The 59,247-nt window shown below is 34.3% G+C and overlaps 4 protein-coding genes across 4 annotated transcripts; all 4 read left to right on the plus strand.

Moving 5' to 3' along the window:
• The first annotated feature begins 2,195 nt into the window (after positions 1–2,195).
• Positions 2,196–7,794, plus strand: LOC144422234 (uncharacterized). Its single transcript, XM_078112233.1, has 8 exons — positions 2,196–2,250; positions 2,556–2,733; positions 5,469–5,567; positions 5,902–6,014; positions 6,171–6,342; positions 6,540–6,664; positions 7,212–7,496; positions 7,619–7,794. Exons 1-8 carry the CDS (start codon positions 2,196–2,198, stop codon positions 7,792–7,794), a joined length of 1,203 nt encoding a protein of 400 aa, XP_077968359.1.
• An 8,279-nt stretch (positions 7,795–16,073) lies between these two features.
• Positions 16,074–21,463, plus strand: LOC144425802 (uncharacterized). Its single transcript, XM_078115474.1, has 11 exons — positions 16,074–16,161; positions 16,551–16,734; positions 17,194–17,292; positions 17,371–17,495; positions 17,867–18,050; positions 18,427–18,551; positions 18,823–19,104; positions 19,431–19,506; positions 20,222–20,341; positions 20,669–20,724; positions 20,916–21,463. Exons 1-11 carry the CDS (start codon positions 16,098–16,100, stop codon positions 20,954–20,956), a joined length of 1,356 nt encoding a protein of 451 aa, XP_077971600.1. The 5' UTR covers positions 16,074–16,097; the 3' UTR covers positions 20,957–21,463.
• A 13,152-nt stretch (positions 21,464–34,615) lies between these two features.
• Positions 34,616–35,544, plus strand: LOC144422264 (uncharacterized). The gene is made up of 3 exons (XM_078112282.1): positions 34,616–34,698; positions 35,080–35,263; positions 35,442–35,544. The coding sequence occupies exons 1-3, from the start codon at positions 34,635–34,637 to the stop codon at positions 35,542–35,544; spliced, it is 351 nt and encodes a 116-aa protein (XP_077968408.1). The 5' UTR covers positions 34,616–34,634.
• A 545-nt stretch (positions 35,545–36,089) lies between these two features.
• Positions 36,090–39,252, plus strand: LOC144419808 (uncharacterized). Its single transcript, XM_078109843.1, has 8 exons — positions 36,090–36,260; positions 36,657–36,781; positions 37,069–37,350; positions 37,470–37,527; positions 38,051–38,106; positions 38,358–38,451; positions 38,794–38,849; positions 39,122–39,252. The coding sequence occupies exons 1-8, from the start codon at positions 36,157–36,159 to the stop codon at positions 39,160–39,162; spliced, it is 816 nt and encodes a 271-aa protein (XP_077965969.1). The 5' UTR covers positions 36,090–36,156; the 3' UTR covers positions 39,163–39,252.
• The last annotated feature ends 19,995 nt before the right edge of the window (positions 39,253–59,247 follow it).

Raw genomic sequence — 59,247 nt, forward strand, 5'->3', positions numbered from 1 at the left:
TTATCCGTATGTTGAGAGAATCGGGAAATTTAACGAAGAATATTCAATAACCCCTTGCACAAATGAATTCATTTTATATCCGACAAACATGTCGCATCAATTTTTGGTTTAAAATATCGCGATAAGATATATATATATATTTTTTGAGGGGGGTTGCTACTGTCATACGGGTTTTGTTATACTGAATCGTTTTTTTTTCGTTGCATTTAAAACTTATAAATATATTTTAGATATATATGTAGTATGACTTAGGCAGCGGCACCAACAATATCGTACATTTTGTATATTACGCGTTTGTTTATATCATTCTTCTGACTATTTTTGTGGTTCACGATTTGAGAACCGTGCTGATATATATTAAATTTCCCATACATTCATCACGGGCAAGCCTTGTCAAAATTGCTTTCCATAATGCAATATGTTAGAACCCTTTTTATAAGTGTCCAAATAGGTCGACACTTGGTTGCGCGAGAGAGCCATTCGCAGTGCCTGTTTTCGATTTTTAATTTTGGCTATTCAACGACATGACATTGAAATGAAGTTAATATAAAAGTTAGGCCAAATATCCCGGTTAAAAGGGATATGCAGCGTTTTGATCATAACTTGTTGTTATATTAAAAAACAATTGACCAAAAGCTGTGTGGCGTATTTCAAGAATTTTCATCAACTTTGGGAACAATTACAATAGAAACAATAAAGATACTGACGTCGCAAATTTCGGCTAAAAGATGAAACCCTTCGGTTAATTCCTTTCATATTTATTGTAATACCATTCGAAAATATTCAAAAACAGCTCTTGTGCGTTGTCTTGTATTATAAAATTTTATTTGTATTGTTACCGATATTCACGTATGAGCCTCACCTCAATGAGTGAAAAATATTGAACAAAATATGTAAAACATGCTAAAATCGTAAAGAATTCAATTTATAGAGACTGTCATGAGATGTTGAAAATTTGATGAACACAAAGTAAGATATAATGGGAATTTCACGATGCGGAATACGATGGAAAAGAATATCCATCCAGATATATTCTGAATGGAACTCCACAGTAAACCTCTAATCGCAATGAGAACTATCGGTTAATATTTTGTAACGAAGCAAAATCGCATTCTTTTTGAAAGAGGGGGCAGACAAAGTCAAACAAACAATGTCTGTTGCCGTTTCTATAAACACGAAAAGTAAATTTTGAAGAAGAATCTGTTTCTTGTTTAAGCATATACTGATTACCATGTATAGCCTTACCCTAGATGTAATCTGCACAGATAAAATTGCGTTCTGATGATAATATTTAGACTCGGAAAATGAAAAGAATGCGATCATATTTTTTCTTTCCACTACATATCTACACGCATTGATTTAATAAGATAAACCAACAAATGATATTTCGAAAGCCCACTTTTAATGAGGTAAACATTTTCTGTTCTGCCTATTCGTATTTTACTTAAATGATTTCTTTTCGAAATAGCCGTTGGGTATGGCCGTTTACTAAGAAACGGTAATCGTAACAGAAATGTTCAAAACAAATCGTTGAGTATTTGTTTAAATCTTGTCATGAGTATAACATGACTAATGTTTAATAATATATAAACAACAGAGCTGAGGCTAGAATTCGAAGTATATATTATTTCACGGCCAAATTTGAGTCATAAAACCGCAAAAAAATTAGAAAATATTCTTCTCTGCATATACGCTATTCAAATGATTTTAAAGAGTAAACCAATTTTCGTGCGTTGTTGACTGATAATACAAATGAAACCCAGTCTTCGTCGACAGTGTTTCTAAGAAATCTATTTTTAGCCTCGAGGTATTGAACTGGATTGCGATATAAAAGCGAATGAGATTTCTTTAATTTTCAATAATAAAATGATATTTGTGTGGAAACAAGCTACAAATTCACAAACTACGCTCGATCATTTTATTTGCGTGTTGTTAACTATAAAAGTGTTGTAATACCTTGTAGAACATCTGCAATCATAAATCACCAATTAACTTGTAAACGCATTTCACAATGAAGTTCAAAAAAATCTGTCAAATCTGTTGAAAAGCTATCACATGTTAAACTGAATTTCACGAGGTATATAAAATTGCTGCCAATTTCAAATTTGTATTTCAAGTTTAGTAAAATGTTATAATTTAGTGTTGATCTGATTTTATTGTAGATTTAAATCATTATACGCATTGCTTCCTTTAAAATGCTGTACGGAACCTTCATTTTGCTCGACGGAATGGTTTCTCAAAGCCGAGCTGGTAAGTAGTCTAGTCAGCAATTCTTTAATAGTTTATACGACTGCAAATGAGGTATTTTGATTTATTAGCTGTGGTAAAATTTTAAAATGTAAATTGCATGTATATATATTTTTTTATTCTTTTAAAAACCCTTTTTACTTGCAACTTTCAAAATAAAGTCACTGATTGATTTGAATCAGACCTAACTGTTGTAAACTTTATTAAACACATTTTGAAGTGGAGCAAATTTCTTCAAAACCCAATTTTTTACATACATAAAACTCGTCTTTATCAATCAAAAATAATTTCAATTTTCATTCAAATAGTTCAACGTGAAACGGTTTACGTTCGTAATTACGAACTTACCTTATTCACTGGCATTGGTGATAACAAAAATCATATATATGCTCGGTTCGCATGTGCAGTTTGGAAACCTGGTGCTCACTTGGTTTATATCAAAGATGAACAAGTTCAAAATGCCGTCGATGATTTGTTAGAAGCCTGGTAAGTAGGGTAGGCAATCTGAAATATTTCTTACATTTTACCCAACTATTTTGTCACTGCGGAGTAGGCTTGCACGTAATTGACAAAAATCAATTCCGTAATTACGGCAAAATCAATTACGTAATGACCCCGTAATTGTGATATTTTTCCACGCATTTAAACCTATCATAACAACCAATTGAATCCACTTCTTTTCCGAATGGGACATTGAAGTTGGGTTTTCATATTCTTGGCAGTACTACACGCCATCGGCAGATGTTAAAGACAAATATCAAGGAGTGAATTCAAATTAATTTTATTCTGATTTTTATCTTTTGTGTTAGCTTTGATTTCCTTTATCACCTTCGCAAATTAACCGTCCCATTTTTATGCGATCAATTTTATTTTATCATTACCGACACTGGTATACGGATATTTATGGAAACGATAGTTTTTTAAAACCACCTTAGTACTGAATAAAAATTAAGGGTTTCTAATTTATTAACCAACGACGAGCGTATTCACTCATTTGATTATACTTGCGATTTCCTCGCGACGAAGACTTGTTTTTGCAGCGTCTTCTGCATTATCCGACATTACTGCCTTGTTAGCATTTTATAATAATAATTATTGATGTCGACTTATTGACGATATTCCGATTACCATGCTTCATTTTACATTTAATCATTTCGCGGACTGAATGTTTAAAACATTATTTGCGATAAATTTAGATTAAATATTATTTATTTGAGTATAGTTTAAATATCGAACTTATATGATATATGCCTTCTCCGAAAATACAAAAGTTATATCGCAAAACAATGCATTTTGTGACATTTATTTTACACTCACGACATTAATTTGCTAACTCAAGTCGGCGATCCTATCGGCCAAGATTGACACAAGTTTGATCGAGTGCCGGTGGTATTCAAGTAGACGATAAATCAAAATAAGTTGCCGCATTTGGTAAGACAGTTAATCATACATGGCCGAAATATTGAGAGGAATTGTGAAAAACATCATGCGCAAGACCAAGTCCGGACTGATATATAACGATAAATCCGTTAACAGAACATCAAGATTTTGTAATAGAAAATGGATCTCGCACAGAATAAACACACTGGCTCATATTTGATTATATATGATAGCAGTTAAATTTTTTTGCGGTCCGCGAGGAATCCGTCGTTTTGCTGTTTCTCTGCCGTCTCAATCGCTATACCGATGCCGAGAAGACGAAGTTGCGTTGGTTCATTACGCAATCTCTCTTTTGTCGTCATATTGCTATTTGATAAGCGCGACATTAATTATCACGGCGAGGTATTGGCGCGAGTGATCAATCGCTCTTTTGGCTTATTTGGTTCCAATTCGTCGCGAAAGCTCTTCGTTAAATTTCACAAAATCGTCGTGTTGAAAGGTTATGGATATTTTCCTGTTTATACCCTAAGTATGAAATAAAACAGCCAAAAACAGTATGATATTCCATGTTCATATATCAAGTGTTGATATTAACATTAAAGAATGGTTAAGCATTGCTAATCCACACTTGGTGGGGAATTCCCACTATTTAAACGCGTGACTATAAAATAAAATGAAATAGAAACGGAACATATATACCATAGGTAACGGAAAACTGGAACAAGTAAATAATAAATAAAAGTAAAATGGATACAAATGTTTGATAGACCATGTTTGAAAGATTGATCTCCTGCGTTCATTAGTCATTTCACCCGAAGAAGTTGAAACCGGGCGTGTTAGCGTCCATCGGTCTTAACACAATTCTTCCCCCTATCTACGGTTATTATGTACATTGGCCATGGCCATGCTAGATAAGATGCGAGAGAAGTTGAAACCAGGTGTGTTGGCGTCAATCGGTCTTAACGCAATTCTATCCCTTATCTACGGTTAAGTTACGGGAGAAGTTAAAACCAGGTGTGTTGGCGTCAAACGGTCTTAACGCAATTCTATCCCCTATCTACGGTTAGGTTACGGGAGAAGTTAAAACCAGGTGTGTTAGCGTCAATCGGTCTCAACGCAATTCTATCTCTTATCTACGGTTAAGTTACGGGAGAAGTTAAAACCAGGTGTGTTGGCGTCAAACGGCCCTACTCAGTTCTTCCCCCTTAACTACGTTAATAATTTACATTGGCCATGCCAGAGAAGTTGATAATAGGTTAGTGAATGGCAACGCGTCATGCCCTCCTTCACCTACGTAACAAGAGAGAGAAAAACGGCTGCGAATACCGGAACTCTAACTTCTACTTGTTGAGCTTTCATTTTTCGCAATCGACGAAATTGACTGCTTTGAAGAAAGCTCGTTTCAATGCAATAATTACGACTTTACGGAATTCGTAACTTCCCTTCCGTAACTCAAAATAATTACGTAATTCCGTAAATCCGTAAATTACGTGCAAGCCTACTGCGGAGATAAGGCATCGTCCATCTGCAATTTCCTATTATTAGATTTAGGAGGCATAAATCTTTCTTTCACTAATCTTGCCCCAAAGAGTTGAAGGTTATCAGTAAATAATCCCATAATGAAGAAGATTTTATTTGAATTTTGGAACTTGTAATTTCGGACTGAATACTCTATTTTTCGTCACAGCTGTAATAATGTAAATTTTGTGTTTCATGTTGACAAGACTGATATAGTTCACATTCGAATTTGTATTTTTAGTACGAATTTGTATCTTGAAGTGGGCAATTGTATGTATATTCTTTGGTAATAAACTAATGTAATACATATTTTGCAACGTTAGGGGTTACCCAAATGTGTGGATAGGAGCAAGTGACTTCAACAAAGAAGGCATCTGGGTATGGGATGATGGAACACTCGTAGATACTGGATTTACAAACTGGTGATTGCTCTATCAATAATAGAAAATGTTGAGGCTTCCTGCCTGGAGCCAATGAATTATTTTCACAAATTTTATATGTTTTCATGATTATATTATTAATTTGAATGGAAGATGGAACGAATCAATCTTGGTATTTGATTACATGAAAATATATTGTTTTTATTTCAATCGATAACTTTGAATAAATAATTTTCTTCACTAGTAATAGTAACTTTGCAGCTTTTGTAATTTATTTTTGTAAAAATTACTTTGATTCCAGAAATTAGGATTGTGCCGCCATTTTGCACACACACATCTACATCTCAAGCGGATAAAACTTATTTGTATTTTTTAGGGAGCCGGGTCAGCCGGCACGTATTGCTGATTTTATGGATTGCTTGGCTCATTGGAATCATACATGGAACGATAAATATTGTAATCAGGATTATGGTTACATTTCTCAGATAGGTAAATTGAAGCTAGATATCATATTTACTTTTGTATTATAACTTTTATATCGATCTTCGAGGCTATCACGTGGATTATAACACTTCTTAATCCGCAAAAAAAGAATATAAAAATATCTTGGTTTTAAAGATTTTAATCTTACTACTTAATTTACAGATACTTCCGATATTTCGGTTTCGTATTATTCGGATTTAAAATTCAGTTTTTCGTCGAGCAAAAGTAGCGCATCAACAGCATTGACATTTGATGAAGCCAAACAGCATTGTGAAAAACAAGGAAGTCGACTTGTCAAAATTGGAAACGAAAGCGTTTATAAACAAAATACAAAGTGAATTGAAAAGACAAAGGTTAACAGTTTAAGTGAATTTTTTTTTCTTTTCGGCTAACAATTTAGAAACTAATCGAAGCAATTATGTGATACACACATCACTTATCGATTACTTGAAGAGTACACATAGTTTTTCACTGATGTCAGGCAAAATATACGGAATTCATAACCGACAAACTCTTTATGCATGTTTTTAGTGACCCGGAAAAGAAATGTTGGGTTGATGTCGAAAAACCTCCTATAGGTGAATGTGTCGCATTGACACACGATGGGTGGAAAAACTACGATTGTCAAGAAAAACTAGAATTTGCATGTAAAAAAAGTAAGTTGAAACAATATAACAACAGATTTTATTTTTAAAATATGACATCGGTAATCTCGGATAGATACCAGTAGTATAATATCAGAATGTACCGAGTAAGCTTATAGAATTGGCGGGTAAGCAATATGGATAAAATATCTGGTTCCGTAGGATTCGGTCAAAATTTGAGAAAAAATAAAACTAATATTTTAGTTTTAAATTCTCCAATTTTTACGTATTAAAAATGAGAAATCATTTCATGAGTTAATTACTTGCGAGAAAGGCAATTTTCGCTAAGAATTACAATCTTCCCAACAACAACAAGAAATACCAACAACGAAAAATTCAGCAAGGCGATTCATAAGTCCCCTTAGTGTTCAGTTATGAAATTTTAGGTTTTCACAACCGTAACTCAAGAACTCTCAAATTCAAACAAACAAAATTAAGAAAATCGAGGCAAAATGATTTTTTATTCGCCAAACAGATACTTAATTCCGGAAAACGATGGCTTTGAAAGTTCGTTTCATTATCAACCGCGTACCCGGGAATATCGAATACTTTGTTACAGTTTTTCCATGGAACGTAAAAGATTCTGACGACAATCCGAGAATATCGGAAACAACTAATTTGGAAATTGAATGCACTGCTGAGGGTTTTCCTGTTCCGAATCTTAGTTGGCACCGTGATGCCGTAGAAGTCAAAGATGAAGTTAGTGAACGAGTATATCAAACAAAATCTTCCGGAAAGTCTGTCTTGTTTATCAAAAACGCAAAAATAGAAGATTCAGGGAAATATCAATGCTTCGCTTCAAATAACATGACCCATTCTGCAAGAAGTTTTACAATAGTCGAAGGTTATAACTTTTATAACGAACTTCGAGGCTATCACGTGGATTATAACACTTCTTAATCCGCAAAAAAAGAATATAAAAATATCTTGGTTTTGAAGATTTTAATCTTACTACTTCATTTACAGATACTTCCGATATTTCGGTTTCGTTCTATTCGGATTTAAAATTCAGTTTTTTGTCGAGCAAAAGTAGCGCATCAACAGCATTGTCATTTGATGAAGCCAAACAGCATTGTGAAAAACAAGGAAGTCGACTTGTCAAAATTGGAAACGAAAGCGTTTATAAACAAAATACAAAGTGAATTGAAAAGACAAAGGTTAACAGTTTAAGTGAATTTTTTTTTCTTTTCGGCTAACAATTTAGAAACTAATCGCAGCAATTATGTGATACACACATCACTTATCGATTACTTGAAGAGTACACATAGTTTTTCACTGATGTCAGGCAAAATATACGGAATTCATAACCGACAAACTCTTCATGCATGTTTTTAGTGACCCGGAAAAGAAATGTTGGGTTGATGTCGAAAAACCTCCTATAGGTGAATGTGTCGCATTGACACACGATTGATGGAAAAACTACGATTGTCAAGAAAAACTAGAATTTGCATGTAAAAAAAGTAAGTTGAAACAATATAACAACAGATTTTATTTTTAAAATATGACATCGGTAATCTCGGATAGATACCAGTAGTAGAATACCAGAATGTACCGAGTAAGCTTATAGATTTGGTGGGTAAGCAATATGGATAAAATATCTGGTTCCGTAGGATTCGGTCAAAATTTGAGAAAAAATAAAACTAATATTTTAGTTTTAAATTCTCCAATTTTTACGTATTAAAAATGAGAAATCATTTCATGAGTTAATTACTTGCGAGAAAGGCAATTTTCGCTAAGAATAACAATCTTCCCAACAACAACAAGAAATACTAACAACGAAAAATTCAGCAAGGCGATTCATAAGTCCCCTTAGTGTTCAATTATGAAATAAAAATTTTAGGTTTTCACAACCGTAGCCCAAGAACTCTCAAATTCAAACAAACAATATTAAGAAAATCGAGGCAAAATGATTCTTTATTCGCTAAACAGATACTTAATTCCGGAAAACGATGGCTTTGAAAGTTCGTTTCATTATCAACCGCGTACCCGGGAATATCGAATACTTTGTTACAGTTTTTCCATGGAACGTAAAAGTTTCTGACGACAATCCGAGAATATCGGAAACAACTAATTTGGAAATTGAATGCACTGCTGAGGGTTTTCCTGTTCCGAATCTTAGTTGGCACCGTGATGCCGTAGAAGTCAAAGATGAAGTTAGTGAACGAGTATATCAAACAAAATCTTCCGGAAAGTCTGTCTTGTTTATCAAAAACGCAAAAATAGAAGATTCAGGGAAATATCAATGCTTCGCTTCAAATAACATGACCCGTTCTGCAAGAAGTTTTACAATAGTCGAAGTTTTGTATATTCAGTATAACTTACATATTACAACACAAGTTATAAGTATAAATTCATAAATATTGTACAGATATTCCACATTCCAGTTAAATGTGTTATACATGAAAAATATGTAATATGTGATAAAGGTGTATTGTATTTGTGCTCTAATACTTTATAAACAAAGCTTTGTACAATAAATCAAACTATGCCAGTCCTGAGGTTTAAGAGACAGGTAAATAATCATTATTTGTACCAACTAGAACGACTTTTATTTTAGTTTACGACAAAGAGTTTGATTTGGCCTCTCTATCGGACATGACGATTTACGGAGGACCACAAGGATTTTCAGCATTGCAAAAACAGTTATTATCAAGACCAAAAACGGCAATGTCTTATGAACAAAAACCAGAATGAACTTTACGTAATATTAATTTTATTGTCGATAAATTGTAGACTAAATAAAGTATTATTTGAAGAAAAGAATATTGCTTCTACGATGATTTATTTAAATGTTCACGTTTACAGAGTACATTCAGAAATCTGATTTGGTTAAGCTAACATGCAATATAGCAATACTGATTGGACCTGGAAGATCATTATCATGAAATATGTTTTATAGCAAAGCAAAGTTAGAATCTCTAAGTCTGAAAAGCGAATATTTGAATCGCAGAGTTCAAGTTTAATATAATCATATAGCTAAATTATAAAAGTTAAGTTCTACTTTTTTAACTCACATGTTGAACACCATTGATTTTTAGATATGGAATACAACAAGTCATGGGTTCTTCCAGCAGGAATTGTGTTGGCAGTTTTATGGTTCATATTATTGATTTTTCTATTTTTTAAAAGGTATATTAAAATAATTAAAAAATATATATATAAGTTATATTAGAAGGTCCAAAATTAATTCTAGATTAATGATATTAAATCATATTATGGTGCTATTTATAATCATAGATAACTAAACTGACTGTGAAACTGAAATATGTGCAAAACGCGCATTCGACGGAAACACAATAGAAAGTAGAGTACTTCGATTCTATAAATGCTCATTTATTAATAGATAACTGATTTCTTAGTAAAGATCAAAACTATTTACCTTAAACTTTTCTCTCAAAGTTTGTTTATTGAACTATTAATTGAGTACGGAATGATACTAAGGTCAAATGAATCGTAGACGAAATGTCTTATGATCGAATTATTATTTATTACTATAATAGACACGGGCTTTTATTGATTTTTATTTATGATGACAGCCGTTTTACGAAGAGTGGAAACTAGAGTTCATTCTGCAATTGTCAATAGTATCATCTCACGATAATCAAAAACAAATATATATTCACTGAGGAAATGAGACATAGAAATCCGACGTGTTTCTGAATGAATACGATGAATTCAATAAATATTTCATAATATTTCATTTTGAGTTAATATTTCATGTTTGAATAAATTGCAATTGTACATATATGTGTTGTATATAATTTATAATGCATGCAGGGCTATAAATTTTATTTAAGATTGGTGGAAATATTCAATTCTATTTAAACGTAACAAATTTCGAGACAAACAAAATCTTAAAATTGCGTACATAGATAGAGTTACCCACAATTCTGAAAATTAATTGCATTGTGTGAAATAATTTAACCCAGTCGAAGTAGAACATCAGTTACCATAGAAGGGAATTTTCATGTGGCGTTTTCACGACTTTAGTTCGAACAAGAAAATTATAAGGAAAATAGAGAAACGGAAATTCTACCAGTCCAATATCGCCTATACCAATGGTTCTTAACCTGGGTTCGATCGAACCCCTGGGGTTAGGTGGAGCTGTTCTAAAGATGCGACGAATGTCCTCTGGAACAATTGTATATTGTGGGACTTTGCTATTACCTAGCCTACTAATTATGCAAAAATAACTGTATTTCATCGCAGATATTCAAACATAAACGTTCGACTCAGGTTGTTATGATAAACCAAGAACTTTTAGGCTTAAGATTTTGCGCGAACATTATTCATAATCTACCGTACTAATGAAGTTTAACTCAGTTTTAAGGATGAATCGAAGACTGGCATTGAATTTACATTAATGAATGCATGATCAGAGCGTGTTTGAAATTTACTAGGTGATAAATTGGCGACAAAGAATACTTCATTGCAGAGCTTTGCCTAAAATTATCATCACCCGTTCTGTACAACTTCGATATGGCGCGGAGTCATATCCTATCTCTAAAATAAAACAAGTGGCAAACACTTTTATCCGCATTTCAATCTAGTTTCAAAGTTTGAGAAACGAATGACTTTAACTTCCAACGTTTTTGAGGCATATTATCATCTTTTGGATTTTCAAAGTTTCTGTTTTTTTTTTATCAGCTTTTTGCCTTTTCATCCGCATAACTTGAAGAAACATCGCTTCCACTGCCGCCGACAATATTGTGACAAAACGATGGATATATCCACGCGGCGTATTGGTCTCTAGAATTACACCGCATTTTTTTTCCTATAACAGTGATGGCGAACCTTTTTCAAAGAATGGGTCAAAAATTATATTTTTATCACGGAATGAAAGAGTGTGGGTCACAGATATTTAATCCATGTTTGAATCTAGGAGAAACTTGCTGCTGCATATTATCTTGCAAATCTTATACTAAGCTTCAGTTGGTGTTGCACAGTTTCGAGTACAAAAACACGCATATGAATTACCCAAAAGCGTTTAGGATGATGCGGCAGATTATTACACGCCGCTAAAGAGTTTGGGGGGAATTCCACTCGGATAGAGGTATATTTTCCGATCGGCTTTCAACCACATTTAGGCCCTTTCACACTGCGCCATTGTTATTTCAGATTTCCTGACCTATACAATTTATTACACCCTGGGTACGGCGTAGGCAGAGTCTGAGTTACTTATAACGTTGGCAGGGCCAACGGGACAGGACCTTGAAACCCATACGAACTGCGCCATTCACTAAACCTTCACTCATTTTGAAAATGTTTATCAATTTATACGAGTGTTCCAGAAATAAATCGGTTAAAAATTTTTTAATCTGAAAATGTTTCAATTTTTTATTTGGGTTACTAATTTTTGTTTCACATATTTTCCGTTGAAGAGGTGAAAAATTAAATGTAGTTAAATTAACAAGTTTGCCTGAATTTGAAAAACTATTCTATTTTACCCTTTGTCCTAATTCCGTTAATTAATAATAATAATAATAATAGCTATTTTATCCAATCAACAACGAATACAATAATTAGATTTAAATAATTAATTAGACTCGTTTGTATCAAAACTGGAAAGATAATTTTGTTTATCAGTTCGGTGACATTCAATTCAAAAAAATGGGCTTAAAATGAGAAAGAAAGTAAAATAATCGAAAAAGTCGTTTATTAATAACTATTTATTATGCTGAACATTGCACGTTTAGCACCACATCATTTTATTTAGCATTCCAACCTAATTTAATGGTACCATAATGCCACCCAATAAAACCTTCTCAATTCATAACCGTTTAATATATTTATATCTTAATATAGGATGTTGTTGTCGCCTTCTTTTTTACGCGCAGTTTTGTTTTATTTTTCCCCGTTTCAATTTGCGGTTTTAATATTACAAATTGACTGAGTGACTTTTATTTTTGCATATAGGTATACCTAAGAATGGTTTGATTATTTTTAACTCCCAATTATATTACACAAAGACTTTATTTATATTTCGATAGAGTGTGGGATATAAAAGTGTAATCTTACATTATAGTGTTTGAAGTCATCGAATGAATTAAATAAGTCCTATGAATTAAGCGGACCCATGGTAACTCCTCACTCATGTCGACAACACCTTGTAGTGGCTACAAACTGGGATATAGGACGTCGAGCTCATCGAGGGGACCAGGCGTTTCGATAGAAATATTCTATACTGTAGTAACCGTATAAAACAAAACGGGAGATGCTAAAAACAGTTTAATGTTTCAACTGATGAAAAGCGAAAATCAGAACGAACTATGCAAGGTATTGTATTCAGACGTAGGTTTAGATTTTATCTTGATTTTATTTAAAAAATAATACGCTCGATCAATATTCTTTGAGGAACTTCATAATCACACTTTAGAAATATTGACTAAACATATGATCACTTATCAGACATTATTATAAATTGGCTGGTTTAGACATTGAGCTGACCAAATTGTAGGAAGAACGTAGTGTTTACAAATGATTATGCGTACCTATTGACGTGATACTTAAAGAAAGTCAATGTGATCAAAAAAACAGTTAAGGGTTTCATGACTCAACACTAATTCGGAGGAACAAGTTTTCACATTTCAGAAGAACACATTCGTTTACAATATCTGTAAAATAAACACAGCGGCGCAACATTCCAGCGATGAAAGAGGGGTTGCGTATTTGGTATTCTTTTTAACTCTTGTCGAAAAGGCGTAATACGGTCACAGAAGTCCCATCCCAAACACGACAGCCATATTCCACGCTTAGGCGTATCACATTCCAATATAGAGGTAATATCAAACTTTCTTGTGTGTAGTTCAAAATTATACAAAACGAAATTCGATGGAAACAACAACACCAAAAAAAAACATTTTTTTTTATATTTTATGTCAATTGTATATGGCTGAATTTCATAATATATTATGGGCAATACTTTATTGCGTACAAGAATGGCACGATGTAGATCGCGATGCATATAAGAAAATAGATTCCATCAATTAACTGTATGAAGTTTTAAATATTCTGATAACAACATGTATTTGCCTATATTTTATTTACAAAATTTATTATTAAAATAATACTAGTGATGCAGGTTGTAGGTGGGGCAAAGTTGAAACAACTTTCATTGGAATAATATCGATTAAGTAGATATGAACCAAATTTTACTGTGAAGAAATTTTATTATACGGATGTGTAATAAAACGTATTGTAAAGACGATTTTTCTAATATATAAACTTTAGCTAAGAATAGCTAAGAATTTGGTAAAGATATTCAAAATATGTTAGAAACGTAAAATCCGAATAAAATCAAGAGCCATCAGCTAGATATTACACAAAAAAGTATCTTTAGTTATTAATGTTATAATTTGATTCAATTTCGTCAATAACAAATATTGCACAACTAACGAAAAATTAAATTAATTGTAGTGACATATTGATGAATATAATGAAAGTTGAATAGGAAGTACGGATTGAAATAAAAATAATATAACGATTTATTTGTATTGACTTATGATTGCAATCAAACAATCACTTGTTAATCAAATTATGTGAGACATAAATTTTAAACAAGCGAATCTTTTCTGAATTGTGTTGGAACAATGTTCAATTGGTATAATACGGCACCAACCGAATATATTGAACTTGTTGTCAACTTTGGTCATGTGTTTTTCATGTTAATGGTGGTGACTACGTCAATCATATGAACTGCGATGTTGACCGACTAAAAATACTTTTACATCAGGCGAATAAAAACACTTTTCGCATTGTTCACATTTAATCATTCAATCTTACTACGAATTGACCAAATACACGAGAACGAATTACAGATTCCTACCGTTATTAGATGTTACACAGTGTGTGATTCAGATTTATTCTTAGAATCTTCTTTAATTCCACGAAATTTTAAATTGCAAACTTTACGTACTCCTTCAAACAGACGAACACTCGCTTCTATTTTTAACAAAGTGATTTTACACCATTGTCACATTTAACGATTTTTATCCAATTATTCAGCAAATACGTTTAATGAGAAATCAGGTTTCGAATAATATTAATAATTTGTTTTGTTTGTTGCACTGATATAAATTGATTGAAAGTATGGCGGCAGTATTTATTCCAGTTTTTGTTGTAAAGTCCATTGAAAGGGGCAGTGAAATTCGTTGTATCAAATCATAATCATCAAACGGCGCCATACTGCAATTCACGATCATATTCAAAACAAAATAAATAGCCTATGCTTACATCCGACTATATCCATATGTAGGTTGCTATTTTTCTAGACAGCAATGCTTTAATTTTACCTCATCCCTGCCAGCTGACAGCTATAATGCACGAGGATGTGGGGTGAGATAAATGGACCTAGTCCTAGTATGACCTCAGACATGTATAGTTGAAGTGCAATTGGTTGGCGAGAAATACGATTCGAATACGAATCAGTTGTTGATATTACTTTTTGCAAATATAAACCAAATATAGTATTTATTTCATGTTTGTATACTTTGTCCATACCAGATGTATTATGGTGGAAGTGGATACTTGATGACTAACGAGCGTATATATATATATTCAGAATTTTTTTGAAACAAGATCAAATTGCAACCTCAACACAACAATATAGCTCAATTTTATGTTTCACAATACTTCAGAAATACGAACTGTTATGAATCATAAATCTTTGTATACATTTAATAACTGTTCTTTTACGTTGGATTTTTAAAATGCCTAGAGCGATATTTGTTTGCAAAAACACCAGTCCTTATATAACATATTGTGTTCGGGAAATGCTGGCATATCAGTGAATATAAATTCCGCGAACGCTAGAGCAAGTCTGGTGAATAAAGTAGCCTATTAGTTTTGAAGCTTTGGATTTATACATACTTTTGGGTCCAGATCTTACGTGCACCACCTCCTTACATATCAGTGAGCACTTTTACAAGACCTTGTTCAAAACTAAATGCGTGAATAACCGTCGGTTGGTCAGCGAAGAAACGGTGTTTTGAGATTTGCAACGATTCCCCGACTTGATCATATCGATTTTTCAGATATATCTTTGTTCCACATTCATGCCTTGCATTTTTATTTTTTTTAAATATGAGAAAAAATCTGTCATCGAAAAGAATCAGTTAAATGAGTCTATAACAATCAATAGCAAATGTTTGAGAACATTGACCACATTAAACGAACGAATGCATAGTCTTGTTTCAAGCAAACAGTAAATTAGCCGTGTAAATTAGATATGAATCGCTATTGAAATTTAAGACCCCAGAATGCAGCGCACCAATTTGTTTTGAAAACATTTGCTTGTGAATCATTTGCTTTTTAAATCCACATACTAGATGAATGATACAAACATATGCTCTGATAACTAAGTATCGTTTCCTGATATATACTTGTTTCACTCTAGTTAATATTGATAGACGCATAAATTTTTTTTTTTTCAGATTTTTAAATAGAAATGGAATTTCAGAGAATGAGAATTTTAGGATTAGCATTTGTTTTCTTTATTTCGCAGAATGAAGGTAAGTAAATATGAAATTGTTGATTGTAAATGAATAGGGCTGCACAGAAATACTTCAATGATTTGATACCAATTAGAGTGACTGAAATGTAGGAATTCTTCGATTCGTAAAATTATTCAACATCAGTTCAACGCGAAACTGTAATTAACTGTATTGGACATATGTAACAAATTATGAAATATTTTCCGCGAATATATCTGAAGAAAAAAGCTTTTTTTTTAAGTTTAGTTTCTTTAAATCAACCAGGGTATAATGGCCACACACACAAATACATTTTAATAAACTGGAGAAATTAGTTACGTCAATGCATGATGTATGAAATGTTACAAATTATTATGCAAAAATATAGAAGAACATTTATCAATGATATTTTATTTACAACGATGCAGGAAAATTAATCGATACGTTGTACGCCGGAGACTATGAATTAACCTCTTATAATGATGGAAAGGACGGTTTTTGGCGCACTAGTCGTGTCGTTTACGCATGTGGGGCAAAAATGCCTGGCTCAAGATTGGTGATTATAGATAATGAAGAGACGCATGAGGCAGTGAAAGAACTCCTGAAAAACAAGTGAATTTTAATAATTTTTTCTCTCTCTGTCCACGTGTGTGTGGGTGAGTGTTTTTTTTTAGCGTTTTAATTGTTTTTCTAAACTGACTAAATACTGTTAGTTCAACGATGCGGGATGGGCAGATTCAGATTCAGATATTTTATTTCCGTCGTGCATGAAATATTGTATCTATACAAGTAATAAAAAAATGGTAACACAGAGTTCAATTGAAATAAAGAGACATACAATATTTCCACAATTGACGCGGGGCCGCGAAAGACTACCAGAGTCATCGTGTCAGCGACACCGTGTTTGCTGAGTTCAGCAGCAGATGACGTCAAACAAACGTCAAATGAAATGAGCTAATTATTAACAAAATTGAGAATACAATTTGGCAAAAACAAATCAAATCGATGGACAATAGGCATTCTGGGAGGAATACATATTAATTGAAGGATTAAACATATTTTTTGTTTCAGTACATTAGATAAGCACTGGATTGGTGCATTTAGTGTTAGAGGAACAGATGAATACTACTGGTTGAATGGGAAAAATCTTAAAGATGGATTTACTAATTGGTAATTTAATTACTTTTTGTTTTTAATCAAATTGTCTCCGACCCCTTGTAATAATAAATGTGTTATTTAATTTTAAAGGGCTGAGAATGAACCAACTGAAGATGGTTTTACAAAATACGTGTATGTTACATCTGTGTATTCTGATTTGAAGTGGTTTGGTTCGCCATATTTATACGGTTCCAGTGGATTCATATGTCAAAATAGTAAGTTAATATTATTGGAGTGAGAAAATTTTGTTTACATAGTATAAATTCAAATTTTAATGCTGTGTTCATTTTTCATTTCATGTTGATAATTTTAGGTCATTATTGGTGTTTATTTTTTTGGCATAGAAGGATATAAAGCTTCTATCAGAGGTTATTTAATTACCTGCCCATGCTGCAGCTTTTCTCATGTTGCAGCGATAATCGGTTGTTTTTGAACAATTTCAAAAGCATAGTTGTATTTTAATGATATTATTCAAAAATATTTGTATTTTGTAGCAATGTTCTCTAACAAGGAAATTGCCATTGCAGAGTATATATATGTTTTGGTACTGTAACGTAATAATTTATTCTACAATGAAATGATTTAGGAATTGACAAACTCCAACCGTCGTACTACGCTGAACTTTCCTTCGGAGATACACACTCTGCAAACACAAGCGTTGGAACTATGAACTATTGGGACGCTCAAAAAATGTGCACGAAAAATCAAAGTAGAATTGTTGACCTTGTACACGACAGGGCGTTCTTTGAAATCCGTAAAAAGTGTGCCAGGTATTTTAACATTTGCCTAATACTTTCTTTACGCATCGGACCACTTCCATTGTTTATTAGATAACAGAGATATTCAGTGATTAACTATTCAATACTTTAAATATTTTAGCAAAATCAATATGCTTTCACCTGTTTTATTAGTATGTTTATCGATGATAACTATATGTTTTTCCAATAATATTCGGCCTCCAATTAACAAAATTGACGTAGCGTAGCTGAGACATGAGCCGTGGTTTTCAGTCCAAATTTCTTCCACATCTGTTTTCAAGGAAAATTTTCACACATATTATATAATAGATAATTGTGATTAAATTTATTAAACCCCAATTCAACAAGAATAAAAAGGAAATATTGAAACTTTTGTACTCTCATTCAGTGATCCGACACTAAAGTATTGGATACGAAAAAATGAAAACTCCGAAGAATGTTTAATTATGGGAAGTGAAGGCTGGTCTAAAAATATTTGCAATGATACGTCTATTTATCCCATTTGTGAGATAAGTGAGTATCATGCACATATGGAGTTATTTCCTATAGGCCTAGTCGTAAATAACACAGTACGTAAATCGACAATAAACCTAGCCTAAAGCGTGTTGACTTTTAAACGACAGCACAAAATTTTCATCTCAGTTATGTATCTCGCGCTGTACAAGTTTCTATTTATTTAAAAATGATTTTCTTCCAGACTTGTTCACTGTAAATATACTATCAGCAGGTAGTGTTATCTGCCTTTCTCTGTTCATAACAATGATGAAAATAACTTCATTTTTAGTTCGACCGTGGGGCTTGAGAGTTTCCAACGAACGACCAGTTATTAAAAGAAAAGAAAGCATTACGATTGACTGTAGAGCATCAGGATATCCAATTCCAATTGTTGGTTGGCAACGAAATGATAAAACTGTCAGCGAAGGATTAGATCAACGAATCCATCAGATCAAATATGACGGAATGTCGCGACTTGTCATAACAAACGCCCACTCAATTGACGAAGGAAGATATCATTGCTTTGCCAATAGTTCAATTCATTCTGTGAGAGGATACGCAGATCTCAGAGGTAACACAAGTACAGTTTTGTAAACTTCGTACTGGTTTTCAAGAATTCTCTAGCATTGTAAAAAATCAAGAAAAAATGTTGAATCGGGAATACTAATGCGCATAGAGAAGGGCGGACATAAAAAGGGGGTGGGGGTGCTGGAATCCGCTCCCGTTGGGCCCTACTCACGTTGGACCCGCTAGTTGATACGGTCTGACTTGGAAATTATAAATTTGAGATCCACCAGAACATCCCCCCCCCTCTCTCTCTTCTGGCTACGCCCCTTCCATTATTATTAAAATTATTATTATAATTTAGATATACTAATTGTATTATTATATTCTTAGTTATTGGTTTTGATGACGAAAGAAACAGTTTTGGGCATAATTTTACAACATTTGAACAGAATTTCGGACAAAATGAGTAAGTGATATATTAAAATGGATCTCCGTTATGCAACGTGTTATATGAATTATATTAAGTATAAGCCTATGTTATTAAAACGCCAGCTGATTTCCTAAATAACATTAGGATATATTACAATGTAATTTTGAGCTATGTTGTCTTTACTGTTCACGTATATATGAAATGAAATATGAGCTTTTGTATAGAAACATACGGAGGAATGCATCTTTGTTCAAAGGCTTGGTCGATCCACAATTTAAAATAAATAAGTATTCAGTTGATTCAAAATTCTTGAGTAGTCATCTTTATCTTGCTAAGGCATCTCTGTATTACAAACACACGAATCCATTTGCGCAAAGGAATAAAGCAAGGAAAGTTAGTTTCGCGTAACCCCGACTGAAAGTGTTAAGCCAAATAAGTATGTAATATTTGTGCATCCTAATAAAATCGGTACTCCCTTAGTGTGTGTGTACCAAGTGAGGGTCAGGCTCTAATTTGATTCCGATTTACCCCACTCTAGTTCTATCAAGAGTTTGGGGACTGTCTGTCTTAGCCAATTGAATTTCCCCCCTTATCTATGGGCTTCAGTCCCTCTGCGCAACTTGATGTAAAGTAGGCGAACAAAAATAGTTACCTCCACTTTGGTTCACACACTTCGGGAGCGCCCTAAAATCAAATATATTGTAATATTTTGATTAAAAATAGAATTACTTGATACACACTTTCCATACAGAATATCTAAAAGCAATAAACCAAGTGAACATTCGATGTGCAGTACATTGGAGTTCTCAGTTATTGTAGCTTTTGCGTTACTCTGGTTAACTGTTATCCTGGCGTATACAATATATTTCTGGTAACGTATTTTTTTGTTTCAAGTTACTCATTTTCTTAAACAAAAAAAAGCTGCTTTAAAACCTATTCCAACCCCATTCTCGGCATAACTACCGAAGTATTTGCGAATCGTCATTTATAAGGATATCAGCGCTGAAAATTAATTTTTATAAAACTTTGAAATTTACGTTTCCACAATCTATTTCAATATTTATTTCTGCTGGATTTCCGGCTAATTATATAATAGCTAAATTGTCAGCTAATTCTGTTTCTATTTTAAATGAGATTTCATGTCTACGCGTAGATTTAATTACTTTTTACTATTTATATTTTCTATTTATTTATATAGTTGCCTCAAGAAAACATCGAAGTCGGCTGACGTGTTCACATTCAATGCTCTTGATGGTAAGTTATATTTTAGTATGTTACAAATGTTCTAGCTTTAATAACAAGCAAATCTTGATTATACTGTATTAAATATATTAATGATGATGATTATTCTTTATCGACTTTTTTTGAAGTATTGTTGAATAAGGTACTCAAACACAGCCTTTACATTGCTTATTATAATCTATATTTATATATATATATTTCAGAATCAGCAAGTGCAAAAAATGTGATGCCGGATACGAAATAACGCAAAAATGAATATATATATATTTATTTTTGTCTTTAGTATTATGAATAAAACATTGTTATTCTATAAAATGGTGTTTATGTCGTTTGTATCAAAATTATAATTTTTTTCATGATGAATATCATGATAAATCATTAGCGTATTCATAATATCTGAGATGGAAAGATTAGTGGAGAATAGATTGTATCAAACCTTGTCAAAATATAAAACCCCTCTCCCAGGTTAATTAAATTTTCTGGGTAGCAAAAAACGCCAATAAAAGTCTACTGGGAACAAAAAAATTAATCAAGAAACAAGAGGGCTATTTCATTTCCCAGAAAAACAAGAATTGTAACAATAACATGATAACAAAACGATCTGTATATTCACTTTGTGTCCAATAAGCGTTAAGAAAGAGACAGCAATTTTTTTTTATCCTGTAATTACACTGACAATCAGTGAGAAACAGCTCCCAGCCAAACGAGTTTGACGGCTAAAAACTACTTTGCAGGAACAAGTTCCGACAGTTCAGAAGAACACAGTTAATTATAATATCTATAAAATATTATTTTTTTGAATTTTGTTCAAGAGGTTCAATACGGTAACGGGAGCACCATCCCAAACACGACAGCAATACTCCACGCTTAGACGTATTATATTTTAATATGGGGACAGTATCAAGATTTCTTGTAGGTAATTTATATACTTATATAAAACGATATTTGATTGCAAAAAAAGAATGTTTTTATATCAATTGTATATGGCTCAATTTCATAATATATCATTGGCCATAATTTGCTGTGTAAAAAAATGGCCACACCGTCTTAGACATAAAAGAATAGATTACACCAATAAACTGTTAAAATAAACTGATAAAAATAATAAACTGATAAAAAAAAATAAACTGATAAAAATAAATTATCTGAATCTGAATCTGTGTGAAATTTTAGATATTCTGATAACATCATTTATATTTATTTTATTACTGGGGCAAAGTTGAAACAACTTTCAAAGGAAGAATATTGTTAAAATACTTGCGGAACCAAATAATTTTGAGCTAAAATGTTTATTGCGAAGAAAATTTCAATGTAAGGCCGTGTAACAAAACGTATTGTAAAAGCATTTTTTAGCAATGAATACACTTAGATATAAATATTGGGTATAGAAATTACTCCAAATTGTCTATAGAAGAAAACAGTCTGGCAGCGTAAACGGTAAATCATACTCAACGACTAACATACCAACATATAATAAATTAGCTAAAACCATTTTTGGGGTGATATATGCAATTTTCGATAATCGTTTACGGCAAGTTTAACACATACCTAATTGATAATTTTTCCAGAGCAAGACTTTATTGATGTAATGCAAAAAATATCAGAATTTAAAAAAATTACAATTTGGGGAACATATAATAAATTAGCAAAAAACATTTTTGGGGTGATATATGCAACTTTCGGTAGTCGTTTACGGCAAGTTTGAAACATACTTTATCGATGATTTTTCTAGAGCATGACTTTATCGTTGTAATGCAAAAAATATCGAAATTTGAAAAAATTCTAATACGGGGAACATATAATAAATAAACGGAATCAAAGTTGGACGGAAATCCGGCAAACATACCGTTGAATGCATAGTGTTTTTGTTTTCCGAAGTAAGATTCCAAAATAAAAAAACTAAAAAAAACTTGGGACTCGTGGGAACATATGAAAAATAAACTTTCGATCAGGAACATTAGTTTGTATAAAATATAAACCAAAATCCCATCTCGGTGATCTCATGACATCTGCGCTTCATATGACATCGTGTTACATTAGTGACAGAATTAGGTTTACGATTTATCTTCTTGCAGAATTGGATGCTGGGAATTGGCGGCCAGGGTAACCCAGGTCTGAACTGGCCACTTCATAGGCTATAAAGCATAAGCTAAACAACGGTAGATTGATAAAATTCAGGGACAGGAAAAAAACGTATATGATAGACGTTACTGTAACGTTCTTAAATGTTAGTTGCCCGAAACAAGTCCGTTGCCCCAATTCATTTCATTTATGATATTTTTGTGCAAAGTTTTATGCGATAAAGTTGAGATGTATTTCTCACCCTTGCTCAAGGGTTGTTTGTCATTGTTTTATCGTTCTTTGTTAGTTAGAAATTTTGTTTCATCACATGTACTTGCGCTTAGGTTTTTAATTTCGTTATCTGTTATTTGGATCAATTCGATTGTGCATCTTTACAATATACAAATATTTGGTATCACAACCTATTGTGTGCTTGTTGACCTCTGAGGAGTCAGGATTACTCCACTGAAGTACGTTCAATAGTACTGTACTGGGGTAACAGATAAGGACCCATCTTCCCCTATATTGCCTCACAATTTACTCAAGGAAGGTAAGAACAAATGGGTTTTACTTCTTCTGTTGGAAGTCTTTTGGCAAGTATGTTGTCAAAGCAGTTTGTTACGCATTATTACAAAAGTCATAAATAATGACAATACTTCAAATTTCATTCTATGCTCAACCCTTTATTTTATTTAGCGATTCAAAGTGATGGGATACATCAGGGGTGCGCAAACTGCGGTCTGCGTAGAAGTGCCAATTTTGAATAGTCTGCCCGCTAAACGAGTTTTTAGTTCAGTCGATCTGATACGTGTGTGTGTGATGAAATTGAATTAGCGCCACCTAATGTGGCCAACGTGGCACCATCGCCGAGCGATCTGAAATGTTAATAGTCGCGTGGCAAAGCTTGGGTTTTATTTGGTTAGCGTGCGTCAAAGTTGCTACATCTTGTAACTTGTTTTTGCTTTTTGCTCTTTCATCCACATAACCAATACATGAAGAAACACCGCTCCCACTGCCGTCGACACTATTGTGACAAAACAATAGATATATCCACGCGGCGTATTGGTCTCTAAGGTTACACCGCAACTTTTTTCCCCTATAACCTAGGCAGGCTAGGAAAGATTAAGAACTACTGACATATACAATTTATTACAGTGTTCCAGATTTAAACCGGTTTAAAAAAAATTTAATCTGAAATTGTTTATATTTTTTTATTTGGGTTACTAATTTTTGTTCCACTTTTTTTTCCGTTAAAAATTAAATGTAGTTAAATTAACAAGTTTGCCTGAATTTGAAAAACTGTTCTATTTTACCCTTTGGCCTAATCCCGTTAATTAATAATAATTATAATAATAATAGCTATTTTATCTAATCAACAACGAATACAATAATTAGATTCATTTAATTAGTTAGATTCGTTTGTATTAAAAATGGAAAGATAACTTTATTTATCAGTTCGGTGACATTCAATTTAAAAAATGGGAATAGAATGAAAAAAATAGTAAAATAATCGAAAAAGTTCGATTTGAAATTTAATAAATAAAAAATCAAAAAGTCGTTTATTAATAACTATTTATTATGCTGCACATTGCACGTTTTGCACCACATCAAGAAATATTTTATTTAGCATTCCAACCTAATTTAATGGTACCATAATGCCACCCAATAATATCTTTTCATTTCGTAATCGTTCAATATATCTATATCTTAATATAAGATGTTGTTGTCGCCTTCTTTTTTACGCGCAGTTTTGTTTTATTTCTCCCCGTTTCTATTTACGGTTTTAATATTATAAATTTACTTTTATCATTGCATATACATATAGCTAAGAATGATTTGATTATTTTTAACCTGCAATTATATTACTCAAAGGCTTTTATTTATAGTTTCATAGAGTGTGGGATATAAAAGTGTTTTCTTACAGTGTTTGAAGTCATTGAATGAATTAAATAAGTGCTATGAATCAAGCGGACCCATGGTAACTCCTCGCTCATGTCACAAACTGGGATATAGGATGTAGATCAGGCCTATTCATGGAATAAATTTGTAATCACACTTAAAAAATATTTGACTAAACATTGATCAGACTTTATATTTACTTGGCTGGTTTATACGTGCGCCATTGAACTCACCAAGTGTAGAAAGAACGTAGTGTTTACAAATGATTCAATGCAATTACTGATATTTTCGAATAAGGAAATTTGCTCATTGCAAGATCACGCCTCCTTACTCAGAAATAGAAGAAATTCACGTCTGAGCGCAGTTCCGGACGACCACGAAAATTGCCATAAGCTAATAAGACTATTGACGTCATAATTTGAAAGCCAATGTGATCAGGAAAACAGCTATGAGGTTATGAATCCCACATAATAGCAGTTCTTGGAAAAAACTTTGGGCATGATTTTTTTTATATAGTAGATACACTGACAGTGAACGAATGCAAGTTCACAGCTAACCGAGTTTCATGACTCAAAACTTATTTGAGCTCAAGAATTCTCACATTCAAACAAATAATAATCGGAAAATCGAGGAAAAATGATTTTTTTTCGCAAAACATATACTTAATACCGTAAAACGATGGCTTCGAAAATTCTATTTAATACCAACCGCGTACCCGTTAATTAATATCCAATACTTTGTTACTGTTTTTCTATGGAATGTAAAAGTTTCTGACGACAATCCCAGAATCACAGAAACAATAAATTTGGAAATTGAATGCACTGCTTCACGTTTTTCTGTTCCAAATCTTAGTTGACACCGTGATGCCGTAGAAGTCATAGATGAAGTCAGTGAACGAGTATATCAAACAAAATCTTCGGAAAGTCTGTCTTGTTTATCAAAAACGCAAAAATAGAAGATTCCGGAAAATATCAATGCTTTGCTTCAAATAACATGACACGTTCTGCAAGAAGTTTTCCATCATCGAAGGTTTGTATATATTCAGTATAACTTTTGTACAGATAAGGATTTGTTCAAAAAGAATTGTTTTCAAAACAATTGTTTTAAATCAAGTATTTTTTGTCTGTTTGATTTTTTTGTTTTGAATAGGTTGACAAAAAATGGATGTAAAAACTTGCTAAGCGCTTCTTATTTGCAATAAATTCTTCAAAACGCCACAAATAGCGATAGAGGCTCATTCACACCTTCTCATGCTGTAGCTCAGTGGTTGGCGCAGTAATACGCAACCGATATCGTAACGCCATTACGTAAACGACCCTGCGTCGAAACCACCTTGCGAAAACTGAAATGCGATCGAATAAATGAGTTTGTATAATTTTGAGAAAAACTTCATCACTTCAACCTTAAAACCAAAGCTTGCTAATCATAAATTAACCAAACAGTATTAACCGTAATAATTAACATAGGCCAGGCTAGCGCGTCTCATTCGCCGTCGATGTAAGCATATTCTTCATTATCGCAACCCATTCGTTTTGCTGAAGGGCTGCACTTGATCTACTTGCTTTTGTAGTAGGCTCGTGAGCTAATTTTCATGATTTTTCTTACTCAAAACGTCTCTTTGATATCTCGGATAAACATTCCGGTTAAGATCTTATGACTTTTTTGGAGATACGAAAGTCGCGATAAATGTACGTAATAGATGTAAAAGTTAAAATAGAAATTTTTTATTTGCATTTTTAAAATTATAATTCCGGCTGCGTGTACCGCTGCCCGAATGCAACGTTTTGGCGTAGTTTCGCGGCGATGCAAGGGGTATTTCAATAAAAAATACAAAAAAAATAAAACAGAAAAAATTTGATTTAAAACAAGCCCTTGTTTTAAAACACGATTTTTTTTTTACAATTGATGAAAAACAAACCCTATGTACAGATATCCCACATTCCAGTGAAATGAGTTGAACATAAAAATAAAAATATGTAATATGTGATAAAGATGTATTGTTGTATTTGAGAAGAAAGTTTTGAACAATAAATCAAACTGAGACATTTTTGTTCTAAGATCCAAGACAAACGTAAATATTTATTATTTTTATCAAACTAGAACGACTTTTATTTCAGTTTACGACAAATAGTTTGATTTGACTTCTCTACCGGAAGTGGCGATTTATGGGGGAAAACAAGGATTTTACGCATTGCAAAAACAGTTATCAAGACCAAAGATGGCAGTGTATTACGGACACAAACCAGAACCGAGTTTACGTAAATTAAATTTTATTATCGATCAATTGTAGAATATAGCATTTTTTAAAGAAAAATCAACGCTTTTATAATGATTCAAATGTTCATGTACACAGGGTACATTTCAGAGATCTGATTTGGTGAAGCTAACATGCAATATAGCAGTATTAATTGTACCTATGGGATCAATAAAATAAAATATGTTCCATAGCAAAGATAGAATCTTTAAGTGTGAAAAGCGAATATTTAAATCACAGAATTCAAATTTAAAATACGGTAATCAAATAGGTAAATTATAAAAGTTTAATTCTCCCTTTTTAGCTCACATGTTTAAGGCTTTTGATTTTTAGATATGGAATGCAACAAGACATGGGTTCTTCCAGCAGGAATTGAGCTGGCAGTTTTATGGTTCATATTATTGGTTTTCTTATTTCATAAAAGGTATATTAACATATTTATAAATAATATAAGGTATATTTCATGGTCAAAAATTATTTCCAAGTTAATGATATTAAATCATATTATGGTACTTTCTATAATCAAAGATAACTAAATTGACTGTGAACTGAAAAATGTGCAAAACTCGCATTCAGCGGAAACACAACAGAAAGTAAATTGCACTGAACTGAACTTACTTTCAACTTTTCTTTCAAAGTTTGTTTATTTAAGTATTAATTGGGTAAAGAATGATACTAATGTCAAATGAATCATAGACGAAATGTTCTATGATTAAATTAATATTTATTACTATAATAGACGGAGACTTCCATTGATTTTTATTTATGATCTACAGCCGTTCTACCCAGTGTGGAAATTAGAGGATCATTCTGCAATTGGCAATAGTATCATCTCATCATTATCAAAAATAATATATATTCACTGAGGAAAAGAGTCAAAGAAACCCGACGTTGTCTGAATGGATGCGATGAATTCAATTTTATTTTATAATATTTCATTCTGAGTTATTATTTCATGTTTGAATAAACTGGAATTGGATATATTGTATATAATTTATTATACGTGCAGGGCTAGAGAGTTTATTCAAGATAGTTGGAAATGTTCAATTCCGTTCAAACTTCACAAATTCCCGGACGAACGAAATCTTAAATTTGCGTACAGATATTTACTCCCAATCTATTTTTTTTTCAACAATTACATTGATCATTGTATGAAAAACCTAGTCAATACAGAACGTTATAGCTGCCATAAAAGTCTGTGATATATTATTTTTAGTTTCTTTAAATTCAGTCATCTGATGAATATATGTAAGACAATATCCTAAAAGATAAATTGAACTCGAGTTTGTCTTTGCTTTACTAGTGAAATTTTGCACAATACTAGACGAATGTTTTATGAGACGTTTTTACGGCTTCGGTTGAACAAGGACTATTATATTCGCCCATTGGTATACGTTAGGTTGGGAGATATCTTGAATGACAAAGCCCGAGATTGCCTATACGATATATTACACCATGAGTGGGGCGAAGGCAGAGCCGGGTTACCTTAACCTTGATAGTCTGGACTCCAGACATGGGGCCACAAAATCCATTAAAACCGCGACAGTCACTTACCGGTCGTCCATTTTAAAAACTGTTTTCAATTTATACGAGTTTTCCAGAATTTAATCGGTTCGAAAAATTTTAAATTTGAAATTTGTTGCATTTTTATTCTGGCTAATTATTTTTATCCACATATTTTCCGTTAAGGAAGTCAAAAAATTAAAAATGGGTAAACGAATAAATTTGCCTGATTTTGAAAAAAATGCCATTTTACCCTCATTTCTCTTTTTTTAAATATTAATAATAGCTATATTATCTAATCATTAACGGATCCAATAATTATATTTATATTTTCACTATATTCCAGAATACTAGAACCGTTTGTAATAAAAATGAAAGGATAATTTTGGTTATCATTTCAATGACATTCAATTTAAAAATGGGCTTAGAACAGAGAAAATAGTATATTAATTAAAAATTTTTGATTTTAAACTCAGTAAATACAAATTCAAAAAGTGGTTTATTATTAACTATTTAAATGCTGAACACTGCACAACGTTGAGAAATCGTTCATTCAGCATTCCAACCTAATTTAGTGCCACCCAATATTACCTTTTTATTTCATACTCATTTAATATATCTGCATCTTAATATAAGATGTTGTCGTCGCCTTCTTTTTTACGCGCCATTTCGTTTTATTTCTCCCCGTTTCTATTTACGGTTTTATTATTACAAATTTACTAAGTGACTTTTATCTTTGCATATAGGTTTAGGTTGATTTGATTATTTTTAACTCGCAATTATATTACTCAAAGGCTTTTCTTTATAGTTTCATAGAGTGTGGGATATAAAAGTGTAATCTTACATTATAGTGTTTGAAGTCATTGAATGCTATGAATCAAGCGGACCCATGGTAACTCCTCGCTCATGTCGGCAACACCTTGTAGTGGCTACAAACTGGGATATAGGATGTAGTTCATTAAGTGGGCCAGGCGTTGCGATAGAAATATCCTACTATAGTACCCGAATAAAACAAAACAAGAGATGTAATGCCAAAAACAGTTTAATGTTTCCACTGGTCAAAAATGGAAACCAGAACGACCTCTGCAAGGTATTCGATTCAGACGAAGGTTTAAATTTCAGCTTGGTTTTATTTTTTAAAAAGTAAACATCTACGCTTGTTCAATAACCAAATGAATATTCATGGAATAAATTTGTAATCACACTTAAAAAATATTTGACTAAACATATGATCACTTATCAGACTTTATATTCCCTTGGCTGGTTTATACTAGCGCCATTGAACTCACCAAAATGTAGAAAGAACGTAGTGTTTACAAATGATTCAATGCAATTACTGATATTTTTGAATGAAGAAATTTGCTCATTGCAAGATCACGCCTCCTTACTCAGAAATAGAAGAAATTCAAGTCTGAGCGCAGTTCCGGACGACCACGAAAATTGCCATAAGCTACTAAGACTTATGGCGTCATACTTTAAAATCCAATGTGATCAGGAAAACAGCTATGAGGTTATGAATCCCACATAATAGCAGTTCTTGGAAAAAACTTTGGGCATAATTTTTTTATATTGTAGATACACTGACAGTGAACGAATGCAAGTTCACATCTAACCGAGTTTCGTGACTCAAAACTAATTTGGAGGAACAAATTTCCACATTTCAGAAGAACACATTTGTTTTTAATATCTGTAAAATAAACACAGCGATGCAACATTTTGGCGATGAACGAGAGGTTGCGAATTTGATATTCTTTTTACCTATTTCCAAAGTGTTTTAATACGGTCACAGAAGTCCCATCCCAAACACGACAGCCATACTCCACTCTTGGACGTATTACATTTCCATATAGAGATAATATCCAGATTTCTTGTGTGTAATTCATATACTTATACAAAACGAGATATGATTGAAACAACAACAAAAAACAGTATTTTTATGTTAATTGTATATGGCTGAATTTCACAATATATTATGGGCAATAGTTTACAAAATGGTACGATCTAGATCATGATGCATATAAGAAAATAGATCATGTATTTGCGTATATTTTATTTACTCAAGCATATATAGATGTGAATGAAAATATATTAAATAAAAAATTTATGATTAAAATATTACGAGTGATTCCGGTTGTAGGTGGGGCAAAGTTGAAACAACTTTCATTGGAATATTATCGATAAAGTAGATATGAATGAACCAAATAATTTCGCGTTAAAATTTTACTGTGAAGAACATTTATTATACGGACGTGCAAAAAAACGTTTTGTAAAGACGGTTTTTTCTAATATATAAGCTCAGATATAATCAGTGGGTATAGAAATTACTCTGGATGGCCCTCAAATTTAGAATCAAAATGCAATTCGATATGAATATCTGTATAACTATTTAACACGACCAGCATCGAAGTTTGTGGATAAATATGCCACGAGTTAGTGTCAATTAGAATTGGCTAATAATTCGTTGAAAATATTTAAAATATCTTAGAAACGTAAAATTTGAATAAAATCAAGAGCCATCAGCTAGATATTACGCATAAAATTATCTTTAGTTAATAATGTTATAATTTGAATATTTTTTTTTAATAACAAATATTGCCCACAACTGTTGAAAAATTAAATTAATGGTAGTGTCATATTGATGAATATAATGAAATATAATATAATGAATAAAACGATTTATTTCTATTGGCTTATGATTGTAATCAAACAATCGCTTGTTAATCAAATCATGTGAAACATAAATTTTATACAAGCGAATCTTTTCTGAATTGTGTTGGAATGATGTTCGACTTTGGCCATTTGTTTTCCATGTTAATGGTGGTGACTAAGTTGATCATATGGATTATGTTGTCGGACTAAAAATACTTTCACATCAGGCGAATAAAAACACTTTTCATTCAATCTTACTACGAATTCCTTCAACCAAATATACACGACAACGAATTACAGATTATAATCGTTATCAGATATTAGACAGTGTGTGATTCAGATTTATTCTTGGAATTTTAAATTGAAAACTGTACGAACTGCTTCAACTAGTGAAACTGTAAGTAACTGTACTGCACATATGTAATAAAGTATGAAATATTCCCCGTGGTGATATCTGAATAATAAGGCTTTTCTTTAAGTTTCGTTTCGATCAACCTGGGTATAACGGCCACACGCACAGTTACTACATTTTGATAAACTGGAGAAATTAGTTACGTCAACGTCGTTACGTCGTTACATGGTGTATTAAATGTTAAAAAAAATTTATGAATAGATATAGATAAGGATTCATCAATGATTTTTTATTTTCATCTTTGTAGGAAAATTGATCGCAAGTTATACTTCGGAGACTATGAATTAACGTATTATAAAGATGGAAAAGACAGATATTACCGCGCTCAACATGTCGTGTACACATATTTCTTTTAAATTGAAACTTTACGAACTGCTTCAAACAGTCGAACACTTGCTTCTATTTTCGACTAAGTAATTTTACACCATTGTTACATCGAACAATTTTTTAGCCAATTATTCAGCAAATACTTTTGAAGACAATGTTAATAAATCAGATTTCGAATAATAATGATCAATTTTTTGTTTCTTGTGATATAAATTGATTGAAAAGTGCAGCAGTATAAATCTAAGTTTTTGTGTGAAAGTCCATTGAAAGGGGCAACGAAATAATTTTCTTGGTTGACTTCGAAATTTGATATCTTTCGTGTTATGAATCAGAAATATGAGTTGCATCAAATAGGTCACAGCGTTTCCCAACCTTTTTTGTTCACGGACTAATTTCTCACCAGCGAAAACCTTTGCGGACTCAAGGTACGTTTAGTGCAACCGTACTCTGTGTAAAGAACCAATAAAACCAAACACAACGGAATTTCAACGATTTTCAAAATGGGAAATTCGCTGCAATTACGCGTTCGTTAAAAGAGCCGACTTGTTAGTGCATAATGGCCTGTGCTGTCGCACAATATTCAGTCCATGACAACGACGAGAATTTAAAATGTTTTTCTATTTTAGTTTAATTGGGTTCATGGTAACTCGCGGCTGCGTCGACTTACGGAAGATTAAAGCATTACGTCTTTAAAATACTACGACAATCTGCGGCAATCGCCCGATTATATTTAGTTTTGATACATATATATTGTTTGCGCTCTTGCGAATTTGTTATTGCCTCAAGAACAATCCTACCATCTGCTACCAACGTACCAATGTGAAGGCGGTAATGCAAAGAATCCTAAGGGAAAATACCCTGGTACGTTTACTTCGGTGGCACCCGAAATTTTGCGATTTGCAATGTCTAAAAAAGCGTTTTTAATCGGTCGCGGACAATCATAAAACAAAACTTGCGCTATTCTCCGTTTTATTTTCCGTATTTTGTATTGCCGCTTTTCAAGTAAGAAAATTTGGGTTGACATCTAAAAGGAAAAAAAAAATATTCCTTGTTGTTCGAACTCGCGGGAAACACCACTTAGGTATCTATTGAAGCGTGTGCAGGCTCGTGTTTTCGTCGGAAATCCGCCAAGTGAGTTGGGAAATCCAATCGTTTGATTAAGCGACGCGCAAGTGACCTGTTGCGCCACTTGTTACCAATTTTCTAATAGTAATTGCTATTCTAATAGTAGAATATTGGAATATATGCCCAGCACTACTCAGTAACCATTAACTATTGACTCGATTAATGTTATGTGAATAAAATTGCTCTTTATGTTTTGTGTAAATTCTAACGTGAATCGTAACTTGGCTGATAGTTAAGTTTCGCAAAAACGTATGCGTCCCGCAGTGAATTTCTGGCACGTTGCGGACTCATTCAACCGCTCCGCGGACTCATCTGAAACCGCGTACTCGGGTTGGGAAACACGGAAATAGGATTATGGCGGAGTTTGGCGACAAAATTCAAAAACTGGATAGCGATTGTCTCGTATTAATTGTAAAATTAGACCAATTTGATCACATTGTAACTTTAAAAACATGCTTCCATAATAATATACTTTTTAAAATAAATAAGCGTAATCAACATAATTTGTTGTACCAAATCATAATCATCATAACGCAATTCACGATCATATTCAAAACAAAATAAATAGGTTATGCTTACATCTGGTTATATCCATAGGTAGGTTGATATTTTTCGAGACTGCAATGCTAGAATTTCAGCTCATCCCTGCCATATAACGTGTAGAATCCACGAGGATGGGGGGTGAGGTAAAGAGGCTAAATATGACCTTGGACTTGTATAGTTAAAGTGCAATTGGTCGGCGAGAAATATGACTCTGTTCAGTTCTTGTTATTACTTTTTGCAAATATGATTGATAAAACCAAATATAAATTCAGTTATTGATGTATATACCTTTTTCATACCAGATGTATTATAGTGGAAGTGGATACTTTATGACTAAATAACGTATGTATATTTAGAATACCTTCGAAACAGCATCAAATTGCGATGTCAAAGCGACATGTAATAATGTAAACATGTAATAGTTGTTCTTTTACTTAAGATCTTTAAAATGCCTTGAGCGATATTTGTTCGCAAAAACACCAATCGCTATATAAAATCTTCTGTTCGGAAAAAGCCAGCATAGCAGTGAATATAAATTTTGCGGACGCCAGAGCAAGTCTGGTAGATACGGAACCTAATTGTTAAAGCGTTGGAATTGCACATCCCGGGTCCAGATCCTGTGCCCACAAATGCATTGTGTAGGTAATGCCAAACCGGTCTCCCAATAGCTTCTTGGTTTGTCAATAAAGAAACGATTCTTCAAAATTTGCAACTTGAAAAAATTGATTTTCATTATATATCTTCGTTCTAGAGAAATACCTTGCATTTTCTTTTTTTTTATGTGGAAAAATTCTGTTTTCGAAAGGAATCAGTTGAAGAAGTCAACAACAAAATATAGAAAGAGTTTTTGAAAACATTAAACGAACGCCTTTATATTCGTTACCTTCTCTAGTCTTGTTTCAAGCAAACGGTTATATATCCGTATAACTTTAGATATATGAATCACTATTGAAATTTAAGGCCTCAGTATGGTGCGCACTAGTTTGGTTTGGAAACATTTGCCACTGAAAATTTTGAATCCACATACTAGCTAAATTATTTTACAAAAATATTCTGTGATAACTGGGTATTGTTTCCTGATAAATACATGTATCATTCTATTTAATATTGATAGAAGCATGAATATTTTTTTCAGATTTTTTTATAGAAATGGAATTTCAGGCAATGAAAATATTAGGATTAGCTTTTGTTTTCTTTATTTCGCAGAATGAAGGTAAGTAAATATAAAATCGTTGATTGTAAATGAATACAGCTGCACAGAAATACTTCAATGATTTAATATCAATTAGAGTGACTAAAATTTTAAAATTCTTTGATTTGTGAAGTTATTCAACATCAGTTCAAAGGGAAACTGTAAGTAACTGTACTGCACATATGTAACAAATTATGAAACATTTCGCGTGGTGATATCTGAAAAAAAGTTTTTTTTAAGTTTCGTTTCTTTAAATCAACCTGGATATAACGGCCACACACAATGAATACATTTTGATAAACTGGATAAATTATTTACGTCAATGCATTGTGAAATGTTACAAATTCTTTTGAAAAATATAGATGAACAATTATCAAAGATATTTTATTTACATCGTTGCAGGAAAATTAATCGACACGTTGTACGTCGGAGACTATGAATTAACCTATTATAACTATGGAAAAGATGCACATTACTCCCATCAAAGTGCTATTTACGCATGTGTTGTAAAAATGCCTGGCTCAAGATTGGTGATTACAGATAATGAAGATTTACATGAAGCAGTGAAAGAACTCTTGAAAAACAAGTGAATTTTATTGATTTTGGCTCTCTCTGAGCGTGTGTGTTTTTGTGAGTGTTTTCATTTTATTTTATTTTATTAAACTGACTAAATACTGTTAGTCTAACGATGTTGGAAAGCAATAAACATTCTGAAAGAAATACATATATTCCAGTAAAAGAATCAAACAAATTTTGTGTTTCAGTACATCAGATATAGTCTTGATTGGTGCATTTAAGATTAGAGAAACCGAAGAATACTATTGGATGAATGGGGAAAAGCTCAAAGCCGGATTTACTAAATGGTAATACTTTTTATTACTTTTTGTGTTTAAATTGTTTCCGACCCCTTATAATACTGAGAGTGTTATTTAATGTTAAAGGGCTGAGAATGAACCAAAAACGTCCCATACTACAGCGGACGTGTATGTTACATTTGCGGATTCTGATTTGAAGTGGTTTGGTGAGCCATATGTCTATCGCACTAAAGATGGATTCACATGCCAAACTAGTAAGTTGAAATTATTGGTGTGAGAAGATTTTGTGTGCATAATATATATTTAAATTTCAATGCTGTGTTCATTTTTTATTTCATGTTAATAATTTTAGGTCGTTAATGGTGTTTTTTCTTTAGTAGAAAAACTTTTATCAGAGGTTCTCATGTTGCAACGATAATCGGCTGTTTTTATACAATTTCTGTAGCTTAGTTGTATTTTATATGTAGTACGTATTTAGAAATATTTGCCGCTGTAGCAATATTCTCTGACGTGGAAATTGCCATTGCAGAATGTATATTTTAGCATTATAACCTAAACACTTATACTATATTGTAATTATGCAGGAATTGACAAACTCCAACCGTCGTACTACGCTGAACTTTCTTTCGGAGATATAAACTCTACAAACACAGGCATTGGAACTATGACCTATTGGGACGCACAGAAAATGTGCACAAAGAATCAAAGTAGAATTGTAGACGTTGTTAACGATAGGGCGTTCTTTGAGATTCGTGAAAAGTGTGCCAGGTATTTCAACTTTTCCATAATGCTTCCTTCCCGTAGCGGACCGCTTCTATTGTTTATTAGATGACAGAGATATTCGATGACATAATTATACAGTATGTGGTAAACTAAACTGAATACTTTCTAAATACTTTAGCAAAATTATTATGCTTTTATCTGTATTATGAGTATGATTCTTAAAAAATGTAAATATTTTTTTTAATATTATTCGGCCTCCAATTAACAAAATTGAATTAGCCTAGTTGAGACACGAGCTGGGGGTTTTTATAGTCCAAATTTCTTCCCTATGTGTATTCATGACAAACTTTTGCTCACGATAGATAATTAAGATTATATATTTCAAACACCAATTCAATAAGAAGAAAAAAGAACCATCGAAACTTTTGTACTCTTATTTAGTGACCCGACACTTAAGTATTGGATACGAAAAGATGAAAACTCCAAAAACTGTTTAATTATGGGAAGTGAAGGATGGTCACAAAATGATTGCGATGATCCGTCTATTTATCCCATTTGTGAGAAAAGTGAGTATCATGCACAAATTACGTTGTTTATAATATTCACAAGTTACATGGTAGATGAATCGACGATAAAAACAGAGCGTTTTGACGTTTAAACTATTAAATAATTTGTATATGCTACATTTTCTGAGCGAATAGCAGAACAAAATGTGACTCTCGGTTATATTTCCTGTGATGTGCTTCTCTTTGAATATTTGATCTACAAATAGTCTTAATTCCTGCCTCTGTTTTGAGCGTGCGTTTCTCAGCAATTTGACTAAAAATGTATATGAAAATGATTTAATTTTTAGTTCCACCATGGGGCTTGAAAGTTTCCAACGAACAACCAGTAATTAAGAGAAAAGAAAGCATTACGATTGACTGTAGAGCATCAGGATATCCAATTCCAAATGTTCGTTGGCAACGAAATGATAAAACTGTCAGCGAAGTGTTAAATCGACGAATCCATCAGATAAAATATGACGGATTTTCTCGACTTGTGATAAACAACGCCAAGCCTTTTGATTCAGCAAGATTTCATTGCTTTGCCACTAATTCAATTCATTCTGTGAGAGGATACGCAGATGTCAGAGGTAACACAAGTACAGTTTGTAAACTTCGAACGGGGCTACGCCCTGACATCATTCGTGCCCAATTGTGTCAATATATCAAGTTAGATGTACTATTTATATTATTATCATTATATTCTTAGTTAATGGTACGATGCAACATAGTTTTACAACATTTGAAGAGAATTTCGGACAAAATACGTAAGTGATGTATTAAAATGGATCTCCGTTAAGCAACGTGTTATATATGAATTATATTACGTATAAGCCCATGTTATTAAAACGCCGGCTGTCTTCCTAAATAACATTAATCAATATTACAATGTTATTATAAGCTATGTTGTCTTTACTGTTCACGCACATATGAAATGATAGACTGAAAGTGTTAGATAAATAAGTATGTGGTATTTGTGCATTCTAATAAAATCGGTATTTCCTTAGTGTGTGTGTACCAGTTGAGGGTTAGGCCCTAATTTGATTCCGATTTTCCCTATTTTAGTTCTATTACGAGTTCGGGGACTGTCCGTCTTAGCCAATTGAATTTACCCCCTTACCAATGGGCTTCAGTCCGTTTGCACAACTTGTTGTAAAATAGGCGAACAAAATGAATTACCACCATATTGATACACACACTTTGGGAGCGCCCTAAAATCAAACATATTGTAATATTTTGATTAAAAATAAGATTACCTGTTACACACTTTTCATACAGTATATCTGAAAGCAATAAACCAAGTGCCGCTCTACCATCAATTGGTCGACCTTCAATCATCAATTTAGGTGAATATTACCTATTTTCTAGAAATAAAATATTTTGATATATTTATACGTACGATCATTGCAACCACTTATTTTGTGTTAAAATAATTTTTTATTATTCAATATGTGGTTATAGGCATTTTTAGAAATTAATCTGATGTAATACAAAAATGCATATTGACTTAAGTTAATTACTCATTTTAAATAATATTTTTACAAGATAAATACTTCATACTGTATAAGAGAGCACTTTTTTATTTTTATTTTTTCAGAACATTCGATGTGTAGTACATTGGAGTTCTCAGTTATTGCAGGTTTTGCGTTACTCTGGTTAACTGTTATCCTGGCGTATACAATATATCTTTGGTAACGTATTTTTTTAGTTTTAAGTTACGCATTTTCTCCATCAAAAAGTTGCTCCAAAACCTATTCCAACCCCATTCTCATAACTATCGAAGTATTTGCGAATCATCAATTATGAGCATATCAGCGCTGAAAACGAATTTTTATCAAACTTTAAAATTTACGTTTCCACATTCTATTACAATATTTATTTCTACTGGATATTAAGCTAACTATATAATAGGTAAATTATCAGCTAATGATGTCTTTTGTAAATGAGACTTCCAGTCTACGCGAAAGCGACATTTTGTTTAAATACTTTTTACTCTTTCACAATAACTTTATATTTTTCATTCATTTATATAGTTGCTTCAGGAAAACAGCGAAGTCGGCTGATGTTTTCACATTCAATGATTTTGATGGTAAGTTATATTTCAGTAGGTTACAAATGTTCTAGATTTATTAACAAGCACCTCGGTAGTTTTACTAGCGATTCCTCAGTCAAAAGTTAAATTGTCAAATGTCTTTAAAATTTTTGTAAGTGTTGGCAAGCGCAGGTGGTTCGTCGTATCTATATCTTGATTATATAAAATATACCAATGATGATGATTATTCTTTATCGACTTGTTGGAGTATTGTTAAATAAGGTACTCAAACACAGCGTTTACATTGCTTATGCTATCTTTTTTTTCAGAATCAGCAAATGCGAAAAATGTGATGTCAAATACAAAATAACACAAAAATGGATATATATATCTATATTTTTGTGTTTAGTATGATAAATAAAACATTGTTATGCTATAAACTGGTGTTTATTTTGTATGATTCGTAATTATTTTATATTTATGATGAATACAAAGACAAATCAGTAGCGTATTTATGATATCTTAGGTGCGATTTGGAAAGATTCGTGGAGAATAGAATGTATCAAACCTCGTCAAAATATAAAAATCCCCTGTCCAGTAAATTATTGTTTCTGGGTGGCAAGCAACGCTGATAAAAGTCCTTTGAAAACAAAACAATTATTAAAGAAAAAAGAGGACTATGCCCAAATTTGGGAACACGGAGTGCAAAATGATATATTTTATTAACAATTCCCCGAAAATTATACGCGGTTGCTTACCAGTACCTGTATCGGCCGTACAAGAATTTCCATAGCTTTTCCAACCGTGAGCAACCGTTCAAGGCCCGCAGCGACTACATGCAGCATCAGAAATCACATTAAATGTATATTGACATTGTATGTGTTGACTTTTGAGTAAACATTTCAGGCCTGATTAAGTGAAGAAATGTTATATGGCTCGTACGGAAATGCAATTGAAAATATGTATATTTTATGGCTCTCTTGACCAAAAAGGTTCCCGACCCCTGCTAGGTTCTAGAACAGGCATGTCCAATCTTTTTAGTGTCGCGGGCCACTTTCACATGGGGAAATTCATTGCGGGCCGCAAACGTTTTTACTAAACTTAAATAGCAACCCAATTCCGATCTACGTTAGAATTTGAGCGTCGCTAAACCAAACGCCTGGATTGCATAACACTTGCGGATTTCTGAACACAAGATGCACACAAAGACCATGAATCATGAAATTCAACTCAACTTTTATGCAAAATGCACATACATAGGCGTACAAAATGGAGGGAAAAAAGTGTTTAATATCAACGGGTAGTTTTGATACTGCCTAATGTAACTAACTGGCTTGTCAAATTTCTGTTTGTCAGCGTACTTCTATGCTTCGACTTCATAATTTTCAAATTATTAGACTTCAAGCTCGAAACAGATTTACAGCATATTAGACATACATAGTTGTCTTACAACTCTTCCCAATATTTTTGATATTTCCGATTTTCATCCTCAAGCTTCATCTTTTTTGTTCCAGACATACCAGTGGATTTGTTTTTGTGGTTCAACGAGTACCGGTATGTGACTTCACAATGAATAGCAAACTCATTGCATCACCACAGATGTTGCCCCCTTGAGTGGCCCTCTGTGAAATCATGTTCTATGGCGCTTTTCTCATGGCGAAGTGGCGTGAAATTATAGCCTAAATTATAGTAAGATATGATATCATACCAAGCAAGATTTTATGTTAAATATGTTTATATGTTGGTATTTATATGAAAACTTCACGTGGGCCGCACGAAAATCTCTTGTGGGTCGCATGCGCCCGCGGGTTGGACATCCCTGGTCTAGAACACACCGCACATCTTCTCTATGAAGTTGGTCTGGACACTCCCTCGCACCGACGGGAACTAAGCATTTATTGAACAAAAAATGCTATTATTATATAAAAAGTTCAGTCGGGCGAGTCGATGAGGAATTAAAACCTTGTACGTAACAAGCGTGCGAGGGATGTTTTTTTTTATCAGGGTTCCCGTACAAACCCTAAAACATTTGATAGTTGTAACTTTATAAAAGTGGGTATTAAGATATGCGGTGTATCCCAGATCCGCGGCTCAGGATTCAATTAAGTCCTTGTTGCAACGATTGACCTGTTGCAGGGATACCATTGAGTTGGCTGCCTATTGAAGACAAGAACCGATCCCGATTCGCACTATCTACTAGCTGAAAGAAAATATTTTAGGTTCCCGGTCTTACACCGTAGACTCCTTCTACTATGGATCTAAAGGTTCAAGGCTGCTCCACCGACGTGAAAAGTTCGTAGAATGCGGCGAAAGGAGGGATTTACTGCGTTGTTGTAGCATCGATCGATTCCCGACGTAGAACCTCGAAACCTTTGAAACTCGCGACATTTGGGAGCGACGCCGCAACTCTAGAAAAACGTGGCTTGGGCGTCTAGGAAGAATTCCCGGCGGTCAGCGAGTCCGTTGATCCAGCAGTCGGTCTGCCAGAGACACTCTGATTGTCGAAAGGCAAATGTGTCCCAGCTTCGTTGGAAAAAAACTATTCAGGAAACAATTTAGCAACCTAGTTGTAATATACTATGAAAGGGTTCTACAACCAGAGTAACTATAGAGATGGAAAGACTATGCTACTTATGGAGATAGTAAACTATACAACTGAAACTTAAGATTATTTAATGGAGACAAAGCGGTAACGGTCCAATATAAAAACCGTTACGGAAATTCCCCGGGGTGGCTTCTAATACGGTCCCGAAGGGGAGAACCACTCCCAATACACCTAAATCGAAGTGGACTAGCAAAGCCGCTGAATGGCAGTAATGAAAAACTACCAAACGCTCCGTGCTGTTGATCGAGGAGATTACCTTAATTAAACAGCAAAAAAGTGTTTTTTATTTTCATTTTTTTCTATTTAGTACGCCTCGACCCACCGATACTTACCTTTTTATACTTACTTGTTGCAGGGGAGGCTTTCGGGTGGTATTTCTTTTTTCTGAAAAATATAAAAGATAACACAGAACGCCTGGCCTCTACGAAATATTTCCCGCCACATATGAGGGTTCGGAGAGATGCACCCTGATGCACACTCATTCACGCACAGTCAGAATGACGAAGTAAAGAAATTAGAAAGAAAATGACGGAGAGGAAAGGGCTATGAAACAAAGGAGAAGAAAAAGATAAAAAAATAAAATAAAAGTATAAATTTAATAATTGCCAGTTAAGTGTGTGGCTTTGTAGTTTACTTTGTTTACTATGATAAGTTACTATGTCATCCAGGTGTTTTTGCACCAATAATTATAGTGGTGTTGTTATAAATATTAGGGGATAGATACAGTTATCAAGTATCCATAAGGTAATTAATTGACAATGCGATATTGAACCAGAGCAAATTATTAGGCACATGAGAATTTTAAATATGGGAATCATTTTCAGAGAGAATCTCTTTCCAGTTTGGAACGAGATCGTATTGAATGACATTCCCATATTTCATCTCGCGTGCCAGTAGATATTCTTTAAAATCAGAAATAACTGATTTTATTATGTTACTAGTAGTGTCGTCTGCATTCACATAGCGATCTTCTTTATCCAAAATCTTTTTTCTCTTGGATACACGTACTTTAAATATTTGGATTATCTTAAGTACGGTAAGAGTACAGGTCTTGTTGTACGTGTTGTAAAGAATGTTGTCCATATCAACACGTACAGGACTTAAGCAGATATTATTTTGGATATTTCAGCAGCCATGCTCAGGCAGATACGACACCCCAAAAAAGTATGCTGAGTATTATTTATCAAGACCATCATGACAGAACTTGCAGTCCATTTTTGAAAGACGATTATAATGCCTATTGTATCTGAAACCGGTTCCCTTGCGCCGTTGACCGAAATAGATTCCGCTTCGAGCGATCCTACATGAAAATTCTCATTCAAGATTACTGAAATGTTTTCTATTATGACGTTTAAAGAGATGGACTAGTTCCCAATCCACATTTGTTGGAGGGCACTCTTCTCTGGAACTCATTAGAGACTTATAAATGGAAGCCAGGCCGGCGGAATCCTAATCATGGCCCTTAGCCTTCAAAACACGAAATGTGTTAAAGGCTTTTAGCCATGATTCTGGAACGTGGATGTAATGGGAAATGTTGTTGTTAATTAACCCAAGATTAACTGGATTATCTTACTGCCAAGGCTGAACTAAGCCTCTCTATGCCACAATTGAGTGGGATTAACTAGAGTGATCAGTTGTTGAAAATGTTCAGCCCGGCAAACAACAATCTTGGTTTCAATACACGCAACATCCATTCCACCCTTTGAACTTTCGTTCCGGAGGATTCGCCTGCTCAGATCTTTCATAGGTTCTGAGCTCCAGAGAAAATCTTTCTATCTGTATTTTTGATGATATGAGGTGACATCATTATCGACCTCGCACTATATAGGACTTGCGACAAGACCAGAGAGTTGATTACCACGATCTTGCCGTGCTAAGATAATTGTCTAATCCTATTTAGGTTTATAATTTTTTCGATTTTGTAGACCTTTTCAGTCCAAGTTAATTGAACCCTATTTTTACCAAGTAAATCCCTAGAATTTTATCGGTATTCTTGACAAATTTATGATAGGGGAAGTATGATATCATCTCCTCCGCCCTATCATTTGTACAAAGGAAGCTAGTTTTATCATTATTAATTTTCTGCCCGGTGGCAGAACGAAAAAACTCCAATTCATGGAAAATGACATCGATCGAGTATGCGTCCAACCCAATAAAATTTGCGTCGTCCGCATACTGATCCAGCTTATGATGAAAATTGCCTATACGGATGCCTTTTATAAAATTATTATGTATTATACGGGGGCTAAGGGGCTCCACGTTGATAGTATATGAAAGCATACTCAGATGACATCCTTGACGGATGCCTCTAGGTATGCTGATTTCTTTGAAGAAGGGCCCTTTAACCTCAATAATGCTGGTGATGTCCGTATAGATAGATTTTATTAATCTCAAAGTTTAATCAAGTTAATCATCTCAAGAGATAGTGGTGGTTGACCATGTCAAACGCTTTGAGATTATCCTATTAAGACTATGAAACAAGGGATATTAGTGAAGTTAGCATAACTGAGTGCACTATTATTATTAGAATGCACGTCAGAAATACTCCGCCCAGGAATGGTACTATTCTGGATCGAACTGATTATGCTAGGAAGGCGGTTAAGACGTTTTGAAAGAAGTTTGGTTATTATTTTATAGTCGACGTTCAGATTTGAAATCGGACGCCAATTTTTCTAATCTGAGACGTCGGCTTTTTCATAGATTAGTTTGACTCTGGCTTTTTGCATGACTCTGGTAATATCCCAGAGAGCAAAATATTATTTATCAAAACGAGAAGTTCTTTTTTTATTACATCCCCTTCAGTTGCACAAGCTTGAATTTAACTATTGTCATCACTCGATAATTGAGTGAATTACATAATTTTTATAAGGTTATTCTGGGTTGCCACATGAATATCTGATGTGGTTCACCATAAGTTCTTATAAAAATCATGTGCTATTCCGATTATATCATCCGGGTTTTCTTTTTTATTTCCAAATTTATCTTTTAATTGCAGGATTGTTGTTTCCTGCTCCCGTTTCTTTATAATTTGTTAAAAAAATATTCTGGTGGGCTCTTCGCCCTCTTCAGTTTCGTGGATCCTGGATTTCAACTTTATATAATCTAATTTTTGTAGTTTGCTGAAGGAGTAGTTCATTTCGTAGATTTATGATCTCAATATGATCGTGACTTTTGCTAATTAAGTATTGCAGATGGTTTCTTTTCATTGTGTTTTGTTTTGCTTTGTTGATGTAATATGCAATTGTCTTCTTGATGTGATTTTTAACATAATCCCACCAATCCCGATTTAATGAGAAATTTCCTATATGGTGAACCGGTTCTTTATAGTTATTAGTTATAATATCAAGATATAATGAATCTTGATAAAGCGTGATGTTGTTCCTCCAGGCATCTTTGCCCCATCTTATTTTAGAAAAAGATTTCAACACATTCCTGCCCCGCCCTACATTTGGAGAAGATTTTAAAGTCAAGACATGTACAAGGGTGTGGTCGGAGACGGTATTAACGATATTGCAGATATCCTTTACAAAAGTCACGGAGCTCACAGAAATATAAATCCGTTCAACTATACGTGCCTGTTTTGCAAATGTATGCATTACCAGCAGGATGTTTTCTGCGGTAGAAATCTACCATACATAGTGCTTGAAGGGAAGGTCCTAGTAATCTCTCTGCCTTGGTGAGCTTAAGGTGATGCTTGAGAAGGACATCACGCTCTTCCAAGACAGAGTTGAAGTCGCAAAAAATTATTATAGGATCCTAGGAAACAAGAGTCTGGAATACACCGCACATCTTCTCTATGAAGTTGTCTGGGTTATGCCTCGGACCGACGGGACGTAAGCATCAATTAGACAAAAAATACTATTATTATACACCAGTCCAGTCGGTAAAGTATATGAGGAATTAGAACCTTGTACGTTACAACCGTACAATCAGTAATTTATTTTTTCACCATGTTGAAAGTGCACACTTACAAATTGTAATAAATTATACATGAAAAAATAGCATTACAGGGTGAAAGGACACACGGGAAACCAAAAAATGGTTATCGAGCAGTGGTACCTAAAAAAAGTCTAACAGAACACGAGAAGAAAGAATCGAACAATAGGTAATAAAAAAACACTAAACACGACTAAGCCATCAGGTGTATCGAGCAGTCGCGCGTTTCCACAGAATGAAAACGACTCCTAGCACTGTCGATTAAGGTAACCATGAAGATGAAAAATCACGACAATTATAGCATTGTGAGGGTGTCGTAGGTTACATAGTTAGGGTGGAACCATGATAGCTGTGAAGTCATCGATAGTGCAACTAACTTCCAGGATTGCGAAAAAACTACTGGTTGTTGTACATACACACAGCTGGACTAATAAAACAAATAATCAAATCTTCGATGGTATGGTGGAAATAGGATATAGACGTGTTACGGTACCAAACTTGGTACCGGTACCGTACTGCTGTACTGTAGTCAGTTGCATCGGTGCTGGAGTCCTTGTTTTACATACAGAATTAACGAAATTGGAAAAAATAGGAATAATTGAATTAATCGACAACAGTCATACAAAAACATGAAGGTACATGGCTGAACTGGCCACTTCATAGGCTATAAGTAATAAGATAAACAAGGGTGGATTGATAAAATACAGGGATAGGAAAAAATCGTATATCATAGACGTTACATTAACGTTCTTAATGGAGTAGGTAACAACCTGCAATTGTTTTTAATAAATTTATGATTGCTGGAAAGTCAAACACATGATTATAGTGGAGGTCAAATAAGTGCCAACTATTTTAAATCACAATGAATATACAAATTGTAATGAAATTGAATTAGCGCCACCTAATGTGGCCAACGTGGCACCATCGTTAATAGTCTCGTGGCAATGCGAAGGTTTTATTTGGTTAGCGTGCGTCAGGATTGCTACATTTTGTAACTTGTTCTTTTTCTTGTTTTAGTATAGTAGTATCTTTAAGATATTAAAAGACTAGATAACTGTCTAAATGAGTTTTCCTCGAATGGTTTCACTACAATTTTATTAAAGGTGGGTTATCACGCAAACATTTTTGTGGAAAATTTGATGCTATATATTTTTTTAAGATTTTTAACGTTTACCGCTTGCATAAAATGGACTTAGTTTTCTACTTACGAATTTTCAAAAACCGCTTCAACGAAAATCGACCCAGGTTCGGAAACGGCCTTTGATGACGTAGTAGTGAGAACGCATTCCAGAAATTAGCTCTCCCGCCAGTGGCGAGTAAGGTGTTCAACCTCTGTTTTTGGCGTTTAAATCTAGTTTCTCGTCGCTTAGTTTAATAAAGATTGAAACACTGATGTATTGTTAAGCATAAATGCTAATGCATAAGAAGTTCTGAATGTGAGGGGATCAAGCCACGGCGTTTTATGTAATGATCGTACCGGTACGTCAGGAGGCTTTGAAGAACTAATTCTAGAGTAAGTATTTACCACTTTATTTCGTTTATCGACTGTTTGATAAAATATTTAGTCAAAGCATGATGATACCCAGTCACACTTTTGTATGAACCAAATACAAATCGCCAATTTGTACATTTACCAAAAGGGTGATAGTCTACTACCGGTACCAGATAAACGTAGAATCCCAATAATGGGTCATTTTTTTAATGGACACGTTTAGTGGACATAACGATCGTTTCAATATTATGTTGTTATTGGACACGTAATGGACATAGCGATCGTTTCAATATTATGTTGATGTTGTTCTTAGTGTCCTTGTTCTTTGGCACGTTTTGAAGAAATCGCTTTTCTCTTCGAATACTGGACCAATTGCTTTGAAATTTTCAGCGGTTGAAGATAAAAATTTTCTCCAGAAGGCTATTACTTTTTTTTTTCGCTATGACTTCATCAAAATTATTCCCACTGGGTGGCGCTACGTGTTCATATATTTAAGCATAGCTCTTTTGTTGTTATTTGTCTCCATCATTTTCTCTCCGAATACTGGACCAATTGCTTCGAAATTTTCAGTGGTTAAAGATAAAATTTTTCTCCAGAAGGCTATTACTTTTTTTCTCTCGCTATGACGTCATCAAAATTATTGCTATTGGGTGGCGCTACGTGTCCATATATTTGAGCATAGCTCTCTTGTATTCATTATTATGCAACAAAACACTGTTATATGTTGAACCTTACTAAACTGTCTGGTGATATTATCCTGATCTTTTATTTATGTCAGTTCTATCAATTTAACTTGTTTCAGAATACTTCGTTTTCCAGTGCACTCTGCTATTATCAACACAGTCAAGCTCTTATCGATCAACTAATGGAGATTCGTGACAACACATTTATTGGCATGAATGAATTACATATGATGAAAACTTGTAATAAAATGTCTAAAATAAATAAAAACTGATTTGAATAACTGCGTGAAGTATTGTTGTTTTGGGCTGTGGGTAAAAGTTTGCATGGATTCCAACATAATTTTAAGGCTGAAACGATCTTTCGACTTAGAGGTCTTCTTTTAGTTCCATGGAGAGACATCAGAAAAGGTTACTTGCGAAAATTTTATAGTTTTTTCCTCTTTTCTGCTTCAAGACAGATCCATCCCTGTGAAATCTGCTGTAACCACCAACTACACATTCCATACGTTACGGTAGTGTTTGCGCATATAGAGGACTTGCATGGGTCACGTGACTTTGTTTACTGGACGGCAAAAAAACAAAAACGTCCATTTGGCTCCTGTCAGTTGCAAGTCGGATTATACATTTCCGTTTTGTTTGACTGTTGAAAATGGTTATTTGGTATTGTTCCGTTGGCTGTACGTATAGTACAAGTACGAAATGGATCTTCAGTTATATTCCACTGTTTTCAAAAGATACGGAACGTCGCGCCGTGTGGATATCATCTATGGCAGGACTGCTTGGTGTCAAGTCCAGAAGTCATATCGCTTGTGTTTCACTGTTTGCAGACAGCACTTCGTTGATGGTGAATGAGAATGTGCCGTTATCAATTTCTTTAAATATTTATAAGCTCCCTCATTTCAATGGAAAGCAGATAATAAACTACTGTTATTGGTAGGCCTAGGTGTATGCCTACTTGCAGACTTGACTTGTGTAAGGTATTAATCATCAATTGCCATAAGATATTGTTTCCATAGTTAGCAGGTAATCTATTAGTAAGTGTGAAAAGAATAGATAACTAAAGTTTACCGCCAGTGCTCATGCAAAAAATAACCAGAATTCAATTGAATTCGCCATCTAGGAATACCCTCGCCACTGCATTTCTGATCACCCTGGTAGTTTCACAGGTTCCAATACCATGCTGGAATAGTTATGTGCGAGAGGATTGCAGCTCTCCTCCCACTGAGGGTGGTTCGCACGACCGCCGGCGACGTTCCGGATTTTTTGAAAACAGTGGAATATACGTGAGAATCCATTTCGTTGTCTATACTATACGTACAGCCAACGGAACAATATGAAATAACCATTTTCAACAGCCAAACAAAACGGAAACGTATAATCCGACTTGCAACTGACAGGAGCCAAATGGACGTTTTTGTTTCTTTGCCGTCCAGTAAACAAAGTCACGTGACCGTGCAGGTCCTCTATACCGGTACAGTCAGTTAGTTTATATATATCGAAAATATAATAAAAAGACTAGTTATAGGATCAGATAAGCAGAGTAAACACACATGAATTATAAAATCTAGATCATTTGAGACAAAAAATGGCCTGGTATGCACTTTTGACCTAGGAAATATATTGCAGCAAAAGGTCTGGCACAGAACTCGAGTACGTCTTGACCTCGACTAGTTGAGTTTACTGCAATTTCTCATAATGCAATAATATTATTTAAAGATATTGGTATTGATTTAAATCACAAAAGCTTCCCCCAAATGCGCCGCCCAATAGAACTAGCACACGGTTCAAAATGTGTACACAGAATGCTATAATTGCCTTTGACCTAATGCAAAGTTTCGCCGAGGAGCTCTCACCACTACGTCATCAACGGGACATACTAGTTTGTGTTCGATTTCGGCAGGGTCGACTTTTAAAAATACGAGTCTCGCAAACGAAGTCCATTTTATGCAAACGGTAAACGCCAAAAATCTTAATAAATCATATAGAATCAAATTTGCTACAAAAATGTTTGCGTGATAACCCACCTTTAACTTAAAAATTAGCTTCGATTTTACCACTGCATAGCGTGGCTCAACAATTGGACAACTGCAAAAGTTTATCCGTCTTGGATAAACTTACCAGTCTTGGACACACCGCCGAATTTGCCATATGCTCAAAAGGTTTTCAGTCATTGGGAACGCATGATCAAGAGCTTTTTAAATTCTGCAGAAACTGCTAGAGCTTCATCTTTGTCGCCGGCGACAACAACATTGCCTGTGATTGACAAATTGGCAATTATTGTGGGCTATATGTCTCCTAATGTGTTTGTACATATTGAAGAAATAACAGCATATGACACTGCTATTGCCAAATTAGAGAAGTTGTACAAGAAAAAGAAAAATGACGTTTTCGCCAGGCATAAATTGGCGACGAATAAGCAAAGAAGTGGCGAATGCGTAACAGAATTTTTCCAACAATTGTCTTCGTTAGCTAAAGACTGCAACTTCGAAGCCGTATCTGCTGATATGTTTAAAGAAGAAGCTATAAGAGATGCTTTCATAACTGGATTGTAATCCTCCGAAATTCGTCAACGGTTGTTAGAACACGAAGTATTAACACTTGACAAAGCTCTTCAGATTGCAGCTTCATTAGAGAGCGCCGAAAAGTTTGCTAACTCCTATCAAGAATGTGCGAATGACCAATTAATGACCACATTGTCAGAAAAAGAAGCATCTGAAGCTGTATCAGACACAGAGAAAAGAAGTGATGATTTCAAATCCATAGCAGTGATATCGAGAACTTCACACTTTGATTTTGCTGTCAAAGTGACGATGAACGACTGAAAGCATTTCTCTCTGCTGCCAAAGCTTGGGAGTTAACTTTAAACCAAGATAAATCTTTTTATTCTGCTACTGAACTATCCCTGTTGGGGCATCTAGTATCACATAACACTATTAAACCGGATCCTCAGCATTTCAAACCGTTGCTCGACATGAAGCCTCCTCGTGATTCTAAGTGTTTAAAGCGTTGCCTTGGAATGTTTGCTTACTATTCCAAATGGATTTCTAAATTTTCTGATAAAATAAATTCCTTTACTCGAAATTCGGGGTTTCTACTTTCAAACAATGCTATGAGATGTTTTGAAATTTTGAACAGCGAACTACTAAATGCCTGCCTCGGGAGTATAGACGAAAGCAAGACTTTCACCATTAAATGTGATGCGTCTAATAACGCAATAGTTGCTATCTTAAATCAGTGTTGTCGTCCGGTAGCTTTTACTTCCCGTACACTATCTAAAAATGAAATAAAGTACCCTTCAATTGAGAAAGAAAATGGAGTTATTTGTTACATGGAAGAAAGTTTTGCTTAATTACAGATCAACTGGCCCTGTCTTTCATTTTCCAAAAAAAAACATAAAAGCAAAATTTTAAAAACACTAAATTGTCATTGTAAAAATCGGAACTTAGTTTCTACAATTATATTGTTGTTCATCGAGCCGGGATTGATAATGTAGCCCCTGATACAATGTCTCGAATAAGTTGCCTTTTTGGCAATCTTGATTTTGACCTCAAAAGTATTCATGAACAACTTGGTCACCCGGGTGTTAGGAGATTGTCACATTTCATCAGATCTAAGAATCTGCCTTTCTTTACTGAAGATGTAAAACACATTTGCTCCAACTGTCAAGGGTCCCGTTTGCGGTAAAAAGCAGTATATTTTGATAATTGTTGACGAATACAGTCGTTTTCCATTTGCCTATCCTTGTAAAGATATGACTTATACAACTGTAATACATTGCCTTTTTCCTTATTTTCACTGGTGGGATTACCTGAATACGTACATAGCGATAGAGTCCGGTCATTCTAATCAAGAGATGTTACGGAGTTTCTTGCAAAAAGGGGCGTTGCTAACAGCAATTCCACTCCGTACCATCCAACAGAAAATGCTCAGTGTGAAAGGATCAATCAAACGTTATGGAACACTATAAAGCTACTTCTGGCTTCTCGTAAAAAATTACCAGAGGCCGCCTGGGAAATTGTCCTACCTGATGCCTTGCATAATGTAAGATCTTTATTATGTACGTCTACTAACTCGACTCCACATGAACGGATGTTTGGTTTTCAACGACGATCGATGCTGGGCCAATCGCTCCCCGATTGGCTACTTTCAAGGGGTAGTGTGTTGCTTCGAAAATTCGTTCGGACAAAGACCGAAGCTCTCTGCGACGTGGTGGATCTATTGGATGCCAATTCCAAATATGCACTAGTACGCCACTCAGATGGAAGACAAACTACAGTTTCTGTGAAAGACTTGGCGCCATGTCCGGACCAATCTAAAGCTAAACCAACCGAGACTCAAAATAATTTGACGCTGATTTGCCAGAAGCTCAGGATGAATTAAATTCTACTTCGGTTGAAAATTCGGAAACTCCCGTAAAAAATACTGAAAACCCTCAACTTCGTCGCTCTGGTAGAAGACGTAAGAGCCCGGATTGGTACGGAGATAGAATCTCTTAGCTTTATTTGTAATTTTCTTGCATACTTTATATTCTGTTATATATACATGATCTTTCTGGAGGGGGGGGGGGGATTGTGATGAAATTGAACTAGCGCCACCTAATGTGGCCAACGTGGCACCATCGTTAATAGGCCCGTGGCAATGCAAAGGTTTTATTTGGTTAGCGTGCGTCAAAATTGCTACATCTTGTAACTTTTTTTTTCTTGTTTTAGTATAGTGGTAATCTATAAGTTAATAAAAGCCTAGAAAACTGTCTAAATGAGTTTTCCTCGAATGGTTTGACTACACAAATCAAATTATTTTTTTGCATAATAAAATATGCTACCAAAAGATTCATAATAATGGGGCGACTATGAAATAATTAATTCACAGTTTAATAAGGGGTAAAAACTTTGACACGGTGTGTATCGAGACAATAAAGGAAACAAAAAATTGATGAATTAGTTCAATATTTAAATGACTTTGCCCTCATTTCATGATATGTAAAGTACTGTTGTAAGGAAGTGTCAATCAAATGTACTATTAGGACATGCATAAAAAATGATTCAGTTAATTTCACATAACTAATACATTCAAAAAATGTTTATTTTAGGTAGTGTGGATCAATTCAGCTGAGCTGACAATGGCGGGAAAAATGTGGAATTCATATCAACCGAATGGGACAACAGTGGGATGGCAAAAAAAAGCATAAATTTTTTATATATATTTTTGAAAGTGTCATACGATGAGAGACGTAGGTTTTCAAGAATAGTATTCCAAATTATAACACCTTTATATTTTATGGAGTTTTGGGGGTACTAACAAACTGGACTTAGTCAAAGAGCGGGTACTATGGTCATCCACGTTTTTGAGTGCAACGAAATAGTCGGTGAAAGCCGCGGGCAATTTGTTGTTGTAAAACTGGTGCATGACCTTAGAAATCTCTAATTTATAGATATCAGACCATTTTAGCACCCTGGTCTTAAGGTATAGGGCGTTTAAGTTAGAACGAACAGGTGATCTAGGGAGAATTCTGACAGCCCTATTTTGTAAGATCTCTAGTTTATGCAATGTTGTTTGAGTGGCAGAGTTCCATGCAGCTATGGCATACTGGATAAAATATGGGTCGCAAGGTAGTGTCCTGTACGTAGTGCCTGAGCTTCCCAAACAAACTTATGTATTTTATTCGTATGTGAGTTCCAATTTAATTTAATATCTATATGAAGCCCAAGATACTTATATGAATTGACGATTTCAAGCGTGACACCGTTAATTTTAATCGAGATGTTTGCATGTTTAGCCGAAGTTTTACAGCCAAATAAAATGCCTTTAGATTTTCCTACATTAACTGTTAGTTTATTGCAAGTCATCCAATCATAAACATTATTTAATTCAGAGTTCACCTTGTCTTGAAGTGTACTCAATTTTTTTGCACTGAGGAGCAATCAAGCATCATCGGCGAATAATTTGCTCAAGAAATTAGAACAGTTCGAAAGATCGTTTATAAAAATTAAGAAACCAAGGAGACCTAAAACACTTCCTTGTGGGATTTCATAAAAGATGGGCAACATCGGAGTTTTGTGAGAATCCATCTCCACGTATTGGTATCGACCATGAGGGTAGTCACTTATTAATTTGCCCGCAACACCACGAAAGCCATATTGTCTCAATTTTTGGGAAAGAATACTATGATTGACAGTGTCGAAGGCATTTTTTAAGTCAAGAAAAATGCATCAAACAACTTCGCCTTTATCAAGATGTCGTAAATATATGATATTAGATCTAGGATAGCATGGCTGGTGGAATGATTTGTTTGAAATCCGAATTGACATTTGTTGATTTGGTTAAATTTAGTACAAAAATTAGACATTCTCATGTATAATAATTTTTCTAAGACGATGCCAATGGAGGGTAGGATGGAAATAGGTCGGTAGTTTGGAGGATCATTTTTCTTACCATTTTTGAAGATTAGTTTCACTCTAGCAATTTTCAGTCAGGAGGGGAAAAAGCCTAATCTAAAAGATAAATTAAAAAAATGACTATGTACTGGGGATAAGATATCAGCAACTATTTTTAAGAAGTGAGGTGGAATACCATCTGGTCCAACTGCTTTCCCCTTTTTCAGATTCGTTATCAATTGGGAGATCTCCGTAGAAGTCGTTAGTCGAGTCGAGTCAGCGAACGATGTTGAACTATGGGCAATTTTATCTGCAAGTTTTTCACCTACTGTTGAGAAGAATTTATTGAATTCACTGGTCACCATGACGGGGTTAGTCACTGTGGTACCATTTTCGAGTTTCAATTCTGGGATCGGGGTGTCATTTCTGGACCTTATCTTAATAATCTCATTAATAGTTTTCCAAGTGTGTTTTACACCCCCTCCGTTGATTTTGAGGATATTATGGTAGCGCAGATGTTTTGTTTTCTCTGCAGATGACTTATGATTGTCGAGTCTAGATCGCCTTTCTTGTTACTCCAGTTTTTCAGTGGCATAATACAGATCTTCTCCAACATCAAATACTAAATCTTCAAGTTCGCGTATTCTTTTACCGTATGATGTTAGTTTATCATCCATTGATTTTGTTTCGCAGATAAATCATCGTACATGTTTGAATGAAAACTCTAGGATTTCTTAATTGAAGCTATGTCAAGTTTTATCTCTCTCAAGAACTGCATTTGCTATTCCATGCATTCTTTGACATCAGGGCTCAATGGTATATAATCCGAAGTGAGGTTAGCCGGGTTGAAGTTGTCTTCTAGACACATGGCAATCAAAGCTGGAAGCTGGATCTCTATTTGTCTCGGATGATTCAATGTCGTCCTTTCTACAACGATGGTTTCGTTAAAACCCGAAATTTACTAGGGGGAGAGTAGAAGAGACGTCTGACAACGAACTCTCTCGTTCCCTCTTATCATCTCTGAAGACAGGGGTTTTGTATTTCAGATTAGCCCAGTTCGGACCCGGCTCCTTGGTTTTTCGGTGGCTGCGTAGTTTCGTACGTAACGACGCGTGGTTTTCATCAGGACTCTTTGAAAGCTTTGCGATGTCAGGGACACCAGCTTCCAGAGTGCCCTCGTCATCATCATTTTCATGGTTTTCCGAGTCTTTTCTTGAACTATTACTAGTATTTTCCACCTCATTTTGTTTTTCTACCAAGTGCTCCGACTCTCAAATATTACTCGGGATGGGATGGATGTCCACTGTGACTCGACTGATAAAGTTACTACGATTTTTGGAAGTGTATTCTTTATTATTATTTTCCTCTACCTGTACTAGCTTTGGTGAAGTGCTAGTTTGTATTTTCGAAAAACTATACCGAGCAGCTTTCACCAAGGCCTTGGATGTAGAATCAACAGGATTATCGCTCGGAATTACGGATTTGCATGGTACTTCACATTTTTGAGTCACCCCAGATGTTATGGTCAGTGCAATCCCTCTACAAGTGCCCAGAATTTTTGCTCAATCGGCATGAGGGTGGATCAGTGCACTCACGGGCCAAATATTCGGACTTGAAACAATTCAGACATGTTCCAACGTACATGTCGTCAAGTAAGTACGTTTTACAACAGATGCCGCCAACGTTGGTGAAATCAGGAAAACAAGCCTGATCGAAGTCATCAACGATGGCCTGGACATAACCGTTGTATACTTTCGTATTTTAAAAAAAATTTTTATAGACCTGCCGGATTTTACCAAATTCAAGCGAGTTTAGCATGTGGGAAATAAGCTCAACTTTCGCTTCTGTAGGAATGACCCGCACGCTGATACGCGTGCCAGGGCCTCGCAGGAGATAAAATTTTATCGGGCCAGATGATAAATTGATCTGGTTTGCTAGAGTAGACAAAAACCTATCCTGATTCACGTCATCTGCAGTCTTGAAAGTAATGTTCCAAAGTCCTCGTCTGATGGGGGGAAACTCCTTCAACCAGGTGTTTAATTAAACGGACGTAGCTTTTCGACCGATGTAAAAAGGTCGTAGAAAGCTGACACCGTGGGAATGTCCTGTGAATTTGTTGCGCCCTCCTACTCCCCACTGCATTACCTAACTGCCAAAAACATAATAATTGCCAAATGTGTTAACGTACTTAATCACTACTCGTTACGTAATCGTCAAATGTTTTAACTTAATTAATCGCCACTACTTTAATTAATTACCCAAAACATATTCAATTGCTAAATGCTTAAACGTACTAAATCGCCACTTCTTACCTAATCGACAAAAAGCATATTTAATCGGTAAATGCCTCAACCTAATTAAATTCCAAATGCGGTAACTTACTTAATCGTTACTCCTTACTTAATCGCAAAATGCCTTAACTTACTTAATTGCCACTGCATTACTTAATCGCCAAAGACATATTTAATAGCTAAATGCCTTAACTTACTTGATTGCCAAAAAGCATATTTATTCGCTAAATGCCTTAACTTACTTAATTTCAAAAAAGCATTTTCATCGCTTAATACCTTGATTTACTTAATCGCCACTGCCTTAATGAATCGTCAAGAAGAATGGTTAATCGTTAAATGCCTTAACTGACTTTATCGCCACTGCCTTACCTAATTGTCAAAAACATATTCAATTGCTGAAGCCTAAACATACTTATTCGCCACTGTCTAACTTTGCCAAAAATCCTATTTAATCGCTGAATGTCTTAACTTATTCAATCACCACTACCTTACTTAAATGGCCAAAAAGCATACTTATTCGCTAAATGACTTATTAAATCGCCCAAAACATATTTACCTTATTAAATCGTCACAAAATGATTTCAGGGGGGCGCGAGAGGTCACAAAATAGAATCGGAAATTTCCATGCAACGGCTTCTAAAAACGGTATCCGCGTTGTGATAAAAATGCCGACTTTTTCACATCATACTAAATTTTTCTGTCTCGTAATATTCAATCTATGACAACTACAAGAATTCAAAATGTCTCTCTATTTTAATTCATTTGTGTCCAAGGTAACTTGCGGTGGCGTCGACGGCAAAAAACTCATTACTGATCTAAAATGACACGCCAATATGCGGACACAATAATGTGATAACGAGAATATCGGTTGGAAACCGAAGACTTATCGATCAATAGTTAGGGGATCCCCCAAAACAGAAACTGCAGTTTCGATTCATCCGCTCTTGTAACTTGCGCACTGCGCATCGCACACACACACTCGGCGGGTTTCAAAATTCTCTCGCTTTACAAAAATCTAGATCACTATATCAATAATTGATTGATAACTCGCTAATTATACGACATAATTCGCCCAAAATCAATAGGCTTCTGGTCCGAGATAAGATGAATGCACATGCAAAATCTGGAGCAGATTCAATCTCGCTTTCGTGAGATATCGCGTGCATCTAACAGACAGACACACGGACAGACAGACATACATACATACAAATACCTATCAATATACTTACCGATCTTAAGATCGATAAGTAATGATAATAATGAATCAATCAGTAATAATCAATTGCTCGAATATATTTAGTTTTGATATATATTGCGCTCATGCGAATTCGTTATCGTCGTTAGAAAGATCTGGTGTAAATCCCAGAAAGTATATTTAATTTAGTACAATGAGAATACATGTAAAGTTTATTAGTAAATCAAAATATATATTTATCTCCCCGAAATTCCGCGATACAGCTCCTGGGTCAGTCGTTGAGATTACGCCACTCGTTAGAAGAGACGACGTTTTCAACGGATATGTAATGGTTTTGGTGATGGTTGAGTAAAATATTAGATCCATGACCGACATACATATTTAAAATTGTTTGTTTTTCTTTTTTATTTAATTGTGAATAATTAACTTGCGATTGCTTTGATAAAATAAAAGCACCCCTACCGCAAAATACCACGGCAATCCGCGGACACAAAAATGTGTTGTAAACTGCCAGATTACATTTTGCTTTGCTTCAAATTCTTGCAAATTAGACAAATATGAGTTTTCGCTGCAACTCTGACTCCACGCCATTGCAATGCTGCCACTCAATTAATTTTTATATATCATTGTTAAAGAAATTCCCAAGTCTGCGATAAAATCCCATGAAGAAAAATTTATTCCAAGTCGGTAGATTTAGAACACTACAGGTGCGCCACAGGCACAAGAAATTTATGAAGTTTGCAACGTATAAGAAAGTGTTTTTAATCTTTTGCAGCTGACGAAAAGAATCGGATATTTAAACAAAATGCAATCGCAAACGCCATGCTACTTTATTTTTCAGCGGTCAAGGTCGGGGAATCGACCACATGCATGATAACTTTTAGAAAAAGGACTTCTTTTCTTTTTGCTAAAAAAGTACATAAATTCATTTACACTTCTCCATTTTGTAAACTGTATTTTCGAACCTGATGTTTCTCCAAGGATATTGGTGATGAATTTTTGGGACGTTAGGCAAGAGGTTATTATGGTGTGCTTTTAACACACAGTAGATAGTTTTTGCATTGCTCAATATTGATGAAGTAAACATTTGATTGAAATCTTACGTGTCTTAATAAGTGAACGTTCAAGCAGAAAATACATACGCACGTACGCATACGTTTGTTGCGTGCTTAGTTTCACTTGAAACTTCTTACGTATCGATCTGAAAATCGGTAAATATGTTGATAGATAGGTATTTGTCTGTTAGATGTACGCGATATCTCACGAAAGCGAGGTTGAATCTGATCCAAATTGCATGTGCATTCGTCATAGCTCGGATCAGAAGCCTATTGATTTTGGATGAATTATATCGTATAATTAGCAAGTTATCAATTAATTAGTGATGAAAAGATCTGGATTTTTGTAAATAAAGAGAACGATTTTTGCAAAGCGAAGGATTTTTGAGACGCGCTGAGTGTGTGTGTGTGCGATGTGCAAGTTTTCACGCTAGTGAGTCAGAGCGAAGGATACAAACCGCTAGATCGTATCTCGTGATTAATCTTCAAGTATTGTCCATATCCCTCTTGTAACTTTGACGTCGTCGCGATGCGCAAGTTTCCTTCGAGAAATTTTCCACGCTATTGAGTCAGAGCAAAGGATACACGCCGCGAGATCGTATCATCGTGCATTTGACATCGTCGCGATGCGCAGGTGTCCTTGGAGAAATTTTCCACGCTAATGAGTCAGAGCGAAGAATACACGCCGCGAGATCGTATTTCGTTACTTATAATTACTCTTTAATCAATGTCCATATCCCTCTATCAGGTTCGGGGTCGCAGAATTCCGCACCAAAATATCGCTAGGCTGTGTTTGAATACACACGGTGTCGCTATGGAGTAAG

Source organism: Styela clava, chromosome 1 (genome assembly GCF_964204865.1).
Source record: "Styela clava chromosome 1, kaStyClav1.hap1.2, whole genome shotgun sequence".
Taxonomy (NCBI): Eukaryota; Metazoa; Chordata; class Ascidiacea; order Stolidobranchia; family Styelidae; genus Styela; species Styela clava.

What these genes read in the sequence shown, in the direction of transcription:
- LOC144422234 (XM_078112233.1), top strand. Translation starts at nt 2,196, where the DNA reads ATGCTGTACGGAACCTTCATTTTGCTCGACGGAATGGTTTCTCAAAGC. An exon ending in GATACTGGATTTACAAACTG is followed by an intron (nt 5,568 to 5,901) that starts GTGATTGCTCTA and finishes TGTATTTTTTAG; the next exon opens with GGAGCCGGGTCAGCCGGCAC. An exon ending in AAGTTTTACAATAGTCGAAG is followed by an intron (nt 7,497 to 7,618) that starts GTTATAACTTTT and finishes CTTCATTTACAG; the next exon opens with ATACTTCCGATATTTCGGTT.
- LOC144422264 (XM_078112282.1), top strand. Translation starts at nt 34,635, where the DNA reads ATGGAATTTCAGGCAATGAAAATATTAGGATTAGCTTTTGTTTTCTTT. An exon ending in CTTTATTTCGCAGAATGAAG is followed by an intron (nt 34,699 to 35,079) that starts GTAAGTAAATAT and finishes ACATCGTTGCAG; the next exon opens with GAAAATTAATCGACACGTTG. An exon ending in AAAGAACTCTTGAAAAACAA is followed by an intron (nt 35,264 to 35,441) that starts GTGAATTTTATT and finishes TTTGTGTTTCAG; the next exon opens with TACATCAGATATAGTCTTGA.
- LOC144419808 (XM_078109843.1), top strand. Translation starts at nt 36,157, where the DNA reads ATGACCTATTGGGACGCACAGAAAATGTGCACAAAGAATCAAAGTAGA. An exon ending in GAGAATTTCGGACAAAATAC is followed by an intron (nt 37,528 to 38,050) that starts GTAAGTGATGTA and finishes TATATCTGAAAG; the next exon opens with CAATAAACCAAGTGCCGCTC. An exon ending in ACCTTCAATCATCAATTTAG is followed by an intron (nt 38,107 to 38,357) that starts GTGAATATTACC and finishes TTATTTTTTCAG; the next exon opens with AACATTCGATGTGTAGTACA.
- LOC144425802 (XM_078115474.1), top strand. Translation starts at nt 16,098, where the DNA reads ATGGAATTTCAGAGAATGAGAATTTTAGGATTAGCATTTGTTTTCTTT. An exon ending in AAAGAACTCCTGAAAAACAA is followed by an intron (nt 16,735 to 17,193) that starts GTGAATTTTAAT and finishes TTTTTGTTTCAG; the next exon opens with TACATTAGATAAGCACTGGA. An exon ending in TGGATTCATATGTCAAAATA is followed by an intron (nt 17,496 to 17,866) that starts GTAAGTTAATAT and finishes GAAATGATTTAG; the next exon opens with GAATTGACAAACTCCAACCG.